This window comes from Rhea pennata, chromosome Z, assembly GCF_028389875.1.
Source record: "Rhea pennata isolate bPtePen1 chromosome Z, bPtePen1.pri, whole genome shotgun sequence".
NCBI lineage: Eukaryota > Metazoa > Chordata > Aves > Rheiformes > Rheidae > Rhea > Rhea pennata.
This window is the reverse complement of record NC_084702.1, coordinates 76,515,720-76,587,808: the sequence shown is the minus strand read 5'-3', so window position 1 is coordinate 76,587,808 and position 72,089 is coordinate 76,515,720.

The following is a 72,089-nucleotide window of genomic DNA, read 5'->3' as shown; positions in this document are numbered from 1 at the left end:
CCCTTGCCTTTTTGAAGGCAAGAAGGTGAGAAGTTAGCACACAAGACAGTTATAGAGGGAATAAAGTGTCTGCATGCAAGATTAAAACATATAAAAAGAAAATAATAATTATTGTAGCCCTTATAAGCTGTTAATGTATACCCTTCTTCATATCCCACTGCAAGCTAATGTTTTTATAAGGAAAAAAGATCACACACACATGCACATACCAAAATCCTACATAAATATATACACATAGAGTTATAGAATAATAATTTATGTGAATAGCCCAATGGAAAACCAGCAGAGATATTCAGATGTAACTGACAAGTAGTAGCTGCAAAGCTTCAGTTCTGATATATACCTAAGGGAGAATATTTTAGAAAAGAACTAACAAGAAGATATTATATTAATATTAATAGCATTTTATTTCCAAAGGAAAATATGATCAAGTGCTTTGCTTCTTTCGCCTTTTTTTTTTTTTTATTCCAGTGGAAGTTAGAAACAAAATTATGCCAACTTAACAATGTTTCTCCTATTTAATAAACTTTTCTCAAACTATAAGAAAAAAGTAAGACATGGTGAGCAATGAGGTTAGCAAACCCATGTGCATTAGATGATGTGTGATAAATGAGGCTCAGTGCCTAACATTTTTAACTAAATAAATTCATTTTATTCATGTTCATGTACCACAAAGTGTATTTTTATGAGCATAAATATAACACTTGTATTAGAAAGGAACAAATGAAATCTTAAAATCTTTGTTTATATCAATCCTGGATACTTTTATATGAATATATAAACATTAGAATACATATTTTATATTTATATAAATCTTGGCCCAGTAGTTCATGAAATTTTATATACTGAATTAAATACTATTTCTGGACCTGATAGGTGCCATGCAGGCAAGCATGGGACTCAGGATGGTGCCGCCCACAGAGGAGGGCTTCGCTCTAGGGTGCTCCCCAAGAGTTAAGGGACCCCGGGAGCACCATGGCCAGAGTCACCACACTATGGGGTTGCTCTTGCCCTCCAATGACCCCACGAGTGCTAGGCAAACCTAGTCAGCCAAGGAGAAGTGACACCACAGCCTTGCACTGTAGCATCTAGGTGCTGTGGAACTTTGCACTGGGTTATTTGCTGAACATCCCTACTGTTATTCATTGACCATGTGTGCTGTTATTCGCTGACCACCCTGCTGACCATCCTGTTGACCATATCATTATTGATTAAGGCCATCAGTTCTGTTGGGTAACCATGGTGCTGTTTGATCGGATAATGAAATAAGCCTGGGAAGAACAAAAGAAAGTAAGCCACATACCTCTGAGTGGACTCAGACTCATCATTAGCTGGCCTGCGGACCTGACAACACACCCATCAGCAGAGATGCTCCTGATGCCAACTGCCAGAGAGAACTTGGATCATTTTGGTGCAGCTCAAGTGTAGTGAGAATCTGGGAAAAACTGTCCTGGAAAGGTGGCCCATAAGGACAAGGAAAGGGTAGTCATGGTACCGTGCATTCAAGAAGAGTCATGGTACCATGAGTATGTGGCTTCACCGTAGAGCTCTATGTATGTATATTCTATCTTTAGTTCTTTACTATATTTTCTAGCTTTGTTATGCTTATGGATTGTCTAGTGTCAATTATTTAGTGTTGTCCAGGGTCTGTCGTACGCGTAGGTCTGCTTAGCTCTAATAATCTCTCATACACAACGAATGATGATCTCTCAAGTTCAGTAAAACTAACCCCAGAATCCAAAAGAACCCTGGATGCCCTTCTCATGGTGCATCACAGTTCCCAGAGAGCCAAAAATGTTTTGCTCTCATACTGACAGCCTATTTGAGGGCAGTCTTTCAAGCTTTCAGGTCAAGAACCAAATTTCAGGCATTTTACTAAGTTGACCAATTGGAAGAATTTCTCTCTTACCTTCACCTGTGATAAAATGAGAGCAACAAGCACTGCCTGAAGGCATGGGTTCACTTCAGATCTGTTCACCTGCTCAAGATGCCTCTTTCTTGCCAAGGAAGCCAGGATACCTGCAGCACCACTGGATGTTTTAGGTCCCTATACAATTTTATAACAATTATCAGTGAAAATTCATTGGGAAATTTTGCTCAAACTATGTGAATGAGAAAAACATCTACTTTTTCTTTCCCTCCTCACTGCTTGTCTTTTTGTCTCTGACCCCAAATCAAGAAGACACTGAAACCTTGAAAGCAATTGTGAAGTGAAAAATGGAATAGAAATTTTAGTTTCTGATCAGTTAGTTAAATTTTTTATTACTGAAATTGACTTTACCTACCTACTTATGTTATTTTGTATTATAGCCTAATTTCAGGAAAAAAAAGGTGAAATATAGAAGCTGAAATTTTAAAAAGATTTTAAATAATTTTTCACTCTAGGTATTTTGAAGACAACTTTTGCTTGATTTCAATCCCTACCCCCTCCAAAAAAAACCCCCAAACATTTCTTTTTTAAAATATACCTTAATCAGACCTCATCTGTAAGCCCCTATTCTCCTCCTTCCTTTGCTACATACCTTAAACATTTAGCTTAGCTGCATCGTGAAACTGAAATTACTCTGTTACTGATGAGCGCATTAACTCCAAAATCTGAAAGACATATTGGTAAACCTTATAATGAAGCCTTAAAAATAAGAGTAGCCAAGATGTTCCAGAATGGAAAAGTTTTGTAAAAAATACCTTGAAGAAAACATTAACTAAGCTATTATGACAAAGCAAAGGAAGATAATTTGAATATGCAAAAGAATTTGAAGGTACATAAAGTAGAATTAACATGAGACCACAAACTATGGAGCTGTCAAGGAGTTTTACAAGGTCATATACTTCTTTTCTGACACAGTGCAGATCACTTATACTTGTCAGGAGTGTTGTAACCTACCAGGTAACTCAGGATGTGGTCTACAGACCTTAGACCGTTATCTTGAAGTTGCACTGAATATTTCTGTTCAATCCTCTAACAGTGTAGAGTAGTTCAGAATAATTATTTGTATTACAGATGTCATGCCCATTTATACTTTATAAAATCAGATGTCTCTTTCACAGAATCTGGAAATTTTTATTTGTTATCCGCAAAAGCTCCTGGATCCTTACAGCAGTACCAAAGCCTCTCAAGTTATTCCCTGTTCTGTGGTTGTGCAGTTTGGCATTTCCAACTGCATATAGAAATTCCTATTCAACCTTTTTCTCCAAACTGTTCTTTACACACCCTGTCCTTATTTAAGTACATTCTAGATCCCTGCTCCCTCCTTATTAATCACTTAGAAATGGACAAAATAGACCTGCTATAGCAACTCTGTGCGTGGAGAGCACTGTATCACATACGTTTTCATATCCAAGGCAAAGGGAGTATAGCGTAATTACAGCCTTTTTTCAGAACTATGCGAAAATGTTGCATGAATCTTTCTCAGCCTCTGGCGACCAAAATAAGAGTAGCAGAACAGACTACTCACACTTTCCTCTCTGTTTGCATGCACATATTGCTAGCACCGCTAAACACAAACTGCCTTTTGTCTTCCGTTGCTGCCATTGATACGACACTTACAGAGAAATAAACCGGTCAAGTTAGCTGTGTCCTTGAGGCCTAGGAAGCCCACTTTCTACGATGAAGACTTTGAAGTGCTAATGAAGACTAATAACTACCTAGAGGAGACCACTAATCATTCCATTAACTAACTGTCTCTACGCTGACTACACTGAAAGAAAATTTTCCTTAAAAGTAAAACACGAAAACTAAGAGTCTGATTATTATAATATCTTACACTTATATAGCATTTCCATTGCAGGGAACCCCAAAGCGCTTCATAAATGGCATGCACCAGAGTGCCATGGGACACAGATATAACCTTAAACATGGTGTGACTGTTGAGAAGTGACATTTTAGCCCAGATTTCTGAGCAAACATGCTACCTTTGTGTAATGCAAATTATTACGTACACAGAGAGAAACTAAAAAGCCAAGTAAGTTTTTTTTTGTGCTCATAGCTGACATAAATGTACAAATAAATGTGGATGGACCTTCCTGGGTGACAAACATCTACAAGTTAGCACCCCTTGAACATCAGGCCATAGTTGAAATGTTATGTTGTCGTCTTCTTTATTAGTATTATGTACAATGAGGTAGCTTGTATAGTGTAGAAACAGGACTGAAGTTCGGGAAGTCTGAACACAGCATCCAGCTCTGATGAAAGGCTGATTCACAGGAAATCTCCATGGTCCCTTCTTCTTCTTTTGTCTCTCCTTTTGTTGCAATTTTTTGTGCAGGAAATTATTTCTTGTACAGACTTTGGAGCAGAGAGGCCAGCTGACAGTACTGTAACACACCACAATTACTATTGTTCTTGAATCAATTGCAAGTTGTTGCTCTGATGAAAAGATGATGATCAGAAAATCTTCATCAGAGGAAGAAACGTGGGAAAATGGGAAGCAGTATCTGGAAAAAAAGAGGTTTTGAAAAAAGATTTTGTTTTTTTCTCTCGTACAAATCATTTCGGAAATGTAGAAAAGTTTGAATATAATACAGTTTGTGAAAGGGGCTGATAGAGTATACATGTACAGATGGAGTAGTCATGAGAAGAAAGACTTAACTGATCCATCAAGATAATTATATCCTTCCTTATGGAGCAATCACAAACTATCAACGACAAAGAGATATGTCTAATACTAATAGGATAAGACTTAGAGGGAAATCCCTCTCTGTTGGAAATAAAATTTCTCTTTTGGAAAAAAATAAAAAGGTAATCGAATAGGTCTGTAAGAGAATCTACAGAATGTTATTGTTTGGGTCCTTAAACTGAATCCTGGTGTAGGTTCAACATGTCAAGCTCTAGCCAAACTCCCCAGTTTGGTGTGAGCAGAATAGTTAAATTTATCTCAGTCTTCAGTTATCCATATTTTACCTCCACCAACATTAATGAAGAGCTCTTTAAGAAAGGTAATTTTGATACAGGGAGTGTTCAGCATTTTTTTATTTGCATGACTTGGAGTTAAAGAACTTCTGGCTGCACATTGGTTCCCCGGGGAGATTATGCAATACAAACAGAATAATCCTTAGTCCGGCAGATTATTCGCATTGGCACTTGCTTGTTTAGTAATGCCAGCATCCATTTGGGGATCCTGAGCACGAGGCTAATAGGTGAGATACATAACTGATTTGTCATGTTCTTTCTCCAACACATTTAACAGCATGTAGGACTCCAAGTACCAAAAGTGGTCATTTTCATTAGAGCTGGTCATTTACATGAAAGAAGTGATCTAAATAGAATATTTTTGCCCTTCTTCCTGGGAGGGATTTCATTTCAGCATTTCTGTATGTATATGATCCACACAGAGCTTTGGTGGTTCTTCGTGTTGTAAGGAGTTACCAGATGGGAAATGTGATTATTCTGAAAAGAAGAATCCGAGGTTTATATTCCTCATGAAGGTTTGGATTGTTTTCCTGGAGACAGCAACAAATACACATTACTCAGACTTCTCGTAACCAGAGATAGAAGGCAATTTTTACAGAAACCGTACTGGCTCTGCCAGTTGCTTAGACAAAGCAGATTCTCATGAATTGCATCCGAACACATAACACTTCAGACATTGTTTTTCTCATGGAGTTACCTCTCAGATCATCAAATAACGTTTTATTTTGTGTGCTGAGTGAGAAGTTGAAAAAATAGAACTCTATTTAATGAGATAAGCAGGTACCAGTTTAAGCACACAGTTTCCCTTTATGTGATAATTAGCCTGGATTACATAAACAGTGGGCAAATTAAAAAAAAAATCTGAAATGCTGAGCTGATAGAAAAGTAGAATCAAAGCATAAGAATCTCAGAATTAATATAATGAGAATTTATGACAATTAAAAATAAAAATAGGCCATTTTCTTTCAGCTCGCCTCTATCATTACTAAGCTTGCATGATAGTTTACATTGTGAATAGTTCCTTTACTCCTAATTTTACACCAAGAACTATGTTTAGGAACAGGTCTAATTGTTTCCTGGATTTAGAGCCATGTGCAATGTATCTCGGGATAAGAGGTATTCACCAATAAGCCATGCAGATGGTATGATAAATTTAGGTTATTTAGGTTTTTAGCCAGTCCTTCATCATTTCATCAAGAAAGGATTTTGGAGTCTGACAGATACATAGTGCCTGTTGAAGGTGTAGTTTGGAGTGGAATCTAGCAATCTAAATAACATATAGCATACTCATTTTAACTAGCTAGCTGGTGAGAGAATAACAAAGTTTGAAACTGAAGTTTCAAAGAATTAAGGTGCTTTATCCACCTAGAATCCACAGTTCAGAACTCTCTCCTAAAATGGGCAGCTACTTTTCAAGAGTCACCTACCGTTCTTTCTGTTTGAAGGTTAGCTACCAGACTACTAGATGATGTCCTTGCTCAAGCAATAGCTCCACGTTCAGGATCAACAACTTTGTCTATATAAGGGATTTCTAAACCCTAACGGTTTGCCTCAAATATGCCCTAAATATCATATGATGAAGCCCTTCTCAAGTGCTTCCGATTTTTTCTGAAGCTGGTCTGCTGTTCAAAACCAAATGGCAGATGCATCAGACCACAATGACTGAGAAGGTGCAGTTTCAGCCTGCTGCTTAGTGGCCCTCTATCATGTTTTTTCCCGGGCTAATTTCAAATGACAGGACTGCACCTGAAGCCTTCCAAAGGAATTATGTTACCAAAAACTGATGATTAAAAAGTGCTGAAATGCATCTGACATTAGATGACAGCTGAGTGAGGGTGCCCATTTATATTGTTTTTGATTTAGGTAACAGAATTACAAAGGTCATTCTATTAAAGTTCCTATTATTCAATTTATTTTGGGTTCTTGGTCCCTAATAGCATATCTCTGACAAATCCACAAATAAACTGCTTGGATCATAAATTCAATTATTAGATTTTATATTTTTAAGAATATTTTATGGAAACAAGTTTATATATTTGATATCTAATTCGATTATTTCCAAGTCCTGTGCTAACATTATGTACGTTTCTGTTGGGATATTGCTTGAAAAAGGAATCTCATTTCTATAGGCTGAAATGCACTCCGGAGCACAGATGAGCAATACGATATCCGCTTCTTCAGGTTAATTTGGGTCAAAGGCTGGCCTTGAAGAGAGACTCTAAAAGTCTCCTCAATGCATAATCAAATCATTTTTCATACCATAAATAATTTTTTACCAATTTGCCATAAACATTAAACATAATATTTCCTCCACCAATCAAAAACTGTTTGAAAGAGTTTAAAACAGATATCCTTTCACAACACCTGATAGTAATCAAATAGGCCTTGTATGCAGGACATTCATAGTTGTACAACTCTAGATCATGGATTTTTAAAGGTCAACTCCTTAAAGAAGTATAAATCCCAGTTAAAGCAGCTGGATGAGGAATCTAAACACCTATTGACTATCAAAATCAGTTAACTTCTATTAATAAGAGACACATTATGCACTGTAACAGGGAACTACAGATCATCTTGATGTTCACAGATCACCTATGGTATTGTGTGCTCAAGATAACCAGGAACAAGACTTCTTGATTTTAAGTCTTTATTTCCAGTTTTCCCGAACAGGGAAATAAAGTAAAAATTGAAATAGTATACAACAACATTGCATAAAGAGAAGATGCTACAGAAAAAAACAAGACAAAACAAATCAAAAAACCTCAAAAACTAGCAGAAATAAGAAGACTAATATCACTGAGATATTGGCCAGTTTATTACAACGAATGAATCATTTTGCTAAGTGATTTATTAACTAACTTAAAGAATTGTTCAGATAAATTAAATTTATTAACATATTGCCAATATTTCAAGACTTTCAGCAAAGTGAAATACAAGCATATTTTTGTTTCCAAGCAGACTGGTAGGCAATGTCCACCTGATGCCCTGCAGCACAGGCTAGACAGAATGCAAGTTTTAAACACAGAATAAATGTGGGCAAATGTCTCCTCTCATTGCTTGGAGATGTCTGAATTCAGGAACTTCCCCAAGCAAAGGCTGTCCTTGTGATAGTAAAAGGTTTCTATTTGGCCAAGGAAGTTATGCAGAGGAGCTAGTACGTGAATATCAAAATCTATCTTATTGCCTTAGAGAAATAAGTGATCTTAAAACACCAGAAAAACAGAAAGCATTTTTTCTTTATTCTTCAGCCCTCCAATTTCTTCTTAAGTTTCTATGCCAATTTCATAAAACAAAATAAAAATTTCCAGTCCTGATTTAAAGACCTTAAGCAATGGAGAAATCAGCATACATCTAAGTATATTGTTTCAACAGTAAACTTCCTTCAGGGTAAAAATATTTCCATCTTATTTCTGATCTGGTTGAGTTTCAAATTCTAGATATAAAGATTTACTTTTCATAACTCTCTTCTCCATGTTGGTATATAGAGGTCACTCAATCCATCTCTTATAAACTTCTCTTAGATAAACTAATGAATATTGAATCTTCTAAACCTCTCAAACTGAGGCATGTTTTCCACTTCTTGTATCATTTCCTTTATACCTTTTTGTTGATCCTTTTCAATTTTCCAGCATTCTTCTGCAAATCTGAGAACTATAAAATGATCTTCAGTGCCCTCCCGACTCCAGATCCCAACAGGGAGCTGACCTCCTGGACCACTGTGCATGCTTTGTCTTCACTGGAGATGCTGCATGGAGACTGCTGCTATTGTTGAAGGATTAAGGTGTGTTGGGAAGTCCTCACCAAAAGTGATTGTTGCCACTCACAACCTTCTCAGACTTTCCTTGGTGAGAACAGAGGCGTTAAATCCAGCTCTCTTCCCATATTTCTTTCTCCATTCTTCCTGTCTCAGGAACTTCTCACTAATCCTGAGCTTTTGGAGCAAGGAAATTCAGGAGTGGGGGGACCATTGGCTTCCTGCACTACTGAGAAAAGTTTCTGTAGTTGCTTGAACTTCTCTTACTCAGGCATCACAAAAAATGATGTATTCTCTACCACCCCCCACCTGCATCACCACATTAGGAATATATAATTAAGTGAGCACAATAACCTTACCTGGACTGTGGAATTATGAGGCGGATTTAGGCAGCAGTTTTGTAACTGGCAACTCTCCAACTTTCTTTTGGTTAGCAGCCTTTCTCATTTACAGGTACAGCTGATCAAAATATCGAGCTGGAATTGCTCTACTTTTCCCTTAAATGAGAAAATCAAGAACTCAGAAAGTCCTTCAATTACATTCCTACTTTTAGGTGTTAGATGAAGTAACTTCTTTAAACAGATAAATCTTAGATCTGTGGAGTGAAGCAAATTAAAACAGCCTAAAAAGAGATCTCCACCCTCAAGGACTATGTCCTTCAGGTCAGGCCTTCCTTCGCTATCAGCTTTCCCCTCGCAGACTTCCCATGGCCTCCTCTACTGCAACAATATCCACATAGCAGACGTATGCTACAGGTATCTGACTAAAGACCTGCTTCTGAAGTCTCTGAGATTTTCTGTGTTTGCAGTCCTCTTCTTCACGGGAGACTTGCAGTCTTTACACGTATGACCAGTTTCTACTGGCTTTCCCAGCCTTTCATACTCCTCATTCTGGAGATTTCTTCTTGCTGTGTTTTCTTTGGTCTAGCAGTCTTCTCTTCCCTTCAAATACTTCTAGTTCAGATGATGTGAAGTGACCAGGACTAGGTAAATGAGCAACTTTTTCAATAGAACAGGAAAGTACCCACTGAGCAACCTGTAGGCAAAAAAAAATAATAAAAATAAAACAAAACAAAACAAAATACATACACTCTGGTACAATTAGAAAAATCGTTGTATGAATTATGCAGAGTAATAAAGATAAAAGTAAATAATAATCCAGAATAATACAAAAGTAGGAGTTATAACGTTATAATGTGGGCCTACGTGACCAGTTGCATTTACAGAGGATATCTAGACAGAACTCCAAATTGAGCACAAGACTCCTGTGCCAAGTCTGAGCCCAATCAGTCCCTCCAGTTTCAATTAAGGGACAGAAGAGCATTGAGCTTGCCTCACAGACACTAAACTATACGAGATTCACATCTAGGCAGAACTCTGAATTACCAGAAGGCAGATCTGGAGCCATACCTTCGACTTTCTTGCCTTCTCAAAAACGCAGACCCTAGTGCACCCTGAATGGTCTCTATTTGCCTCTGTGTGTAGACATGAATGTATTTCAAATCTCAGTTCTTCAATAGACTTAAAACACTAATACCACTTGACTTGCAGCATTTTTAAGAGCGTTCTCTCTGTATGTAAGATTGGTCCAATCAATTTGACATGAGGTTTCATTTTTTGTCTGATTGCCTTAGGGTTGTAAATATTTATTTTCCTGTTACTTTGGCTTGAATATCCTAGAAGAAGACTTTCCTCTTAGGGCAATTTTGACTTTTAAGAGCAAGAATCCTTGACTCTGTCAATATCTGTTTAAGAATAGAACATCATTGTCCTTTTCCTATACGGAAAAGATTCCACTGTAAAATAGCCCAACAGTCATGTCACGATACTATGAAACCTCTTCATTGATGAATTGGAAGGCATGAATTGGCAATACACCTCTCTTAAGACAATCAATTTGCATTTTATTTCCTATATTTTTGAGTGTTTCAAACCCAATGTTTTCTTTCACAATGCGCATTTTCATTTTCACTTAAGTTCTGAAACATGTCTGAGGAAGTCAACTTGCAAGGTCAGCTAGTCATAAGCTGCAGATCCCTCTCAACCAATGCTGCTAGACAGTATTGCTAAGATCAAAATATTATGATTTTTTTTTCTTCAGATGGCAAAGAGTCAGAGGAGCAAGATATATCATTTAAATGCTGCACGTATAGAATATAACATTTTCCAATAAATTCTACCTAGTATGCATGAAAAAAGGGATATATCATATTTCTATTAGCATCACTCCAGAACACTGGAAGCGACCAGTGAGATAGAGAAGTGCTATCCTCTTCACTTCACAGGAGTGAAAAGACATTAAAAACAACATCCTGAAATACTTAGACCCCTGAAGTGATACTTAATAAAATATATGTGTTTATGAGCAAGCCTGAGATTCTGAAAACCCATACTTTGGCACAACCTCAACAAGAGAAGCATGGAGCATTTCTCATCCTGCAAAGTTATCTAGAGCTGACTTGGCTTGTGACTAAGAAAAAATTCTACTGAAGGAGAAATATAGTTTTACAGCATTTCAGTCAGAGGAGAAAACTGCTCATTTCCTAGGAGAATTCACTGTTGATGCTCTGCATGAGGAAGCTGCCACCATTTCTGTCTCTAGTAGGCTTATTTTTAAAGAAATTTGAAATATGCTTGGTTCTTTGAAAGGAAAAAATGAGACACAAAACTTCAGGTTAATGTTGTGAATCAAGTAAACACAAATCTGTGCCTTAGTCTGATACCAAAAAGCATCTACCTAACATCTAAAATCTCTGGGCCATCTAGCACATTGGATTGAGTGGTCCTTAGCAATTTGTCTGTATTTACAGAAGTCTGCAGACTATTGCAAAACCAAATATGATTTACAGTGTCTCAAGGCAGTTGTTTCATTTCTATATGTTCTGTGTACATAGCATTATGTAACGTCACTTCTCAACGAGCAATTTCAGAACCTCCTTAATTTAATACAAAGATCCTGATCTAAGAAACATTTGTACCTTAAGTGACTTCATACAAGAAATTTTTTAAGATGGCAGTATAAAAAGAAAGGAAAATTAAGTAAAACTGAACACATGAATAATTACAACTTGATTTTATATATTACAATATCAAGTACAAATACATCTTTAAAACTTTATTTCCACATTCCGCTTTGTAGGGACAAAGCATAAATAACCAGACAGAAGAGAACTCACAGACCACTGCTAAAAGTTGTTGACTAGATAAATGAAATATTTTTTTTTCTCTCTACAAACTCCAGCTGGTGTGATCTTGGCCTTCAGTACCTACTAATTAAATGGAGAAACGTTTGAGATAAAAAGTTAATTTACTAATTAAGTGACAAGTATGCTTTATAAATCGTCTCTTTGGCTTATTGTGCATTTAGAGAATTAATTAACAATACAATCAGGCTGCAGTTGTGAAATGCCAATATGGATGCGATTTGAAAATACTTTCACTTCTGTTTTCTATCTCAGTTTTTATGACAGCTGCACTGTAATGAAGATGCTTGACTCTTTAATTTGTCTCTGTAAAATTAAAATGGGTTTTCGGTTTCTTGCTCACTGGGAGCACAAACAAATGCAGGCATGGCTCTGTATTAGCAAGTTGCTATTGTTTTCTATAAAGAAGGGTGATATAAATGGTCTGTTACTACGTTGTCCTCATGTTGTAGCATTTTCAAGAGAAAGTATAACAATGACAGTATAAGTATAATTTAACTACATGTCTCAATTAAAATTAATATTCAAGGTATTTGTAGTTTGTAAACAGCATATCTTCAGTTTAGCATGCGGTTCCCTATTTTTAACATCAACAGCCTTTGTAAATATGTCTAAACTAGCTCAAAAGTGGCTCTTTAAGTTACTGCTTAATGGAGTTAGCATATAAACTCATCAACTGATTGGCAAATGACTATTTACTTTTTTCAGTATTTGGCAAAATTGCTATAAGGCAAAAATAATTTTTGTTCATATACTTAGATCTGGAACAGTAGATATATATATATATGTATACATATATGTATACATGTACATATACACACACATATACACACACATATAAACTGTATGTGGTTGAACCAGCCTGACTTTTGTTTTGCCCTTCTTAATTTATTCTGTTTCGTTCTGTTTTCTTTTGTTTCCCGATTGAAATGATATTAATTTACAGTCAAATCATAAGTCAATTGGAATTTACTATTTGCTGCAACTTCTCCAAACAGTCAGAACAGAATTTCCAGGAAAAAAAAAAAGAAAGTCACCTGGCCCTAATCAGCTTTTGAGCTGCTGAATAAGCGAGTTGGTTTGTCTCTACATGCAGCTATAAATCTTTTCTTACTACTTTTTATATTCACAATTAATGTTACTCCATCCAGTATTTTTATGATGAGATTTTTATAGCACCTATTTCATAAACCAAATAGATACCTTCAATCTTTAACAATATTTAATGTATGCATATGGATGTGTGAGTGTTTTGTTCCACTATAAAGGAAAAAAGGCTGATTACTTTGCATTCAATTTACTTTGATTTTTCTGTCTAGTCTATTGGTGCCTACAGAAGAAAACAGTAATAAATCATTTATAAAATCAGCCCAATCCCTTCTGCAGGGAAATACAGTGAGGCAGACTGTCTCATAAATTGTTTAGAATAATGCAGCTCTCCAGTGATTTAGCCTGATTTGTTTGTTTTAAAAAAAAAAGAAACCCACAAAACCCACAGATGGTGATTCCTGGCTTTTATGAAGAAGGTAGGGAATGTGCATACTTAAGGCAAAAACAATGAGTCAAAGTATGTTCTTGCGCACAATGCAGATGACATCCCATTAGCAAACAGCCTGAGCGTTGGAAAAATTAGAAAGAGATATGCATTCTGAAATGGAAGCAATGTGAATGAATTCTCTGTATTTATTACACTTTGGTCATGTGGCTTGCACTTCCACTCAAGAAGAGTGAAAAAACAAAAGACCCCCTTTGTACTGGCCTAGCATCAAAAATCTTTGGGCTGGCTTAGTACGTGGATCATCGACAGTGACAAAATGGTATTGCATGATGACAGCTTGATTTCTGACATTTGCTGGGCTGTATGAAAGATCACATCCCCAAACACTTCTGTCATATTCTCTTCCAGATTGTGGTATATAAAACTGAGGAAATAAGCCTGTTTTTCTAGGGATCGTAGATTCATCAAAATTAAAGATGGAAAAGACTTGTTAGCGTAAATCACTTGCATTATCCCTCATCCAATGCAAGATTACTCCCAGTGGTACATTTTCCAGTACTTTTTACAGTCCACTTTCAGATGACTCATGCAACAGTTTCCACCATTTCTCTCTAGAGATCAGTCTACAGTCTAATAGATCTCATTTACCCTTGGTTTCAGCCTAAATTTTCCATTACTCATTTCAGGTCTTTTTTTTTTTTTTTTTTTTTTTTTTTTTTTTTTTCCCTGACCATCTGGTAGGGCAGTTTGAGGTTCTTCCCTCAACTCAACTACCAAAGCTTCAGAGGCAAGCTAAGGGCTACCAGGAGGGCAAAAGGCATCAACAGATTGTAAAGAATTTCAGAGGACCAACATGATCTCTCTTACTTAACAGAGGCTTCTCTAACTTTCATTTATAATGTCCTGTGATTCATTACCCTTTCTCTGTAGTTTGACAGTTTGGTTCAGAGATGTATCCAAATCTGACTCCTGTCCTGAAGGTCTCTGAAGATCTAAAACTCCAGTAGAAACCTACAGCAGGTTATAGTTCCTACAGAACAAAACAATATTGAACCCTTATTAGTGTCTCTTGTAGGAGATTTTGGTCAAATCTGGACACTTTTAAGATCACCGTAGTAACAGAGCTGAGTAAGTAAAGTGCCACTATTTTTCTTCTTCGCCTGCTCCCATCCTTATATGCTGTAGATCAAGAGCTACACTTACACCTAGTAAACTCTGAAGTTACTTTCATTATTCACTCAAGCTTTTCTTCGTGGGTAAGGCTTATCTTGCCATAAGTTTAGCTGTCAGCTAAAAGTGTCTACGTACAAGCTAATTGCCTAAGCTCCTATTACAGTCAATATAGCTAGTGCCACAGGCTAAAACAGCAACGCAGACTGCTATCGATCATAGATAATCTATTAGTTAGGACAAGCTGAATCCCACCTTTGCACTTGCCCATCTGCCTTTGTTTTGTCCCTCCTGCATGTGAAAGATGGTGCCAAAAATGGGAGGTGGGAGGCCACCATGGCAGAAGCTACACAGCTACCTTCTGCACTGACGTTGCCCTTGCAAACCTACATAGCTTGCATAAAAACCCTCACTGAAATTATGATGTATTTTGCCACAATTGTTAGGCAAATAGAGTTAATAACAAGCTCTCTCTGTAGTATAAAAAGAATAGGCAAAAAAACCTTAGTTTTAATGTATCTTGGGCATACGGAGGTGAAAAGATTTTTTCCAAGGTATAGAGTCTGTAGCACTGTAAGGAACTAAATCAGCCCTCCCAAATTCAAGGCCATTATCTAAACTACACGTGTCTTCTTATTCTAAACAAAACATTTTTGTTTTGTTTTATGTTTTATTCCCTATTATTTTTTTTTAAATTAGTTATATTCTTTTTTTGTATATGTTTAGTGGGCCGAATTCTTCATCTGGTATAAAATTATCTCAGTCTCTGCTTTAGAAAGCCCTGAAAGTGAAATACCTGGAGGAGATGTATGCATTTCGTGAAAAGTCAGCAACCTCCTCTCTGAATCGCAATTGGAAAAAAAAATCCAAAATATGAAAGAAAATGTTTTGAGATATTTGGGAGTTTATAAAAGTTTATGAAGAAGAAGATAATCTAACCACAAACCATTCCAACATGCAGGACTCTCATGTCCATCTTACAACCTCAGCAATAACCAATCTGCAGTATATAGTAAATTGGTTTTGTTTTGATTTATTTTTGGTGAAAGGATATGTGTAAAAAAGTCTAAACAAACCCTTTAAAAATATTGTGTAGGCTCTATTTTACCAAGCACAAAAGTATGACAGAGGCTTCAGTTTTATGGGACAAGCGAAACAACACTCCTAAAATAAGCACATAGGCTTCTCTCCAGTTAATACAGAAGGATAGGTATCTCTGATGTCCTCCAGTGAGAAATCTTCTGTACCTAGGACAGGTGAGATTAATTCTGCCATGGGGATTTTCTGTCACAATATGGTACCACACTGGTGTGCCAGAATGCTGAAGATCTGCAGTATTTCACATACCTGGGAAGACAGGGACACAGAAATCTTTCTACCAGTCCTACCTTCCCAGATGAGGGCTTCCTGGACACGGTTTCCAACTGTAATTTGGATGCAGTTCCCAGAGAGTTGGACAACTATGCCTGAAGTCACTGCAAGCATTTCATATTTACTAATTTCAGATAGTAAATCTGGGTTTGCCTTAAGCCAGATTTGAAAGGGAAAGGCATCTTGCTTGTCAACTTCCTGAGTCACTGCACTTTATTATATAATTTGAAAATATTTTCTAAATGCTCACGGGGTTTTTCCATTGTCTGATTAACTGCTCTGTGCTGAGCTTTGCTTCTTCCTCTGTTTTCTGTCAGGTAGCTGTACAAAATACATTGCCATGCTTTTTTTTTTTTTTTTTTTTTTTTTTTTTTTACCCTTAGGCACATACCTACAGATGTGTATCTGTATATGTGTAGATGTGTATAGCTTAAATGATTTTAGCATATTTGCTTCTCCAGCTTCATTTGAGCCTACAGAAAACCTGAACTAGAGGAAAAATTGCTATGTCACTGAAGTTAATAGTTGCTCTGACTATGTCTGTAGTGGAATTCTGCATCATTTATATCGTTACTACACACTTTGACATTTTTCCTAGCCATGCCAGCAAGCACTGAGACACTGCCCACACACGATTAATGAGAAAGAATACTTAGGGACTATTTCCCTATGGGCATAGGGATAAGGCATAATATATTTGTTGCTCGTTGTCTTACACAGTCCTCCAACAGTTCTCAGAAAAATTTGTGCTCTCAGAGACCCTTGTCTGTCCTCATGCCACACCAAGGCATGCAAGTCAAACACCAAGTTTCATGCTATACAACAACTCCCTCATGGCTTGCAACTGAGCTTCGTACTGTCAGAAACTTCAACCTGAGAAAAACACATGCCAAATCATAATTCCTTCTAAGGTTTCAAAGGTAGTGCACATAGTGCAGATCAGATACAAAGCGAAATGCTTTGTATAGATTCAACCAAATTGTGTCACTTGACCTCAAGACCAGAGAAAGATCTCAGGCTTTGCTTCATTTAATGAAGAAAAAATGTGAGGAAGCAGGTCACAGATCACAACTCTGGCTATTTCCAAAAAGTAAATCTGTTACCAAATAATAGAATCACTACAAGAAGTCACTAGTACACTTGAAATATTATTGCCACTAAAAGTAAAACACTTAAGAGGCGTATGTCAGTTCCGAGTGAGTCATTTAAAGTTTCTCTCTATTTAGCAGAAAAACTCCAGAGGGTGGCTCATCTTAGACATTTTTCTTTGGATGTGATGAATCATTTTTCGGAGGTGCCAGCCTCTCCATATTTGTTAATGAAGGAGTCTAGACTGGGTTCCTAGATTTTAGGTGCCTAAAGCGATTTTAAATGTTCTATTTTAACTGATTCCCTTGCTGTAATTTCTAAAGTGGATTGTTATTTGCTGAAAGAACAGTTCAGCTGTCTAGGCATAGATGGCTATATTTATATTACATTGTATATGTGCTATGGCATCCAGAATATCTGCTTAGTGCTGTCAGATATGATACAGGACAAATAGGAAAATCATGCTCATCTGCATAGGTGTGAGGAGGCCAAATATCCAAAAAAACAGATCCATTTTTGGGGGGTATGCAACTAGAATAATTCCATCAAATGCCATTGCTTAAATGACTGCAACTCATTCCTTTTTTACCCTCTGCGAATTTTGGTTTTCATCTGTTGCATTGACTAACAAATGTCCTGCGACAAATATACCGTTGCAATTTAGCTTCATAGTCATCCCTTATGGGCCTTGTCTCAGATTAGAAGGGGTGCAATCAACATGTTAGACACGAATAAAAGCAACAGGGATTTCCTAGGTCAGACATAAATATATGTTCTTCCATGCCCCGCTTCTATTTCAGGAGCACAGCATCTTCATCATCCCTAGCTGCCGCATGCAGGGGACCACCTCAAGGCTTGCAGTGCTCCACCTCTTCTTCTGAAGACAGGCTGGCCGCATCCCCAGAGTGATTCTGTGATCCCATCTGACCTCTTCATAAAGGACCACATGGGCGCTTGGGTCCATAGTGAAGTGTATAAGGAAGCAGAGGAAATACAGCCGACAGACACGCAGATAAATTTGGCATCCATCCAAAGTGGTAAAATGCTGTTTCTTTTATTACATTATTATTATTATTACATTATTTCTTCCACTTGGATGTATTATGCTTGTGAGCCCCACCATTTATTTTTTTCTCTTCTGCCTCAGATGTCACTGCAGCACCCATGCCTTTATATATTGAATAAATAAGTGGGCCAGGAGTTTACATCGCTGTGTAATATTTAAAGGCATGGGAATACACGCAGTCCCTTTCATCCACCTATTAGTGACACTGGTGTCACAAGTTTATATCGCTTCTCTCGCTGCTGTGCGGATGCCACATACGTTGGGGGCGCAGGCTATTCGTCTTTCAGTCCTCTGCCGCCTGGCATACAATTATCACGGCTCATCTTTATTAAACACCAGCCTTATCTTTGTTTTGCTCTCTTTGTTGATAGATGTAACCTCAATACTGTTGCTATGGCTACAGTAACAGTAGCTGAGAAGATTTTGTTTGTTGTAAACAAACTGAGCTATGCAGGCGCAGATCCTAGTGGAGCGCTTCCAGTCCTCTGCCTTACATTATGCTGATTAACACTGCCATCTCCCTCCTGCAACCTATTTCTTATTTTAATTAGCATTAATTTAAGCTGTATGGAGGAGCGTTTCCCCTTTTGTGCAATTTCACCCCTTTTTCTGACAGCCTTTTTCCCTATAGCGACAGCCTTAGGTTAGGACCGCAGCCCTGCTGGGAGCATCCTCACCGCAAAGCCCTGCTGGTACCAACAATTAATCTGGATGTACACACCAGTGTAATGGCAAAAGATTGCTTTAATTTACTTCCTACATTCTCACCTCCAGGGGCAACCGAACTTGTTCCGATGCAGGAGCCATAGTGATCTGAAAATGTGTTACTAATTCTGAGGCTTATTTAGCTTCAAGCCAATCTTTCAAAATTGAGGGCCAAATTCATCCCTTCTCACAAGGAGATGAAACTCTGCTGTAAGCAACTACATTGCAAATTCTTCTGTCATTGCTGACTTAACCCATGAGTTCCCAGGTGCAAGGAAGTGACCAGAATAACTTCAGGAATAAAATGAATTGCCAACAGCACCTGGTTTGTGTTATTTTTATGGCAGACTTTTCCACCAGCGGACATTTACTCGAATGCTTTGACTTATTTCCCATGTTTTGTGTTACTTTTATTCACTGTGCATGCCAATTAAAATTAATAGTGTCCTGTCTATCGTTTACCTATTAGTATCAGTATTTAGTAGTAGTATTTTGATCTTGAGGATATTAGGAGCTAGTCCTGCGGGATATTTAGCTGCCTGTCTCAGAGGACTGCAACTGTCTTCTCTAAGACAGATTCTGCAGTCTCAGTATGTGCACATACATAGTACTATTGTATTTTAATGCGTTTCATAGCACCTAGATTCCTTCACTAAGGTGAAAATCTCAATGTGCTCGGGGCTGTAATGTGTAAACTGTGAAATTGTTTCTGCCTGAAAAAGAGTTTGGTTGCAGTAGAGATGGGAAGTCAGGTAGGATACAAAAAGAGAGGGCAAAGGATCAGTGCGGTGGGGAGAAGGAGAGGTGCACGCTGAGCTGGAGTGGGTGCAGACCTCCACTGCGCTCATCCTTTGCCCAGGAGACGGAATCAGAATATTAATAGTATCATGACAGATATCAAGTACAACTCAAAACTTTCATTAGCACTAAGACATAGTCTATTTTGTGGAAACTATGAGACTTAAAATAAAGGAGTCCCAGCAGTTCTCAGGAATGGAGGAAGGATCAGCAATGTTCAGAGCTCAAGCTAGTTGTGAGGCATGAAGGCGTGAGTTCACTTGGGAGGGTGGCATAGAATAAATTACTTGTGAGGACTGGTGTCGATGATCTTTTCCATTTTCACTGTACTCAACACCTTTCTTGTCACTGGATCATCCTTATCCCACCCCATTTAGTTGGAGAAAGCTGATGATATTACAACAGCCAGTATTTCTCGGTTCTGGCATTAATCTCTTCTCCTAACACTTCTTGTTTTCATATCTCAAAATACAGTTTAGGTGAAGATATGCCCTATTTGCAGCCTCTTGACAAAACTTCATATCCCGAAGGAATATCTGCTTATGAGGTTGAGTCAAGGAAGAAATTACAGCCCTTGTGAATTTCCTGGGTTTCGGTTTTACATTCCCACTCTTCATGCTACTTTAATATAATTTTACAGATGAATGATAAACAAGGTGGTGCACTGACACTGGCAAACTTGATGAATGGGAAGGAAAAAATTATACTCCCTGTGAACTTTTAGAGTGGTTCACACTCATTTTCAGCTTGGAAAGCTGTTACCTATTCATATAGCAGCTTTTTAAAGTGCAAATGGAAGCAAACCAGCATGCAGAGATCTTTAGTAGTTTGTAAATGTCTCCACAGTATCTAGAAATCAACCTAATCTATTGGACCAAATGCTCTAAGGACCCAACTTTCTTTTCCTTCTTTTAATGATGTTTTACTAGATTGACAGCACAATCAAAGGGTGCAATTTGGCAGTCCATCTAAGAGCATTTTCACATCTGAGTCCTCCTTGCAGCTGGTAATTCATCTAGCAACATAACCTGCCTTAATATGTTTCATCAGCACACTGAGTTGAAAGACTGCTGTGAAGTTCGGTTTTACTTCCCTACCAGACCAAAAAGAATAACAACATCATCTTCAAATGACTTAACATAGAAATTAAGCCCAAGTTAGAGAGAAGCTACACAGCAGAAAACATTCTCTGTCCCTTAGCAAGTGTGACATGAAAGAAGGGGAGAGTAAGACTGTATTCAACCACCATAAATATATCAGAAGCTTGCTATTCACCTGTGATCCTATAGCCTCGAGTTTCCAACCAACTTTTGACATCAGATGTTCAGTAACAACAGAAGAAATGGCTTCTGCTTAGGAGAAATCTTAATCTAGATGTATATAATAAAGTGAAGGCAAAAGGAAGAAGTATACTCTATATTTTACATATGGGTAAAATGGCCCTTGAAATGCTTAATGGCTTAACTTTTTCCCATGTCGTACAAGAAGGCTATGGCAGAATTGAGATTTTGAACAAGGCCATTTGCATCCTATTCTGGGGTTTTCCCATTTGGCCATCCTGAAATGAAGCTATTCTTACCTTCTTTAATTAGCCTCGGTTTAGTTTTTGCTCTTATTATTACCTGCTTTTTTACTACTGAACTAAGGTTAGAACATTTTTAAATGCAAGAGGAAGTGTTCCAAGAAGTGAGCCTCAGTCTTGTTCATGGTGTCTCATGCTTAGCCTAGACTCCAGTCCTATAGGCCCTGGCAGAAATGACTCTGTAGTCCTAGCCCTCTGTAGTCCCAGTCCCATCTCCAGCTCCCTTCAAAAACTCCTGGCTGCCCATCTCCAAAAATCCAAGGAAAGCTTACATTCTCCATAACTTCTTCAGAGGCTCTTAATGCTTTCCAAGCTACTAAAGATTGGTAACCACTATAGAGGCCCCACTCAAGGGCTATCGTCGCAAATTTGATATAAGCACCTTTTCAGTTGAGCTCAGCTCTTCCAATCAGTCACCCAGCTGAATTTCTGCCCTGTTCAGATATTTAAAAACCCAAACCTTTCCCCCAAGTCCATTGACATGGAACCTGGAAGGCAAAAAGGTCATGTGCAAGATAAAATGAATACCACGCAAATTCCAGTAATTTAGATATTCACAGCTATTCACAACTCCCAGGTCGTAATTTAGAGCAGGTGTATATAGATGGAAGAAAGCAAGTGGTACTTTCCACATTATCTTGCTGCATTTTCAGCCTACAGATTGAGATAGTCAGTCCTGAAGAGCATAATCCAGTAGAGAAATTGCACAGAAACCTGTTTGGGAGAGATCCTGGTAAATTACATGATAGACAACAAAATTTCTTGGCAAACTAGGAGGCCAGGAGAGAAAAGATTCATTTCCTTATAAAAGAATGACATCTGGGAAGGAAAGAAGGGAAGAAATGATAATTTTCCTCCATATTATTTCTATATAGGAGTGCTCAGTTATTGACTAGGGTGCACTTTCTTACATACGCACGCACGCACGCACACACTCACACAAACTCATCTGTATGATGGGTTTGCTATGTTTATATATACCTGTATGATGTTTTTGCTATGAAATTCTGGACTCATTGGCAAATTTCAATTTTAAGAGAGGGAAAGAGTTCTCATTTTGCAGAACAAGTATCCAGGCAGAAGAGGTTTCATAATATAGATGCCAGATAAATAATCCTAATCCATGAAGTACCATGAGCGATCTAAAGGCTGAATATAAGGCTTATACTCTATACATGAATCCAAATGCATCCAATTTAAGGTGGGATTCAGGTAATGTTTTTGCTACATAGCTACTATAGGATGAGCTAAATTATATGCTTATGTCACTGACTATATTAGCTATCATTCCAATGAATACAAAAGCTTGCCTAAAATTGTTTTTGCAGATGTAGGTAGCTACACTGTAAATTCGTAAATCTACATTTCTTGAGGGGATTTCTAGTTATCTGGCTGTATACGAGAAAGATGCTAAGAAAGTCTGACACATTCTTGGACACCAGTGTTAAGTGGGGATGAGACAAAAGACTGTAAAAAATCAGGCTGTATTAGTCCCAGTGCTTGCAAAATTATGATTGTTTTTTTAGGTGTTAATCTAACATTAACTTTGGGCATAGGCTGCTCAGTACCTAATGAGAGTTAAGGAAATTATTTTATACCTGATCCATACTAATAAAAGAAGCATGAAACTGGGGGAAAAAATGTCCTTGTGACCTTGTAGCCAGCCTTAATTAAATAGATCAGTTGTGCTGATCTGTCATACCACAGTATGTCCTCACTTTCCAGTTCTATTTCTATTGAACTAAATGAGAATTTGCTATTTACTTCAGTGCTAGATAAAGTAGACTTCACTATAATATTTTATTTTAAACTATTTTCTGATTAAATAGAACATATGACACTTTTTTATTACACTTTTAAGGACATGCTTTATTGAAAAAATGGAAGTATTATTTTAGCTGTACTTTGGTTGAAGGGGATGTGTCATGGGAAGAAATGACAACATAGAAAAGTTACCATGTATTGTACTGTCCTTTTTTTGCTAAGCAAGCTTGCCATAACCAGTCATTCACATTCATACTCCTGTAAGTTTATTTTACATTAAAGCATTCCTTAATATTACAGTAATCTAATTGGTTTTTATGGTTAAGGAAGATAAAATTCTCATATTCATTAAGAGCTACTACTATAAATCTCCTTACTAAAATAAAAAGAAGCATTTATCCAATTCAAGAAGCATATGAACATTATATTTTCCATTCCTGATGATATCAGAACAGTGTTTCCAGCACTTCATATTGCCTTGAGAGTGTATATGGGGGGGGGGGGGAAGGCAAATCCAAAACACTATGAGCCCAATTTTCTTCTCACTTACTGGAGTATAGCTATACTATTTTAGCTGATGAATTAATTCATCCAAGGCTGTTATGCAGTACTGTACAGTGAGGAGAGAAGTGAGTCTCTGTGAGGAAAGTATTCACAATGCCTAATTTTTAGCAGTAACTTAATGCTTATGATACAAGACCTGTTTCCCCTCACACAGCTAGAAACAGGGGCCAAGCCTCCAGGACAACTAACCAGAGTGCTTGAGTTGGGCTCCTGCAAACCCCAACCTGGAGGAATCTCCATGGATTACACAGGGGGCCTCGGGATCCTCGTCTTTTCATAATTTGCTATGAATCTATCAGATACATCACGAAATCAGGCGTTTTGCATTCTGTCATTTTATCTGCACTTACAAACATTACTACTGCTGAAAGACTGATTTACCTTTCTTTAAGAAAATCTTCCTATAATGTCTGGCAAAAAGGTTTTCTGAAGCAGGGAAATCCACTAAGATAGGTATCACTGTTCTACCTTATTCAGTACTAGTTTCATACGTGGCACTTCACTCTGCTATTATAATTTCAAGACAAGAGTTTTAAAAAGTAGAGCGAATAAATAGTATCTTGTTGTTATACATCCTTCAATTATTCTAGAATTCTCCTTCAAAATATTTTCGAGGTTTTGCAGTTGGAAATTTCCATGTTTCCTTAAGTAAAATCCTTACTGTTTACTCAGGTATTGCCAATGTGGATAAAGCAAGAGAGAATCACAGTTATTCCAGGTGAAGGCAGCTAACTCCAACACTGTGGCATGATATTTTCTTTAAACTCTTCCTATCTCCCCCCCCCTTATTTTTTGTTTTTACATCAGCGAGAATCATATTTGCTTTTCCCATGGCTGCCAAATAATGAACAGATATCTTAGTCAAACATTCCACAAGTTTCCAAATGTTTTAGATCCTCGGAGAATCCTGCAGCTTGAGAAACATATGAGAAGTTTAGAATACTTCTGTCTCTGAGGATAACCTTGCATTTACTCCAGTTGAATTCCATCTGTCATTAAGCAGTCATACCTCCACAGTATGTTAAATCCACTGAAAACTTCCACCGTCCTGCATCTTACTTATTAATATTGCCGTACATAAGAAAACTATCAAACTGACATTAGATGTTTGCCAAATCACTAGTATTTCCAATTATAAATACAGACTTTTTAGACTTCTTTATATACATGTGGAAAACACCATGTGAATGTTATACATAAGACAGAATATCTTTTCTTTGGTAAGTTTTTTTGTAGTCTTTAAATATTAATCATGGTTTATTCTGTTTTTTGTAGGTTTTGATGCGAGCTTGTATGTAGAATAGAACTCTTTGGGAATTTTTTATGTTTTTTTTTTCCATAGATAATATGAAAAATTGTCACAAAATTTGCTTTTTTCTTGATAAAAAGAAATATTTTGGGCTTTTTGTCATTGAAAAACTTGGCAAAAAAAACCCTATCAGAACAGGACACTGCTACCAGAAGAAGGCACAAAGCATACTAAATTCCCTTTTCACACAGAAAAACATCCATTACTTTGTATTAGTTGGGCAAGATGATGTGAGATGCCAGTAAGGAATCAAAAGTGCTCAGGGATCTCTTAGTAGCTCACAAAAATATCTGTGCTATCAAGAATTTCAATTAAATTTACATTTACATTTAATTGACTTTGTCTTGTTCATTTCCCTCTCTGTTAACAGATGTATGTATAATTGCATTTATTCTAATTAATATTTAATGAATTTTAATCTACAATACTGTGCTGCTGCTTAACATGGCTATTTTCCTGAATAGTTCACAAAGAAGCTCTTATTAAAACGTTTTGAGAAAAAAGTCTCTTATTAAAACTTTTTGAAACTCCACATAAAGAGGGCTCCCTAAGCCATCTTGAGATCATTCATTTCTTTCTGTATTTTCAAAGAGTGTATGATTTAGGACTAACATTTTCGCTTATGGAAATGTATGCAGTTTGAGTCTACCAGATTAGCTACCCAAGCTCCTTTTCTCTCTAATCAGACCGTCTGTCAGGTCCCACAAGAATCAAAGTGATTCCCATTGATTCGTTATCCTCTGGATAAGCCCAGCTTGTCCTTTCAGAAGAAATCCAAGACGGTCAAACTGACTAGCGCTCAAGAGTGTTGATTTTTGTCCCTAAATTGACTCCCCTGCAAGGTACCAGTTATCTAGCTGTCTGGACAAGGAACTTTGTTTATTGTCTTAGGGAAACTGCTTTTAAATAGCCTAAATCTGTCTTTACAAGCCCAAATATCTTCATAACTACAGTTCTTAGAGATCCTCAGAGGTTCTTAGGCATGAGATACCTAACCATAGCTTAATTGGGTAACCACAGCAGCTATGTTTCAGCAACTGTCTCTGCATGTGCTTGGCAAAAATGAGCAGTGTGATTTATTTTCATCATCTTTGGTGATTCGTTAAGCTATGCAGAATTACTTCAGATTTTGCTAAAAGATTAAGCATTCAGATATTTACCCCAGATTACTTGGCACATTGAATTCTTAACCCACAATTTTGTTCATATATCTGGCCCAATGGTCATTTATTTGTCGCTCTAAGAAGCTACATCCAGTAGGCCGAGTCATTACCATTCTGTAAACATTTTCCCAGTTAGCCATCAGATTCCCATAGATGTCTTTTTTTCCTTTTTCTTTTTTTTTTTTCCACTGATGGCTTTGGACAAAACTGTTAATATGTTAGTGTTTTGCCAAAGATAGTCTTCCAATTTTTAGACCTGATGGATTTGCAAACTAGATGCTCCTGTGTCTACCGTGCCACCATGGATTCATCCTGCTCTTACTTTGGGTAGATAAATGCAATCTGCTCAGCTGTTCACACTCAGGTCAGCATAAGCTGGGAACTTCTTTGTACTTATAGGATTTCTTCATTCATCATATAGGTCATTTTAGTCATTCTCCTGCAGGGAGAATGTTCATAGTCCAGATCATTATGTCAGTTGTCAGTTTACCAGTCTGGAAGACTGGAATACATAGTGTCTGTACTACAAGACTTCTGAATTACGCTTTTTTTTGATTTTTTTTTTCCTAAGTTTGTGCATTAATACAGAGTAAAAAGTGGGTTTTCAGAATGTTACACATCTATATTTTTTTGAATGTTATAGAATATATATGTTACAGAGTGTTCAGAATGTTATACATCTGTAGTGTGTTATAGGGGTGGCAGAATGACGTTTCTGTTTGAAAATTGTGGTTAATTATTACTTAAAAAAAATTAAGGCCTGATCCACAAATTTTTTGAGATTACTGAAACAAAGTATGTCGATTGAGCCAATCTATATTCTTCAAGATCATCATCATGAACATTTTCAGTACTTCAGTTTTGCCTCAAAAGCTGTTATGAGATGGGAAAACTGCAGTGGTAACTTTCCAAGAATATATCACATCTATCCATCTTCTGGGCCTAGAAACCTCTGTGCTAGTTTTATGATATTTTAGGGTACGGTGAAATTACTTCATCTGAATTTGAAATATTTCCCATACATACGAGTTTATAAGCAGTGTTACTGGCAGGCTGAAAGCCTGAATATTTATAGAGAACTGAAATGAGGATAAAAGTAGCCCTGTAATCATTACATGCTGCTTCCTTTGATTAAAGTAGCAAAGTAAATAATTTGTTACATTAAACAGCCCAAGACTGTTGAAAGTGAGCAAGGGTGACCCAAGTGCCAGAGCTGATAGCTATGTCCTGATAAGCAGACAGCTATTAGCAGATGAGAAGCTAATACATATCAACAGTCTCCGGTGTTAGAGATGGACACAAAGGAAAACCAAAGCCCACGTACAAATTACGGACATTACTGAGAGTCACATCTGGACATTGCAGAGGTGCCCGTTCCTTGGGACAGATCAGAAATCCAGACCTTGAGTCTGTTGTATTCTAACATGAAGATGTCCCAATTTGCCTATCTCATGTAATTACTTGTTAAAACCTCAACATTATGCCTGGCTTTGATAAAATACAAATGATAAGAAAGCCCTGACCTTAAGAAGAGAAAATAAGTACCTGCACTGTACATTTTCTAGCTATTCTTTATAAAGCATACAAACACAGAAGTGCACACTTATATGGTTGCTTGTCAGCCCTGCTGCCAATGACATGTGGTTATCTACAATCTTCCTTACAAGAACCTTGCTCTCTGCAATGCACTGATGCCTCTGCTCTGTGCAAGATAAACATGGCAAACACAGATAGCAACACAAAAGAGGTATCACAAGCCCTGCTTGGTGGCAGCAGCGGCAGCAACAGGGGTGCAGCAAACGTCCCCTACATTTGTTTGTTTGTGTGCTCTGACGATCCAGATAGGAAAGTTGCAGGAAACCAGAATTGTCATTGGGGACTGGCTCAAAAGCTTCTCTCCCCCTCTTTTTTTTTTTTAACTGCCATTTAAATTACTTCTGCAGACTTTGACAAAGCTTTGATTATCACACACAAGGATGATGTACAGATTCATACTGAATCTTTCATCTTAATAAACGGAAACCCAGATCCCCAGTTGGATCATGGATGCTGCTTGTGGGCTCTCTTCAGATTTTCTGCCAAACACTGCCACCAAGTGTGAATCCTTGATTTTCTCTTGAACTGGACAAAAGGAAAGGACCCACCTGTAAGACTTTGCACTCAGTGACCTCAGCAGGGTTTTGATAATACTCAGAAATGGATTCATGGAAATTTTTTTTTCCTCTATTTGTATTTCCCATATTTGTAATAGAAAGTGAAAGCTGTCTGTCACTCAGCTGAAAATCTGTGTGACTGTTGCATCTACCTAGTAACCTACTTAGTTGTTTGGTACAAAGTATTATTTCCACTGCCATGGTATCTAGAAACTCCTAGATACAAGATGTGGTACCAGACTTTGGTTCAAGCAAAAAAGTTTAAAGTCTAAAAGAATAAGAAGAGGCAAGGGAAGAGAGGAAAGTGAGAGGAGATGACGGATGCAACAAGAAGGTTTGCAGAAGAATCCAGAGGGGGAAGGGGGGGAGAAAAAAACAGAGAGGAAATTTGTAACTGTAGCTGATATGAACCCACAGTTCTTGAGTCTCATAATAATGCCTTAATAACATGATCATGTAAGAATAAGGCCACCATAAGAGCTGTCTACTCAAAGTATAGAAAGGTACAGGTCAATAATTAAGTAATAATAAAAAATTGAAATATTCCAAATTAGAGTTGACTAAAATTCCAAAAGGCTGTAGTTCAGAAGTAAAGTGACATCAGGTCAAACAGCATAACCTTTTGGAAAATGAACTTTACTTCCAGACGAGAGTGTCCACACATCCATCTGATTAGCTTTAAATTCACATATTAGCTTGAGCTAATTCGCTATACTTCTCAGCTGCTCCTCTCTACATGATCCCTAGGAAAGTCATCTAGGTGCCAAAGAATGTCAGTTGTCAAAAGTGATCTTGATAGAGCACAGACAACTGTAGTTAAAAGCAAAGCACATGATTTACAGCCTGTTATTATTGTTTTTTAGATCAATGAGGCTGGCTGGTAGGACTGTGGGATTCAGCAATGCTTTCTAGCTCTGGGTTCGGTAAGATTCAGACAAGAACTGTTTCTATTAGCCTGACTTCAGAGAGAAGAAAGGGTCAGAAGAATGCCACTGTATATGACTTTTGCACAGTCCAGGCATAAATGCAGTGTCATCATTTAGGCTCTGATCTTTGGCTGGTTTAAATCAACAAGCATATGAAGCACAAGGGCATCCTTCAAGTGGCTTACAAAGTTGAGGATCCGTAATCACGGCAGATGTGGAATTTAAAATGAGGTTTAAAATAGCTGTAGACAGCTAAATGCCAACCTAGCACTCTGAAATTCCATGCAGCTGGAGATACTCTCCTCAGCCCATAAGATCTCGGTTTCTAAATCACTGCAGATTTTGAAAATTCTACTTGATGTGTTCAGATACTTCTGATTTCGGATGCACGTGTGTGGTTTCTCTCCATTTAACAGGTTCTGCTCATGCACATCAGAGAAAAGAACAGCCTTAGGCATTCATCAGCAGTTTTTGTAGCTGAACAACAAAGGATTAGTTAAATAATATACACTCTTCCTTAAGTAAATATGAGTACCTGTATAATTATTTCTCCTACAGGCCTTAACAGCACCAGAGGAGCTGTTATCCTTTATCAGGTAAATTAGATGCAGCTTTAAAATTGGTATGTGTGCCAGAGGAGTTCTTTGGATCTATTAAGTAAGTAATCTCTCTCTCTCCTTTTTTTTTTTTTTTTTTTTTTTTTTTTTTTTTTTTTTTTAAGTCTAGGTGGTCTAGTCTCACATCATGGTAGAGAAGGTTTACACAAGCAACATGAATTAACATTATTTGGAAGCAGGTCTGCAGATATCCATATTGATGAGAAATCAGACCCTTAATTAGTAACTCTAATCCTAATAGAAAGCTGAATGTTTGCCTGTAATAAATCACAGTTTTTCAGAATGTGAAAAAGGTAAAATCTACATTAAAGGTACTTACAAAGTACTTCTTTCTTTCTGGACATACTATAAACTTTTCAGTTCTTCATCCAGTCTGGTTTTGAATGTTTCAAGTACCAGATCTTCTGTCAGTCCCTTGAGGAAAATACTTCATGTCCCTACAGAGCTAGCACTATTAATAATTCTTTCTAGAGATTCAGTTCAAATACTCATTCACTCCTAATTATGCTCACTTCAATAATAAAAAAAAAAGATAAGAACTCCACTCAGTTGGAGATACCTCCCCATGGTCCCTGCTATTATTTGGACAAACTTAGTTATTCTATTATCCATGTGCCTCAAGTTAAGCTTGTATGACTGCCTATGAGAAATTTCTCTGTGTCAGTTCTCCAGCTCTACAGTGTCTCACTTTTTTATATCCTTTATTTTTTCTACCAAAAACCCTAGCACAGTGGCAATCTTCATTTGTGTGTGCAATCTACAAGCCATACCTAGGGAGTCTGAGCTCAGTTTCTAGAATGCTCTGAGATATAAATGGAAAACTATATTAAAAAAGGAGAAGTTGCAGATTATTCTACTTACATATGAACAGCAAATCTCTGCTAGAGAATGTGAATGAAATTGGGTATCCTTCTCTAAGTCTTTCTTGTTATTACTGGCCCAGAATAAATTTAATTCGGAAATAGTTTAAGAGAATCTACCAAACAGAAGCATCATCCTATGCACTCAAAAGTAGTTGAAATAATATGTACAATAATCCTTTGAAAAAGGAATGGTTGAAAAAGGAAAATGGTGAAACGAGTGCTAAAGAAGGAGGAAGGTTGCAAATGAGGAAGGTGCAACTGAGGAAGGGTTTTTTTTAATTATTTTTGATTACTTTTTTCTTGAGTAACATGATTTGCCAGTATAAAAGCCAGCCATCTTCAAATTTGAAATTGAGCAGTGTGAGGAGATCCAGAAAGAAATTATCTGAATCATTTCTCAAGGCTAGATATGAAAAACATACATGGTCCCAAATGGTTTAGATCTTATTCTTATCTAGATATGGTGTCATATTGCTTGGCTCCAGCACAGAACTATAATGTCCAGGGAACTGGAGAAGTAGTTAAGAGACCAAGACTGTGATTGCAGCTTGCCTGATCTGTTCTGTGGATTCAAACAGGATATCTCACCTTCCTCTTCTCTCAGTTTCTGCTTGTGATGTTTATTTAATCAGTGACAGAGCAGATGGATTCATGGCAATATGTATTTGCATGGTATCTTACAATACGAAGCCCTGAAATCAGCTGCAGCCAGTTGACACTATAGTGCAACCATAAGAACTATTTTCAGTTGAAAATGCACAAAAATTATTGTACATTTATCCAGTTCTGTGGCACTACAAAAATACAGAGACACAGATTCACTTCTTAAGTGCTTGAACTGAGGCAACTGGCTACTAAGTTGAAGCCACATATTTTGGGATCTCTATAGTCAATAGGAAGAAATTAGCACTTTCTGAGAGGCAGTCAGACTACCTAAGGGATGAATTATCCTGGAGATACCCTAGATCCCTCTATGATTAATGAGATATAGGAACCTCTTGGCTCCTAATTCAATCATCTCACTTAAGGTCCTAATATTAGATGGGATGAATCCAGGACAAAAATTGCTAGATATTTTGTTTGAGGAGTTCAAAGTCTAATTAAGTTTTAACACAAAAATAACACACACACACCCCACATGGATAGCACAATAATCAAAGCTCCTGGAACTGCATATACGAAACGGGAAAGAAATCAACACAGGGAAGCTCTGAAGATGATGTATTTCTTATGAATAATTTTGGAGGAGGAAGGATTTGCATTGTGAGAGCGTTGTGTTATCTCCATGACATGGAATCAGCACTCAAACATGCACACACGTACTGCGGAGAAAAATCTGCCTTTAAATCACCGAGCTGTTGCGAGAACACAGATTGCTCAAAGGACCTGTGGGAAGAAAAGGAGTCATTTCCTTCATATCTCTGATCACCATCCATATGGGATTGTTGCAGAAGTGCTGTCAACCCCATGAGCTGAAATATCTTGAGCCACTGCCCGTGTTGCATCCCTTGCTCTAAGGTAATTTGTTAAAACCAGAAAGTCTGAACAAAAAATAATCAAACCTCATGGAACCTCATGTGCAAGGCAAGGCTTTATATAAAGCCTATAAAAGTACTAAAGCAGGATTCTTTTATACGCAAATATGGAGTGGGGGCAGAGAGAAAGAAAAAAAAAATTGTCAGCACCAAACAAAACAGGTCTCTACGTAAGAGTCTGGTCCAGAGACAACTTGTCTTCTCTCTATACTCTAGCACATATCTGTGCATGTATCTTTCATATCACCAACATTATGGAGAAAATCCCATAGGCGATGCGTGCTTGTGCACTGTATTCTGAACAGTTACAGGATGAGGATCAGTGTGACCCTTACTGAGCACACATTCCTTAGCCAACAAAATCCCACTGTCAAAGAGTGTTCCTGAAAGCACTAATTAGTGATACAGTGATTTTATCTCATATTAGTACAGGACTTCCAACTATATGATGCAAAAGACATTAAATAAAAGTCCTAGAACATTCCAAATTATTCCTCATCCTTTTAAAAAATGAGGTATTCCTTGTTACTGTCACATGAAGTCTTGACCATATTTTACATCATACTGATATAGTAGGGTAGTGAGACGGCAATGAACATTATTGCCTGGGTTAGAACTTATCTGGGATGCTCTTTATGACTGTTTTTAGTGTTTCTTCTGCCCTCAACAGTTTCTAACATTTAGCAACTGTTCCTATAAAGACATTCATGTTAGGAACAAGATGCAAACATTTATAAAATATAGAATCTGTTCAAAAAATTTATAATCTTAACAGATAAAAAGAAGGAATGAAATACTATGATTCAGATGGGGAAGAAGTTGTAAGATGCCATTAATTGCTGAAAAATCTCCATTCTTGTTGACCCACATGAAAATCATAGACCTTGTGCCATATTTGATTTCGAGTAGGGAAAGCATCCCACAGCACAGTTTTCGGAGTCCATGAGAGTTAGGTGTGAATCTTACTTCAGCAGTGACACTGTAATGAGCAACCACTGGTATTGCTACTAAAACACAAGTGGACTGTAACTATATCAATCATCATTTATAAGGAAGATAAGAGAGTATGTTTGGGTCTCTCTCACTTCCAAGGAAAATGGAAGTGCAATATATTCATTTTCTATAATCCTATAAATAATTAGTATGTGAATACTTAGAATTGGGTTGTATGTTTCCTTGTTAGTTAAGTGCCCATCTCAATCTTTCCCTTAAAATAGTTTTTATTTGGCAGGAAGTAATTTGAAAACACACTCGTGGTCCTAGTTGAAGCACCCGAGAACCAAAAATTCAGTGACTTGTTTATTCTCAGAATAAGAGCTTAGGTGCCTGAATTATCCCATACTGTCATCTGTTCCTGCTTCTTATTACTCATGCTCATCCTATTTTAAAGAATACATGTATATTCAGTATACATGATGAAAAGTTTTTCATGAAGCTGTTCAATCAAAACTTTGAGTTCTAGTTTGGACAATGACAGTTATTTTCCAACCTTATCTCCTGGTTTCAGATTCTGATAAACGATAATAGAATTCTTCTTATTGGTGGTACTTCACAGGCCCTAGTGTTTTCCAGGGCTCATGAAGAAAAGATTGGTTTGAAAAAGTGGAAGAAGACCTATTCCACATTCAATCATTGGAACGGCTTCGTTGTTTAGATTCTTGCTAGTGCCTCCTGATGTTCCACTTGAAATTAGCCTAGCAAGTGAGGGTTTGGATGGATGAGATACTGTAAAGGAAGGTTTGTTCCCTCTATGCCATATAGTAGATGATGTCTAGGACAATGAAGGACTATCAGACAAACAACTTAAAATCTTTTCTGATGATTTTTTTAACGTTATGACAGAGTTCCATTATATTTATGGCATCATAGTTATTTAGGACACAATACAAAAATGATAGTTTCAGACTGTGTGAACATAGACTATAGATCTTTCATTTGATATTAGATCATATGTCAGGGTCCCCCTGGCAAGCTTTATTTGCTGTTTCATGAACAACTGCTAAAGGATCAAAGATGTGTGTGTGATACACAATGGTAAAATCACCCCTAGATGATTCAGAAAAATGAATAAAGTCACGTCGGGTGATAATTTTGTCCTAACATGTTTATCCACAGATGATAATCATATACCATCATCATATCTATTATGGTACGATACAAGAAATTGCAGCTATTCATAATCTTCTTTATCAGCCATACACCCCACAGTTAATTTTGTACTACAGTGGAGAAAATAGCTACTAAATACCAGTACCATCTTCTGCATATTCAGCATGAACCAGGGTCTGTCCTTGCACCTTAACCTAGTTTCATACATCCTAACATTGAGTCCTAAAAAAATAAACATATAGAACATTTTAAATCTGATCTCTATAAATATCCTATTTTTAGGAGTGGGTCTATTATTTTAAGCAGTATTTGTCCTCATTTCCTAATAGTTTCTCCACATCATAATAGCATGATTCAGTCTTAATTTTCTGAGAAGTAGAATACTCAAAGTGCAAGATATGCTCAGCATTGGGATACCAAGGGAATGGTTTCCCTGGCAACAGCAAGCACATAAAAAGTATTCAGAGCAGACCTTGTTTCTCCTCTGTTTTAAGCCTCCACTGATAGGGGAATCAAATCTAGTTCAGATTTTTTTTATTTAAGGTGAACTGCAGGGCACAAATGCAGGGATGTACTTTATTGCATTTTGCCACCTTGTGGAGCAAACCTGCAGTGACCACCACTGCTGGGCCCCTAGTTGAGCCCACCTGGAGAGGATGCATAATGAAAGCCATAAAGAGAGAGAATAAACAATGATTAAAATAATGGTGCTTAATTTCAAATAATGACTTTTCTAAGTCAGTTTTAAAATGAGCCAGATGGATTGTGGGGTTCAGTCTAAGGCTCTGTGTACGCTTGGCTCTGAGTCAGCAAGACACTTAGACACGTGTCTACCTTTAATCTGGGGAGCAGACACTTTGATTTAAAATGCAGATCCTCTGTGTTTTAAGCATTTGGATTGTCCCATAGAAATTGGATGCATGCAGCAATAGTTCACTAAACCACAGCTTACATGGTGTCACTTTAGGGTCATTCAGATATTGCTGCATTTCCTTCTTCCCTAAAAGAGGCTCGATTGGTCTCCCACTGCAAAGCTCTCTTTGAGAGAGTGCAATAAAATTGAAATTTGTCTTCAACTTAGCTTTGTTGTGCCTGTGCTGACATTTTCAAGTGAGGACATGTGTGTTTAATTTGCCTGCAGTTTGACATGTTTCTTTAGGAGTTGTAGTTTTGCACTCATAGAAAGAGATTTAAATCCTAGGTCGAAAGAGTTGGAGATATGACCTGCCTGATATGAATGTCTGATACACCAACAGTCTTCAGTAGAAGAGTCAGAGCTGAATTTTATTGATGGTTTTACTGCCTAGTTTTTCATGGACCAGCATAAAAATATGGGTATGTTCCTTCCCTTGAAGAATTTACTATTTGACCCCTTTGATAAAACAGACCCATCTCAGTTTGACAGTCTTTGAAATTTCCTTACTCTTCTCTTTTATATGTTTACCCAATATTAATATTCCCCCACTGCATTAGCTTTCCTTTACCTTATCCTTTGAATCTTTTCAAAATATCCTCTTTTTCCCGCCATTTCTCACATTCTTAGCGTTATCCCGTAATTTCTTACTCTTCTCCTCAGCCTCCCCTCAGGCTCCTGTACGAGCTTCCCTCAGGTTCTGTAATTGGACTAAGAAAAGGAAAGGTGACTTTTATCACTCAAGCAGTATAGAAATCACCCAGAAATGTTTGACCTTGAATATCCTTTGTTATCAAAATCGCTAACATTAACCAGCACCTGAAGTAAGCAACCCCATGAAGATAGTCAGGGCATGTGTAGTGACTCGAACACTTACAAATTAAAAAAAAGATACTGACTCCAGCATGGAGCAGGCTAAATCTACTGCATGGGATGAAAGCAAAACATAACTCATTGGAGCTCATAGTAGAAGGAGCATGATGCACTCTGCATAGTGGGTACCTGCTGCTGAGGAAGAGCACGAGCAGCAACAAGAAGACCTCTTGAAAACCAGCCAAAAGTAGTGATCAAAAGGGTATGTATGCAACTTTTTACTAGGCTTTGATTCTCAACAAGAATGATCAGGTTTTGTTGTTCCATGTGCTTTCCTGAAGGGGAAAAAGAAAACAAAAACAGAGAAGAAGCCTGGTGAGATATGATACCTTAATTGCTGCTTTCCAATATTAAAATAACCACTTAAATTTCTCTTATCATGGTGAAGCAGCTTCCAGGGAAGCTAGCTGCTCTACATCTCCTGGAGAAACTCTCACTTTGTGCTGTCAGGTCCCAGGGCTGTGTCACCTGCCCTACTGGGCAGCAAGACCATTTTGCTTCGGTCTCTCACCTACCTTGTACTCTCAAAGAAGTTCATGCTTATCCTTCTGGCTTTAAATGCTGCTCCCATTCTTCAGAAATTTATGCTTTCTAGTGTTTGAAGTAGCCAAATTGGTGGATTTCATCTGCTTTAACATGAATAAAGATTACTTGTTGTGTGCAAAACCACCTCAACACCTCAAATATTTACTGTCCAAATAAAATTCCTCAAGTAGAGCTTGCTGCACCCTCTTTTTTCCCTTGAAGACTTTTGCACCCCAGAGTAAAATGTGAAGCACCCCCATTTCAAGCTGTCTTCAAGGTCTTTTCCCTCAGCTAGATTCTAGTAGAGCGTCCCCCCTCCCAAACTGGGTTACGTCTCTCCAGACACAGCTGCTCCCAGCTTTCAGGTCTCAGCTGGCAGGTTCTACCTATTTGTTCTACAAGAGCAGCAGAAGTTCGCTGCAACTTTATTTTATGCCCTCTAATAGTACGTAATCAATTCTCTATTTGCAGATTAGAGAATTAATCCAGTGATGCTTTTGGGTTTCAGCGCTGAAAAATAACCACTGTCTGCACAGCTCTGCAATGCAGTCTGCCTCCTGCCATACAGAGGCTTTTTCCCGTCAATTGTTTCCACAGCTTTTGGTCCCCACGCTTGATATCTTGTTTTTTAAACAAAAGATAGGGAGGGTTTGGTATTTAAACAAAATTATTGCATCCACCACATCCACATGTAGAGAATATGCTTACTTTGCCATCTGCTTCAGCTTATACACACGCTTATACTTCTGCCCTTGGGAAGATGAGAGAGCAAACACCTGACAGATGCTTAGTCACATTGCTTAATAGTTCTGGAAAATATTCAGGTGCTGAGTTTGGAAAATAAGAGAAAGACGATGTAGAATTAAAGCAAATTTCCTATAAATTCACTGGAATTATCTATGTGGAAATAGTGTTGTGACAACTAGAGTGAGAAAGGAACGCTACCTCTTTCCCCTTTTTCCCACTACTCAGTTACAACAGCGTCGCTGAAGCCAGTCTAGGTTTTATTCCAGTCCAAAGTTATTGCATAATAAGATCTAAGCCTACTGTATTTATGCACCCATTCCCATCTCTTTGGTATCTGAGAACCTTCTAGTATAACTCTAAGTGATATAACTAGCATCTGTAAAGTGTGGCTCTCTCTCTCTCTACAGGAGGGAAAGATTGCCTGTGGATTTTCTTTCCTTCAGGTATGCCCAGTGCTATGTGTCTGTATTAGACAAGGCATTTAAAAAGAGAAAAGGGGGGAGAAAAAGTACTTTTCTCTTGGAACAAAGGAGAGAGGCGAGTGGTAAATCTGCCGGCAGTTTGTCTGTGAAGCTGCACCTCACTAGGTGCTATGTCTGCCTTTGACGTGATACAGCAACTCCTCCACTTGGTTTTCTGCTAGTCCATCAAAATTAGGGAACCTCATGACCTTAAAATACCTTCATATATCCTTGAGGGAGATTTCACAGGTGGAGATTTATGTGCTCAAGATGGGAGGTAGAGGCTCCAGGATGCACAATGGTACTCTTCAGCTCTTTATCTTTCCAAATCCAGCAATGTTCCTTTCGGATACTAGAATATCCTACAGCCTCTTTCTCAGAAAGCTGCCACCTCAGCTTGGTTCTGCTTTCTTTTCTCCTTCTTGTGCATGAAGCCAGCTATGCCTACAATATCCATTTACTTCTCTGAGATAGATACATAGCATAACTCAGAACTGGCTCCCAAAATACCTCAGGTTCATTCACAGATCCTTTTTATCTTGACCTAAACAGTTCCCTCATGACAGCTGAGTATAATCATTATTTCCTGAGGAGTTCAGACAGTCATTCAGGTTTCCTGTGTCCTGATATACGAGCACTTTGAAAATAGCCACTGAAATCTTGAATATTCAGCATGATGGAATTTGTTTAGTCTAGAGGAAGGAAGAGTGAGGAGAGATATAAGTATCTTCAAGTATGTAAAAAATGGCTGCAGAAAGGAAAGGAATAAAGTCTCTTCTGTGGGACTAAGACAGGCAGTAATAAGCTTAAGTTGCAGTAAAGGAGATTTAGGTGGGACATCAGAGAAAAATTCCTAACTCTCGGTATTATCAAGAATGGTTGAGAATGAATCACACAGAGATTGTAGGTTCCCTTGTTACTGGAGATTTTTAAAAATGACTTAGGTGGATCTCTGTCAGAAACTATTTAGGTACAGTTGTGGTAAGCAGAAGATCACGTGGCTTCTGAGGTTCCTTCTAGCCCCACTAGCTGTGATGCTATGGGAAGCCAGCGAAGTGAGCAAGGGTCCAACCTGATGTCACTGAGAACGTATTTGTATTACATCCTGATGGCAACTACCTGGGGATCTGATTCCATTCCTCATGCATTTTCCTATAAGGAGATGTCATTGTTTTTTATATTCTTCCTCCAGATTATGTTTTTGAACAGCTTTTAAACAGGCCCACATGTGGGACATTTACTTTTTGACAGTTCATGGGCATTTCCTGTAAGCTCAGTAGAACTTCTTTCTCATTTCCTAAAAACTATGATGACATTTCACTCCTAAAAATATTTCAAAAGGATCCTGTGGGCAAATGGCCTTGGCTTAAGACATTCGGCTTGCTGTCCTATCTTCTCTGCAATGCATGTTTTAAAAACTCAGCTTGCCCTCAGCGATGCTATTTGTTTTTCAAAACTATTCAAATTGCATTCAGAAAGGATTTGATTAGCAGAAAGGTGAGATGACTTTGCTCTCTGTGCTATGCAATAAACAGTTGCTCTACCCTTGATTATCGCAGCACAGAACATAATGTGCTGATCAAATGATTCTTGCATTGACATCCTTTTCTGAGAAGTCAAAGTGTATGAATTTCAAATGATTCCACTCAGGAAGCTTAAGTGGAGGATAAAAATATCTTCTCTTATTTTTCCAGAATCCCATAAAGTTGCAGTTCAGAATGGAGAACAGAGCCACAATGTCTTGGGGTGAATTCGCATTGGCTGGGTTACAGATGCCACTCCGCATTTCTCACCCTGGCTAGGTCTACCGTGGAAATCTCCCATCCCATCATAAAGTGGGATCAACTTCATCATGAAGAACTATAGAAGTGAGTAAAGCTGATCTTCAGCTTTGGAGGCATCTAGGTGGATTTAGAGAAAGGAGTTTGATCCTAACTAAATACTAAAAATTAAAGAGGAGATATACTGAAGGGTTGAATTTTTTATTTTGGCAAGACCAGTTGAGGTTGTGGTACATAATAATGCAGAATTAACCACAGAACTTGAGTTTTAGCAGTCAAAAATGAAATGGTACCTACTAATGTGTGTTTCTCTAATACTTGCTAAGTAATAGGAGTGTAATCATATGTGTGCATGCTGGAGTGGGTAAGTAGGACGTGGACTGCTCAACAATAATTTAACATTGTTCTGCTTTTTTAAAAGAAAAAAAAATCTTTGATGTCACTGTTTGTGATATCTCCTCACTTTTTGAGTGTGTGACATGACAGCTGAGTGAGCAAAAATCAAGTAACCTGAGGGTAATCACTTTAAAGGATCAGATGAAGAGAACGTCTTGATTGGTGCACCTGTTGTATTTGATGTTTTTCTTTTTCCTGATAGTTCTTAGGAAATCCCTCCCCAATATTATATGCATTCTAGAATAATTCTTGGAATTATTCTGTAGAGAGGTTTTCTATTCACATTGTCTCTAGGATCATCTCAGGACTTTCCTAAAGAGAATCAACCTGTTTAAGACTTGCAGACTGGAGTGTGACTAGAAGTTTTTCTTAGTTGTTATGTTTATGCATTTGCCTGAACATCTTTATATGAATTTCTTTTTTTTTTCCCTCAGTCCATGATCAGAACTTAATTATAGAACACGCAGAAGGAAGCCTTGATCTGCTTTCCCTGGCTGCCTCTATGACAGCTTGTGGTTTGGTCCTTCATGTTACAGGGGCTGGGTCAGCTGAGAGGTTTGTATTTCAAACTCAGTAATACATTTTCTGTTAGATTTTCTCACAACTTCTTATTTCTTCCTATGATATTCAAGATATGCATTTCTCCAGTGTGATATATTTTCCTGTAAGTTACATGCCCTTTCGGCCACAACCATAACTTCTGATGATCCCGTATTCTTCATGCTATACTCCCGGTAGAAGTAAAACACACCAGTTTCATCTCAACATTTGAACTATGTTGGAAACTGAGGTAAGAAGTTGGTCCCAGCAGTTAACTCCAGTTTATTTGCCAGAAACTCTTCAGAGTAAGATCAGTAAACATCAAATTTCAGGTTAGGTTGCCAATGGCTATATCCTCTTCCCTGGTATCTTCAGAGATCATATTAACTCTCCAACATGTTAACAGTGCATTAGAAGACCACAGCATTAATTTTTGTTTAATGATTCTTTGGTCAGACTCTGCAGTGATTTCTACACAAGCAGATACATGAGATGCAGGCATTGCCCTCATGTAGCTAATTTTAGCATCAATGACTTCCTATTCATTAAAAAAAATCTGATTATTTTTTCCTCATCAGTGTAATACTGAATGAATTAAAATACTACTACCTGAAGGCACGAAATATTCAAATTGCTAAAAAGCGAAGTATTTGTCTTATTTCTGTTCTTCATCCAGCTAATTAATTTTGCTTTCTAGTATAATCCTTCTTTTAATCACTGTCTTTACAATTTCTTCATTTCACTCAGATCTTTTGACTTCTGCCCTGATGCCGTAATTCCTAACCATAGAGCTCAGTGACTATTTGACTTACTAAATCTTTGTAAGAATTTTTAACCCAAACCTATTAACCTCAGACAAAGTGTTTGGGAGCTTTTCATTTGTATGCAGTGAGAATGTGGTTGGGGAGGAAGGGAGAATGACTCCAAAAGAAATACAAATCAATATCTTAAATTACTCAAATGTTCAATATGGCATCACTAGCTGTTACAGATTTTTTTTCTTCTTCTGAGACTCAAATACATATGCTCAGCAATTACTGTTACATTTGCATAGTAGGACATTTTTGATTAGCATTTCTTGGACTTCTGTTTGCATTTTTTTAAGTGTGGTTACTTTTAGTCTCTAATTTATCCTTATTCCCTCCTTCATGGTCTTTAATACCTACCCATGTCTTCCTATGCTCTATTTTGTTCTCCTGAGGGCTTGCTGTCTCCAAAGCTTGGTCTCGTATTTGGTTTTGTCATTAACATCACACAGTAATGGGATATCAGGAAAGCAAGGCATATGACATATTAAAATTTAATGAATAAATTGTGAAACCATGTGATACATGCCATGCTTTCACAGGAGCCAGCCAGGCAATAGTGATACCATGGAGGAACCTATCATAGCTGTAAACACTAAAATATATTTTATGTCTACTCATCCTTACATACTATTTCAAGTTTGTGTACTCTGAAGGAAAGAACTTGTGTTTTCATCAGTTTGCTCAGTTTTGTGGAATTTCAACAATCTAATTGCAACCACAGCCATCAAGAACTTCACCAGAACAGGCTGGATCAGATTCTTAATGTAATGATGTTAGATTAACTGTTTGGATTGAACATTTTCTTTACATGTTTTCCAGAGTTTAGATGTAAGACAGTCCTTAGATGTCTATGGAAATGAAAAAAATCATTTAATGAGATCAATTAGATTTTCTGCTATCTAGAAGTCTATAATACTTTTATATCAAAGCATCTAAGTGCACTTTATTTTCTTGCAATACCGTTTCTAAAATATTGTAAATACTTTGATATCACAGTAAAAATCTGTATAATTTTGTTATCATTGTTATGTTTGTTCACACACTCAAAATTTAATAGATTCCTGAGACAATCTCACTTGTAATATCTTGAGATCTCAAATGAAATGTTGGTCAGGTCAGGTTCATTTTCCTGTTCATGGCTTTGCTCTGTGAATGCATTGATTTCTGTAATTAAATGAGTTGGAAGTAAATCCCAACCCTTTGCTGCATGTTACTCATCAGAGCTGATGGCTGAATCTTAATAAGCTGTTTAGTGTGATCTTGTGCCAGAGCAGCTAGGTGTTAACAGTTTCCCTAGTGCTACAATTCCATGTAGCAATCTGTGGTTATAATTGACTCTGCCAGGACAAAAGAAAGAGGAGGTGGAATGGCATTAGATTAAAACGAAACAGCATAGTGCAGGGTGCTCAGCTCAATGAATATGAAATTCTCTCCTTTTTTTGTTCTGTAAACCGAACTCAGTGATTACAATTTTCTTTTGTCTTTCAGATGGATTGCAATGATCCTGATTCAGGTAGGTGTCTGGAGAGAGAGATCTGATCCTTATTTAGGGGAGAAAAAGAAGAATAACTTTGAAATGCAAACATTAAGACATTTAATTATCAAGCACAATGGCAATGCCTGTGCAGTGTTCTTTATAATCTTCAGCGTGCTGGTGCCAACGTTGTGTCGCCAACATGCATTACAAGAATTCAGAAACAATGCTGTTGTGGTAGTCCTTGAGTACCAGAAATTCAAAATGGGATGTTTGCCATAAAGAGAAGACAGAACCTGGGGAAAAGACATTGCATTGCCCCACGTTATGGGAAACTATGACAACTTGTAGAATACTAAAGCAAGGGTCGTATAAGGGAAAAACCTGCAGAAGACATGGAATAATTTACAGAGCTGAGAAGGACTTTGTGTCCATCACATGTAGGGGGTCACGCTCTGATTTTATCTGATCTCTACTCTTGGACACAAATTTTAAATTACTTTGGAGAAAAAAAAATCAGAAAAAGTTTCAGCTGGCCATGGTGAAAAATCTTTTCCTTAGAATACGAAGGATTTTACCATGTATTTTCCCCAACATCAAAGGAAGGGATATAGCATGCAAAGCGCTAGCACGTCCTGAGGGAAAGGTTTCAGAAATTATGATTTCTCTCTCTCTCAGGGGAATACTGCAAAGCTCCTCATAACAGGGGCTGAGGCAATTAACAGTCTTCTCCGTTACTGCATCCAGGGGAAACTGAGACCTCTTTCCCAAAGGTATAAATGATACCGTGCGTTTGCACAGTAATATTAGGCATGAATACCTGGGTGTAGCAGTTTGCTTGAACTAGGTATGGATTAGACCGTCTCCCTATTTCCTGCTATTCACACCAATTTCCATGAAGCTAAACACTCGCGTTGTGAGAGGGGAAACCAAGCCGGGGAGTTTGGTCGGGTTTGTTATGCTGTTCAGCCGAGCGCCCTTTTCCCGCACGCGCCGCGCTCGCCCTGTATCTCAGCTCCCCTGTTGTCTGTGTGTACATTAAAGCTAATCAGCTTTCAGTATGTTTCTCCACAGGCTCATATCAAGAAACATAAGCTGTTTGTTGCTTCCAAATGGCAGCTCTTTAAAAGCGACTATCAGCATGCAACTTTGCTCTTGCTTGTGAATTAACTGTATTTCGCAGAAACAATTCCCTAGACTCTCATGGCTCCATCCCACTTCACGCTTACTTTTCTATATTTATTTTTTTATCCTACATTACGCATTTCTGGTGCTTTATGTTTGACAGACCCTAATTTCTTTAGCTCAAGAGGAGGCTTTTCCAACCAGTGTGTAGCTACCTGGGTTCTTTTTCTTGCTGCTGAGGAGATTGCCTGTGCCCATAGCTTAGTTAAAATGTAGGCAGGGAAGCTGTGAGTGGCCATTCGTAAGTCACCCACTTTGGGGAAATTTTGGTGTGGTTCCATTTCAAGGTATTTGCATACGAATAAAAGATCTCAAACACTGTTTGTAGTTAGATAAGATAGTAAAAATGAGCAGCAAAATTTAGTTGCGAATAAGTGCCTTGTTCACTCAACATACAACACAGGTGAATAGGAGCTATAAAAAGGAAGTTTAAGAGACTGCATCCTCCTGTTTTGTGCTGGACTTTGCAGCTGGCAGCCAAAGCAAACAGCGAGGGTAAAATTGCTGTGATCCACTGCAGATACATAATGTTTTCTTCTCTGCTGTGAGCCAGAGGAGATTTATAAGGCACAAAGCAGAAAAATCTAGTGGTCATGCTGGGGAGAAATTATGTGGCCTGGAAACACAAGTTCCAATGACATGGAGGTTCTGAGTAAAGTCTCTTTGGAAAGTTACCTCAAGAAATTATTTCCAGAGCTGCTTTCAGTAGAAGGATGAGAGCAGACAAGAAAACCTAATGGAAAACAGTAATTTGAGAAAGGCAGATTGCTTTCAGGCTGATGCAAAGTTCTGCATTTTTCTCAACTACCTGGTAATCCTCTCTTGAACGGCAGAACAAGAACCTGTGGGCTGTGCTGGGACATCCTGAGACTACGAAGCAATGAGCTACCAAGAGATTTTTCATCCATTATCATCTGCCAAGGAATCATAGTTCTAATTGTGTGTTTTAATTGGAAATTAAAGAAATCCAGAAGGTAAAAAAGGCAGGAAATGGAAGTCTGGGGTACCTTTTCCCTGTAGTGGATATACAAAATGTAACTGCAAGACTGAATGATGGTTTGAGTTTGTTTGTTCTTTTGTTTTTTTAAATGGAATTCTGTAAATCTGCTGATGATGATACGCACTGTAATCAATAATCTTGCACTGAAAATATCCACAAATTACAGTAGGCTTGGGGGATGTTGGAGAAGATGAGAAAGTCCAACTAGCCTTTAAGGATCACTTAATCCTGCAGTAAGAATAAGGACTGGGTAAGACAGGTATAGTCTTATACAACAGCTGTTGTATTTTTTATGAGAAATGAGGGTGAACATTTTGAACTCGACTGTCACTCCCGCACAAACGGGATGAGTTACATCCACAGCTTGTTTCCAGGCAGGCAGGTTGTTCTATCTATACGAAGATGCAAGAAGAGTGTTAAACCAAGTATATGAGAGAAGAGAACTAGCAAAATGAATTTCAGCAGAACAGCCAGCAGGCTGAGTAAATAAAAGTAAATAAATATGAGGCACAAAGTGGTGAAAAGGGGATTCTCAGTAGCCTTTATGTCAAAGCTCTGGGGTAGAAAGCTTATTGAAGAGACCATAATGACAAAATTGGCATTGCTGACCTGTTGGGACGGACTGAGTGAGGAGTTCAGGAGTTGCAACCAGCTTAAAAGGGATAAAGCTAGTAAAAGGTGTGGGAATGACATCTTAAAGGAAACTGATGCTTGTCTGAGTTGTTTCTGAGAGGTCTGGGGTATTAATTTCCCACAGATGAGTGATCTGATTGAACGTAAAAAAGGCTTTCAGTAAGGATCTGTTTTTAGAGTTGAACTGAAGAACAAGAGGAGATTCTATTTAAAACAGGTTAAATTAAGTCGCAGGTTACTCAGCACAAGAGATAAAGGCTGAGGATTTCAGTTATCAGTAAAGCAATTGTTTCCCAAAGTCCTAGACTATAATGTTTTAATATAGAGGCACTGCAGTAAATACACAACCACTTTTCTTTTTCAGATAAAAAGGAACTTTCAAGTTTGTTGTTTTATAAGGACTTCAAGTAGAGACAAACAAATACTGCCTAGTAATTATACAGGTTCTTTCAAATGTGCTAATTCAGAGACAAATTATTAATAGAATTGATAAGTAACATTACTGTCTAAAGAATTTAATTTACGTTTTTATCTCTTCCCCTCCCCCCCCCCACAGTGAATTTCATATAAAATTGTGAATGAAACTAAGAGCTTTCAGAGTTCTAGTTGGTTTAAAAAAATGTCAAATTTGACTAGCAAGGATAGCAACAACTTTGCTGAAAACACTTCACACATCTGAGTTCTGTGGTGAAGAAGGCAACAAACAGAAATAAAAGATAACAAATGGCAACAAAGAGAGGAAAAGGAAAACAGCCATATCTTCTAAGTTATATTGATTTTTTTTGAAGTGTAGAAAATGGATTAGGTAATTTAAAAAAACACAGGAGTGCACACTGGTAAGGAAAAGTAAAAAGAATTTAAAGGATGTCTGGGACATATCATCATAGTGATGTATAACCCCTACAAAATATGGAAAGTGAAAGCGCTAATTGATGCAGAAATGTTTAGTACCTATGTGTATTCTGTAATTAAAAATAAGTAAGATTTTATTCTCTATCATATAAGCATGATGAAATACATTAAATCTGTCTGTTAGTGAGAGGAGGATACTAATATCTTCTAAAAATACATATTTTAAAACCAAAAAGATTAGAAAACTTGTTCTTAAGAATGCTGAAAGAGCTGGGTGAGCTCTTTGGCCTGTTGATGCAACTTATTTATAATATTTGGAATACCAGGGACACTGCAGGTATAAAAGTGCCAGGCACTGTGATATACAGAACACAGCTTGCCAGGCCAGATTTCATTCTTTGAGAACTCAAGTTAGCTTGGGAAATTGACTATATAAATACACTAATTTCCATGGAACTTTTCTAAATACTTTGCAAAATTCCAGCTGTGTAGTTTGACTACGTAACTGTAATTTATATAGTAGCAATATAAAATTTGTCAGATAGATTAAGAACTAGCCAAACTATAATTATTAAGTTAGTTCCAAACCGGTAACTAACCTTAAAAGAAGGTATTTCTAATACAGATCTATGAGGACTGAAAGCAGGACTCTTTTTTTTTTCTTAAATCGGTGGCAAAGAAACCCAATGACTGGTATTCTTCTAACCCAGTTATAACAGTCTAAAATGAAGCTTATATTTCATGAAGTTACATAGTCTATCTTTACACTGAATGGAGTTTACTCAGTGTGCATAAGTATATTTTGTGTGCACATATGTATATACATACAAACTTGGCGGAGAGGTAGAGTCTTGACGTGAGCCTTTAAATTTCTTTATGGAAGCAAATCTCCTGTGGAACATTCATCACTTTACTGGGTCAATTTATTAGATAAAGTTCCTAGCTGAAAGTCTCCCAAGCCCCAAACTACTTGATATTCAAGTAACTGATCTCCAAGAAATTAAAAACACTGAAGTGAATGTCGTTCAGGAGTGTCTGAAGCTTTCAGGCATAAACCTTATGCTCTGAAGGCATCTGGCTTTTATATAGCCATTTTGGCTCAAATAGTGGCTGATGGACTCTCCTTTCTGGACAACCACCATGTTCATGGGGAAAAGAAAAGCTTTTGGGGCATTATACAAGGCTCTCACAGCCAACTTATGTGACAGATAGGCTATACAAAACCTAAAGCAACCATTTTGGGTGTGGAGGATGGACCAGCTAACACAGGTGAGTCTGAGCAGAAAGGAAGGAGAGAGCGAGGAATGGGGTCAGAAAACCTGAAGTTTAGCCGTGCAGCTGTTGAAGTTAGACAACCATGTAAACAGACACTTCACAAGGATAGAGTCATCCTAGTCTAGGAGCTGCACTGGTGGCTATTCGTAAACTCATAGAGCTTACGGTCAGAAAAAGCCATTAGCTCATTTGGTCTCATCTTCAGGCTGTTACATTTCATTGAGTTACACTTTCACTGAACTACAGCTACCCATATAACTAACCTTCGACTAAAGTATAATTTGTATTTGGTAAAAACATCTAGTCCTGATCTGAAGACATTAAGGGCAAAACAGCCACAAGGGTCCTTGAAAGGCCAGTATCCCGGATGCAGTTTTCAGGACAAAATGTCCAGTAGAGAACAAAGGCTCATCAAAACCTGCTCTTATTTCTCCACTGCAACAGTTTTTTCTTTCCATGTGACTCTAGAATGTTGCATTAATCTGTGGGGGAAAGAAGAAAGGAAGAGGGAAGAATGTAAAATATTAGCCAAAATGAAATGCAGAAGTCAAACAAACAAAAGATTTTAAAAGAAAGATAAGATTTCCTTTTTGATTTGGAAGATTTCTTACCTATCTCTGAACTTGCACCTTTGCAATATCCCCAAAGGGTCATGAATATACAATTGTTACCTGGAAAGCAAGCCAGGAAAGTAAAATAACAGAAAAAATAAAGTGATTTTATTTAACTGTATGAGAAATCCACTTATCTGATCTGGAAAATTAAATATGATTTAGAATATAATGCATCAGAAAAATCAATAACAGAATATGTTAACATAAAAAAATGTAGCGAGTTAATGTAGATTTTTAAGTAAAAGTATTGACTGAAGATTCTAATCAGCAAAATGCATGAAGGTTAATCCAGAACATGCTTAGGAATAAATGAATTCAATTTGAATGTATCACTAAAATTATTTTTTGATCTAATGGAGTGATAATTGAATTCTTTTTCTAATCTGAAGCAGGGGAGATAGTAGCACCACAACATAATTACTTGTCTGGTTAAATACATCGTCCTTTTTTGTGGAAATAATTTGCTTTCAGATTCATGCTGAGAAGCTACCAGCTCCTCTTTATCATAATATAATTTAACAAAATGTAGCATTCCTTCTTCATCAAATTAAACCAATTTGGAAAATTGAAGAGTCTTTGGGTCTCAGCTCTTCAATCATCCTCCATTGTTACACTCAGATGAAAAAACAGGGCATTAAAAATAAAAGCTTCAAAAAGGGACTGACTGTCTTTTCTTATAAGTAGGATGGGAGGGGGAGGAGGGAGAGAGAGAGGAGATGTCCTTTAAGATGGAAATGACTCAAAGGATTTTGCAAGAGGTATGTGGACTACATCCTTGGATTGCTGGAGCTCTGCTAAGGCTAGCTCAGGGATGCCTGAAGTCAGAGTAGTTCATCTCAGCAAGGCAAATCCTCAGGCTGAGGAGCTATAAGTACTCGAATATATCGACCACGTCCACCCCACCGCCTTCCCTCGTCACGAGAGAAAGCATTAGTGCAGGATAACTGGTTTCAGGACTTGTTCTGTTTTTGCTGTTCTCTGCAGCAAGCCTTGCAGTGACGAAGGGCATGGGCTTTGCTCAATGGGTCCCTGGTTACAGGTAAAGGGAAGCTCTTAGTGGTTAGTCAAATGCTGAATTCTATAAACTAGACAGAGCTGAAGCTGAAATAATCCTCTGTGAAGTGGCATAGTCTCTCAGATCTGTTAGGACTGAAAAACAGCAAGGGTATCTGTTTTTTTTAAAGGATTCTTGAAGTGTCTATGCCTCATAACTGTTGGTCTTATAACATCTCAGAGTTTGTAATTTCTGGCATTAAACATCACTTTAATCCTCCAGTGTTTGTGGTTGTCTCACGGGCTTCGGTTCAACAGTCAACCTCTATTCAACACACCTCACTGAATAAATAGGTGCTGGGGCTCACACAAAGCTAATGATTTCTCTAGCATGTCTTTAATTAGATCTTCTCTTGCTTATAACAGCTCCCATAGAAATCAGTTGCACTTGAGGTAATTTCAGGGGGCCACAGTGGAGATCTATAGAGCAAAGTAGCTGGTGCTGCAGAGCTGACAGCCATGCTGAGACACTTCAGGGGTTTTACTTCAAACTGTGACCTGGTCCTGTGGCTTTTACATCTATCAGAGTGTTAGGGGATTGGTATGCATTTGGGGTGCTTCTGGAGCACATTTTCTAAAATGTATCTTCTGGTTTAGTTTCACTTGAAAGAAACCCCATTTGTGCACTCCAAGTTGGATCTGTGAGGTGGTAACAAAATGAAAAGTGGCTATCTAAGCATGATGAGTGGAAAGAACTTTCCTTCAGAAAAGGCATTTTTGATCTCAACTGAAAGTTTCTTTCATAAGTCATTCAAGTTCCTCTTTATAAGAATTTCTGAGGTGTTCCAAACAAAATATTTTATTTGAGATGCTGGTCTCTGGGACCTGTTATAGATAAAACAGCTGATCCCAGACTTTCAAAGTCTTTCAATCTCTTATATGTCACACAGGTGTAGGAGAGTTCATTACTCATATGCCTTTGGGGCATGCCAGATTCCTGTTCATTGTCCCTGCTTTCAAGTCCCTACCTATAAGCAGCGTATTGGGGAAAGTAACCTACTTTTATTTCCTCTCAGAGCTCTATTTTAACTTTTCTAGATTTACCATTTTTCTAGAAATGAGATGTTCCACAGTAACTTAGTGAGGAAATCCCCACTAACTTTCAAGGACAGTCTCATTCCTGCGACCTGATGGGGTTTCCAAAAATCAGCATTTCTGATTAGTGGACTCTAACACTACCGAATTTAATTCACAAACTTGCAACTTTTCAGCAGAGATGCAATTTGTTTCATGGTTATATGATTATAACTCATGGTTTTAGACTCACAGATTTCTGGGACAGTCTGAGAGTGACTTTGAATGTGGCAGTGGGTGAATTAGGCAGTGCTGGCCAGGTCTGAGTCACCTTCAAGAACAAGCACTTCTTTCCCTGAGCAGTTGGTTATGATGATAGTCCTTCAAACAGAATCCGTGAGTTTGACCTCAAGTCTATGAAGTCTATGAACAGTTGGAAGTCAATACTGTCTTGAGCCACAAGTAATTAAACAACTTGTTAAAGATCTTAGTAGCTTTTGTAATGGTCTGGATACTGCAATGTTTTAGAAGAACAACAATCTTTTATTATCTGAAATTCATCCATGTAGACTGAACAAGAAAACAGGGCTATCTCTGTTTATTCTGTTTTTGATTTTCTACCAAAAAAACGTTTACCTATTCTCTCACTGTTTAGCCCCAACTATGGTAGAGGAACAGTTTATATATATTTACTTGAGCTGAGAAGTCCTCTACTCCATGAGCAAAATCATTGTTCAGCTAATGAGTTTGCAGCTGCAAAGCCCAATGTGCATCTGTCTTTTACCCTGTCTCCAGGATGTCTGATCAGAGGGGAGAAAGCAGAAATATGGTAACTGGCTAATGTACCACTCAGACAACTGGTGTATTCATCTAGCAAGGCAGTTAGAGGCAAATTAAAATTTATAAAATTAAAGTCTAGGATGGATATTCTAGCTACACACTTTATTGCTAAAAGTAATTACCTTCCATCTCTGTTCCCTCCACCTCCCCCACTCTGTACTCACTATTTAAAATAGATTGATGGAATGGTAAAGAATCCTCTCTGAGCTCCAGTGAGATTATATCAATTATTTAGAAGTGCTAAAATTTTGGCAGGGACATAATCCACCTTCTCACTTTGAAGACAATCTGGAGATTAATACAAACATGCATTAAGGAAAGAAATTCAGGCAGGGTAAAGCTAGTGTGACAAAATGAATACTTGTACTCCACTATTGCAGCATGAGAAGAAGGGAATTAGCTGTCAGATGATAAACAGGATGAACTGCCTGCTTGTCATATCAAAAGCTTTTAGCTTTAATCTGAAGATAATGGATATATCGCAAGTTTTACAGTGATAAAGTTGAATTTTGGCTCATAGTGAGGAATTTAAAAATGAAGTGTCCTGCACTTTGATAGTAGAATTACCTAATACTTACTAATATTTTAGAAGTTGTTCATTCTCTATAAACTATGCAGACAGGCAGTGTATGCCAGTAATCTGAAAGTGGGAGGATATCATTTTGGCCATATTATGAGTCTTTATAAAGTGTTGTGTATAAACACACACATATATGTTAACTGAGGTAATGTTTATAATAGCAAATGCTAGATGCTAAAGACAGAAATAAACCTACCCTGAGACACATTAAGAGTGTATTCGACACCAGGAGATTAGAGCATAAATACACAATCTCTGCAAACACAAGTGCTGGGATTTAAGACTGCGGTTGACCACCATTAGTTCATTACCATCTTCCCAGCTGAGTCACAGTAACAGATCAGATGATTGCTTCTAATCGATTTCAGTGCAGTCAGGAGGCCTTAATAGACCTTTAAATCAGAGAGGCTGGTGATTTAAACTGGTCTATCTGACTTTGTACTGAAGCAGACTAAGAATAATACGCACTGTATGTTACCAGGGTTCAACTCTGGGAACAGTAACTAACAGCTACGCAGCAACAACAAACAAGCTGGACAGAAACTTCACAAGCTGCTCCAGTTATATCTACAAAAGCAGGAGTTTCTATGTCAATCCTTAGACTGGTCATTAAAAATCAAATTAGAAAGGATATTTCTGAAAGTAATTTGATTAGAGACAAACTGTTGTGATTCTGAGAAGTAAATCTGACCTCTTCAGTTTATCGTATGTGAAATGATGCAGGTGAGCCAAACATAAATAGTTAGTAATTGACTCGGATCATTTTTCCTACGTGCAATTCTGATTTTTTTGTTTGTTTGCTCCTGTAGTATTGGAGAACCTCCTGTGCATTTACTCCCTGAGTAGCCCTGTAGGGAGGGAGGACAAAGACAGAGCAGCCTAGGACAGCATCACCGTCTTTACTAAATTCCTAACACATCTCATGACCTTGCATAAATCTGTGATGACCAGGAAGGTGAATTCTTGTATGTGTAAGGTAATACACACTAGAGGCAGACAAACACCTCATTCATACACACTTATGCCAGGCAGTCAGTAAAAGAAAAGAGCTTTACTACAAAAAATACACAGTTACTGGATTTCAGCTGGGAGTCAGTAACTAACAGTAGGGTGGTGGTACCCTCAAACCCGTGATGATGCAGTGAAGGTGTTTTTAACTCCAAAGTGACTGAAGTCAGTGGTGCTCACCATCAGGGAAACTGAGCCCCGTTGGAGGAGCCTGCTTCCTGCTGCAACTCTGCTGACCAGCTCCCAGCCAGGAATTGCCACTGAGAACATACCCATCTCTTTTCAGGCCGGAGTCATGCAGGTTAAACCATCTTCAGCTGCTCACAGGACCCATCTCTACTGAAAGCTGGCTTTAGGAAGCTGCTGCCTCTCTGGTGCTGGCTATTACTCAGTACCACACCTTCAGTAACAATAAACATGAGGCTGGTTTTAGCTAACACCAACATATTAATTGTAAGGGGAAACAATGGGGAAAAAAAATCACCCTTTTCTTCTTCATTTAAATATACTTTAAAACACTTTATTCAGCTTGACTTAAAGTAAATCTTGTCAAACTGATTGTATACTCTTCAAAGACTCTCATGTTTCCAATTCCATGTCATTTGCTACTGAAACATCTGTGAACTTTTTTCTTTAGCAATACTTCTTTAATCCACAAATGTATGCAAGTAGTAGAGCAAATGCTTCAATGATGTCTTTGTACCCATTTTTAGAGACTGTAGAGTTAGAAGGCATATCACGCTCGGCTCATGTTACTGTGTAGTACAATCCCGGTCCCAACTCATCCCACGTTGGGACTTTGGAAATAGAGCTTGTAGCAAATCTTCCATCAGAACCATGCTGAAACATAATTTTGCTGTGAATTATAAAGCTTCTGCAGGAATGTTCAGCTTCCAGCAGAAAACTAGCAAAGATCTGTTGGAAGCTGAATTTAATTGACAAAAGTCCCCATAGTGAAAATTTTCTGGTTTGCAGGTAAAAAAAAAATAGTCTAGTTAAGAAATTGTGTGCATATCCTGTAGAGAAAAGGGAAAAAGATATATACTAGGTTTTCTGGTGCTTGCAGTAACAAGTCAAGCCTTGTGCAGGGTAAATTTTCTGCATAGCAGTGGTGCTGCCTTTATAGATCCAGGGACAAAGGTTGCACTACTGCAATCCATAAGGGACTTGCAGATGTCCTGCTCCTGGCTTGTCAAGAGAAAAGACTTCCAAACTGTAATATTATTACTTATTATCCCTCCTTTATTAGACTGACTGTTTTTTACTCTCCCTTTCAAAGAAAGTACGTTTTTGAAGGATTTTTTTGCAATAATTTGCCAATTAAGTTGAAAATCACATTGTATTTGTCAATATTCTTTTCAACTGAACAGCTGATATGTTGATTAGTGTTAAGAAAACAATTTGTATTGAGAACTTCTTAAAGATCATTTCTGTTTTAGAAATGCCTTTGGAAATGAATGATGTTTTATCTTTTCATTGAAACCTTAAAAAAAACTAGAGAGAAAAAATTAATTTTATTTTATTTGAATCTTCTTTTCCTTTTTTTCATTCAGCTGTTTGTGATATTTTTAGTTCAACTGGATAGTATCATTCTTAATATTTGTTTTCTTTTTATTTTAAAGATCCTGGAAATTGTTGTCATAAATATAATTCTTTAATCATTTAAGTGAGCAATAATGGTTTAGTTATCAGAATGCTAAAACTTTTTTTCCTAAATGAACTTAAGTTGTATCTTCTTTTCAAATTAAATTGTGCAGTGTAGTATTATTTCTTCATTTTTCTTAATAAGAAGAAATTAGATGGTGTATTTTAAAAGCAAATAATGAAATGTTTACATTCCTAGAAAAGTTTAGAGATCTTAGACTTCTATGGAAATAAACAGAGGGAAGTGGGCAAGTTCATTAAACTGATTACATATCCTGAATTCTTATATAAAATTTTCTTACCTATATTACAGTGAACTTGGAACTCTCCTCCTATCTGTATAGTGCTTGATTATTACTGTGCTTAAAACTCTTGGAATTCAAAAGTAAAGGTCAACTTTTTCCACACTAGATTTAGTCTGGAGTTATGAGAGAATGAATTTTAATCCCCAAAGATTACAATTTTTCATCTCTTTCCTTGATATTTTTTCCCTTACTCACTTTTCAAATAAATAAATAAATAAATAAATAACGTATGAAGCAGATGGCACAATTGTAGTTATTTGTTTCTTGTTCTGAAATTACATAAACTTCTAAATACAAGTCTTTTTTTATTGATTTTATCATTCAAAACTTGTCAGTCAAGATGGTCATATCAGGAACCAAACCTCCAAATCTAATTTATACACTCCTAAAGTTTGAATTAAGATTTGCTTGCCCAATAGGGAGCTAGCTATAAGTCTAAAACTATGAGACAGGACCAGGGAGGGATCCATAGCAGGGTACAGCAAATCACACAGTATATGGATCCCCCTACTGAAGAATAAAGAGGTTGTATCAGTGAAAAGAGCAGCAGAAACTTAAAGAGACTAGGTAATATGACAGACTGACCACAGGAAATGACAAAATAATGGTGAAAAAAAGAAATGTAAGTAGAAGTGCAATGACACGACTAGATTCCAGATTTCTGCCTGATGGCTGTGATAAATGTACTTAAAATTTCCTCATATTTACCATCATCACCAACCAGATTATTTGCGTGAAAAAAACCCCTCATTTTAATGTAAATTTTATTATTGAATTTAAGCCATTAACTGATGGCAGTGCCACTGTGCCACTAGATTATTACAACCACTTAATTTGCTTTAGCCATGTTACCTAATGATCTGTTGCAACCAAAAGTTTGATGCAGCCCTGCTTCACTGAGCATCTGTCTTCTAAGTCATAGATGTCACATAAAAGGAAATTCCACCGCAAAACGGTAGCTGATTTTTCACGCTAATTCTTAGAAGCAAAAAATACATCAAAAACATACAACGATTGTGAGGATACAGTTCCTCACCATATATTAGCTTACAGAAAGATTTTCTATCAAAACGTCCTTGTTACACATCGCATAGCTATAAAATAATGGTTTTCTGAGACAAAATGATGTTTATTTCTCTTTTAGAGTAATTTTGATAGTTTGAATTTCATTTGATTGCTTTAAGGAAAGGAAAAGGAAAGATTAAAAGAGAATCTTCAGGTTGCAAATGAGGTTTTTAACGGTGCTTCTGCTTTAAACTTCTGGTTGAAAGAGTCCATACTGTATATGATTTTTAGAGCAACTCAGCAAGAGATCCCATAAATATTATTTAACAGTGAGGACTTTAGGATTAGATCATAAGACCTGGATTGACAACGATTTCAAAGGACTCCCAAATGTCTTTGTGAATAACACATGTCAAGAATTATCTCAGGGGAGCAGAGATGCATGAGCAACTTGGCAAAATCATCGGTATGGAATGGGATCTAGCTGATTTTCCCCTTGGAAATTTCCAACCACAAAACAGTTAGGATGAAGAAATATTTCAAAGAAGTATATTTTGTTTACAACTAATGTGATTTTTTTTGTTTCTTTATTGAAGATCAAAGTAATACATTGGCACAGATATCAGCACCATTTTACGCATACAGTTAATCAGCTGAGGTGCCAACCCGATTTGTGATTCTGGTATGGTTTGTGATAGGAAGAAGTCTTCTGATGTCCATTGTTTTTTCTGATTTTTGAGACTGCAGACATCAAAAAGAGAGGCTACCTTGCAGTGGGTATACTCAAGCTAACTGTGAGTTCATTTGGCACCTACACACAGTTGCATTATTCAACCATAATATTAAACAATATACTGCTAAAGCTGTGTATATACAAATAAAGAGCCAATATAGTAACTATTTAGAAATGTTACCAAAAATTACTAAAGCCAAAAATCCCCCACTAACTCCAATGGAAAAGAACTAATAATAATAGTTTTATTAATAATAACTGATAATAAACATCTTCAAGTTTCAGTTTAACAAAGCAGGGCACGTAGAAGAACATAAGCCATAAAAAATGGTAATTGCTTGTATCTCTTTAAGGCCGACGTTAATCTGACAACTCCAATGTTATCCTCCATCAGACGAGTAAAGTAATTAGATCTCATACCTGCCCCCTCAAACTCAATGCTTATTACAGTGCATATTAGATTCACTAACACTGCAATGGATTGATGTAGATTTAAGTGGGGATGGTGGGAAGAGAAAAATACTTCCGGAGATGAGGCCATAAATCACATATTATGGCATTCATTCAACTTGATATTCCCTTGTTAGGGTGCGGGTCAACTGTATCTTTTTAACTGCGTGTTATCTGATCTGTCAGCTAATTCAATTCCAAATTTCATTTGAATGAGAGAGTCTTTGGATGCTATTTTCCTTGTGGCCTGCCATCCATATTCACTCATCTCGTTGTGACATGATTACAGCATTGGGGATGGTGCAAGGGAGGGGGGAGGTGGAATACGTCATCTACCAGTCCTGGTTTTTACTGCCTAGTAAGGCAGTTTGCTTTACCTAGCAACTTTCTTCCAGGCACCTGGGGCCTTTGCAAATATCACTAATTAAGGGTTGTGCTTGGGAGCTGGAGGCATGACAAGAAAAAATAACACACTTCCAGGGAAATGCCTTTTCTTGTGTACATTTTAAAGATCTGCTTGAAGAGGAGAAAAGAGAGATGGCTTTCAGGTTAGCTGCTGGACCAGCATTTTGGAACATTTCCTGTTTAAAAAAAGTGTTCACAGGGCAGCTTCCCTCAAGGGGTAAAGCTATGGGGCAGAGGAAAGCCTACAGCCCCATTAGTTCTTATTTAAATCCTCATAGATTTTCTCTTGGGTCATTACTGGATAAAAATAAATCATCAGAACAGCAGCTAGAACTTTTTTGAGGAAACTCTTGCAATCAGCTTGAGTTTAACGAGCTTCCTCAGATCAAAGAGCAAACATGGGAGGTTTTTCCCTTTGCAATTCACAGAATTTTCTGAAATTCACTTTTCGGAGTTCGTGGAACATAAAAACTGCTGAAAATGTCTATTGGCTACTTAGGGAGCACATCATGATTCCTGGGATCGACTTAATAGAAGCTGCATCTGCCCTTTAATTTTTTATTGAAAACCTCCAGTCTGATTGCCTTACAACTCATGAGCTCGGTGGGACAAGGAACGTCCATTTGTTCTGTTGGTTCTGTCCCTTCTGCAACATTGTCTGAGCTTATTGGCTGTAACAAGTCAAAGACGTGGCAGAAATCATATTTTCTTGTCAGAACACTACTTCTCTTTCCCATGCAGGTGAGTGTGAGTACATCTCCAAGAAGAATCTACAAGAAGAAGCTTATGTCTTGAAATACCTTCCTCCTCTTTAAATTTCCAAACAGTTAAATTATACGAGTTATATTTAAGGCTCCAATTTCCTGGAAGGATAGATTTTCTCTTTTGATGGCTGCCTAATTAGTATGCTTTAAATTTAGATAGCTTGAATTAATTGCAGCAAGAATTTCTTGAGAGAACTGGTGCTAAAATAAAGTGCACTAAATAGTGAGGTTTTCATGCAAATGCTGGAGGTGTTCCACCAAGCCCCTCACACATCTGTCTGACAGAAGGAGTGTAATGTATTATTTTCTTATTAATTTCCCACTTAAGAAAGTCTTATGAATAATAATACTGTGGAACAAAAATGCCTAAATATAGCAAGAGATGAGAGGCGGGGAGGGAGGGTGTTGCTGCTTTTTGTGTGCTGTTAACTACCAGATACAAAAGAAAACCTGTAGTATGTTTGTTTCCTGGACAGTGCAATGGAAAATGAAGTTCTCCTAGCCAGCTGAGAGAGATATTTTGGTCAATTATGTGTGCTCAGAAATGAGTACTGGGAAGAAGATTCATCCCATCTACATAAGGTGTCTCAGGGAGGAATTTGGTCATTATGGATGGACTCCTTCTACGCTTTACAGCGTAGAAGAGGTGTTTCCAGGAGGTGAATCAGATCTTTGCCTAAATAAATTGTCCTGTGTATATCTTTCTTTATCCACTGAGGAGAGGCAAAGGCTATGACAACCACAGGCTTCAATTAAACCCTGAAAGTGAAGTGAGATGAGTCCAGGGCTTGTATATTTAACACAGGTTACATTTCTTCAAAAGATATGGTGCATATTAAAGAGCATTTCAAGCCCTGGGAGATGGAGTCCAGGATTTGTTCCTTTAAAGGCAGATGTTTTGGGGAAAGAAGATCCAGTCTCCTTTATTTCAGCATTTAGCAAAACCATTATTATATTAAAAGACAAGACAACCCATTTTGAAAAAGAAATCCCTTTGTAAAATCAGAATAGTTGGGAGAAAAAGAGCTATAGGGATGCTGGAGAGGAAAACAAGTGACAGTGAGGCAGGGACTTTAGACAAAAATATTAGGGGCAAGCAAAGGAAGATAGAAAACCTGCTGGGTAAAAGAAGAAAACATGAAGGGATTCTTATACAATGTCCAATATATCCAGGGTTGTCCCTGTAGATAGCCGCTCTATAAATAAAACATCACTATTAAAATGGGAATTTTGTGGTCTGTAAAGGCAGATGAGCCAAAAAGCCTTTGTCTTTTGCCTGACTCACTCAGAGCCAAGCTGAGCTTATCTAAGACCAGGAGGTCACCCTTTACATAGTTTACACATTGCAGAGTTATTGAAAATCTTTCCTGGCCTTGTCAGCATTTTGGTCTTTTAAGAAAACATTAGACATATTAGCAGAGTAGCCAGCGTCTAACCTGTTCAGAAAAATACAGAATGGCCCTTTAGTAATTCATTACCTGATTTATAATGCATGGTAAAAGGATAGGAACTCCAGGAAGATGCTGGGGCTTCCCAGCAATGCAGCCTTCATCTACTGCTGCTTGGAGTAATGAAAGATAATAAAACAAATTATTCTGTAAATAATAAATAACCTCATCATCATATATTTAAAACCAGAAAGCTTGAAGGAGAAAATTTCCAACAGCTGAAAAGCTTTAACAGCTCTTCTCAGTGCTTGTGGCACCAACTTCTTGCAAGGGGCTCCAGTTAATATAGATTCATCTGTCGAAAGGGGGAAAAAAAAGAAAAGTTGTCAAAAGAAAAGGAGTAAGGTAATAAAACATGTATTTGATGGGGGACAATGATTCACAGCATGTGAGAACCTTAAGGGAATTTGAGCCAAGAGCACAGAGAAAAGAAAATTGCAAGGAAACAGGCAAAATCAGAACGAAAAAAAAAAAGTATTTAATAATATTTTGAAATGTTTTTCTAGCTGGAACACGAAGATAGGGTCTCGACTCCTTGTCACTATAGACTATGTGCCCTTTTTCACAGGGAAGTATTTAATCTTGAGCTTTTTTTTTTTTTTTTTTTTTTTTTTCCAGGAATGGGTGGGGGTTATTGAAGTGTACTAAATTAGCTGTAGCTAAATTGCCCCAGAATTTTCCAAAGGGGACAATGATGCAATAATTCATTTCCTGCCCCTCCTTCACTTCCCATCATTATGGCTGTAGCGCTAGAATATCTTCCACGCTTCAGACCAATGAGACTTCCTCTCACTGGGTGGGTATATAATGTATTTTGCAAAGAGAGCGAGCAAATCTTGTGCCCAACGGGAGAGTTTGTAGCAGCTGTATAGACCAGGGATTCAAAATGTATAGCCCATACAACAACTTCTCAGTTCAAGTCTGTCTTCACCACAGCCAGGTTTATTAATCTCGATCTATCAGGCTGCCGTGATACGGTCCCGGGCTCTGCAGCACGCTTCCAAAACCAATGCAGAGCCTCAGCGCTTCCCCATGAAGCTGTGCTGAAACATGTGGCTCTGGAAAATTTGAGGGTGGAGGTTTAAAATGTGACTGCCTCCAGCTGTCCTACATGCTGCTCTGGCCAAAGTAGTCACACTCCAGCAGAGGAGTGTGTAAGGATTATGAGGGTAATAGAAATTTAATTGATATAAAAAGATTTTTCACAGGTATTGTCCAGTTACCATGGTGCCTTCCTTTAAGGAAACTCCAGCCACCTCTTGCCACATGTAAGTGAAAGCATTATTAGATAGATTTCTAAAGCTATTTTGAAATCCAGCAGCCCTTTATTTCAAGTGAAATCCATGAGAGTTATACGCCAAACCTTTGAAAATGTGGGTCATTATGCCCGAACATAATTCCATTTGCCTTGGTTTCAAAATTCCCATATGGAACGAGCAAAACATCTTAACTATGTTTGCAACCTTCCCTCCTACCCTACCCGATCTAAGCAACTCTAGGGACTAGTGAAGTGGTCATTATTTTTTTATGATACCTTCCTTATTGCCTAATTAGCTGTGCTAGTAAGAAGTGGTTCTGTACTTCACTGGAGGAAATAATATATCAGTTCCTGTATAATTACAACTGAACTGCTGCCACACACAGCATTACAAGATATAGCCTCCCTGAAATAAAAAAAAAGGATCAGATGTAGGTTTCTCTCTGGGCTCTATTTATTAGCCTTGGTTCAACATTATTTCAAAGGGAAACGGGTTCATCACTCAGCTGGCTTATCAACTCTGTCCTGAAGTTTGCTAAAGGTTTAGTGTAAACTGCTGTACAGCAATGACAATTGTTATTTCAAAATAGCTATCAGCATCACATGTGTTACTGTGAGGCACTGCTTCCAGCTTCCTTACGTGAACAATTTTTTCGTATGGCTTTGAAGCTGACATAAGGAGCAGTGGGAAACTCTGTCTTGCATTGGTTGTGCAAAGGTGCCAAGTGTGTCTTTGACAAAGGTATGAGCATATAGCAGACGAGGATTGTCTTGGACCACATCTATTTTCTGACTGTGGAGAGTCTGATGTTCTTCCTTATTCCACTTGTTTCCATGATGGGCCCTGTCCTGCTTGTCTCTAGCTGGTAAAAAGCTGATAAGATACTGATGTTCTTTGTTAGTGAAGTACCAAGGGTTAGTGGTCTGGACATCAGTGGTGGAATTCAGCTCCAGACTGTCTGTATATCCACCACAGCTGTACGGACCCTCTGCATTGACTACAGAATGATCTTTCACGCCACAATCAAATGTAGGCACATGGGTGTTAATGCCTAAATTTAATTATCTTACACTGTGAGTTGTCCTACTTTCTATTCATGTTGTCTCTCTGTTATCTCATAAAAATTGTTTGTCTTCCTGGTGCCCAGGGAATAGGGCCCTCCAAAGACATATGCATATACCTAATATATATTTCTATAAACAGATTAATTAGTTTTGCTCTTGCATTTCAGCTTTTCAGAAGAGGTTAAATCCCTCTGATCACTGGATAAATCTTGGATTATAAATCAGGCTGTGGAAGAAGGTATCTTATACCGAAAGACCTTATGTAAATACTTGGGGAAAAAAAAACCACTTAAAGGACTGATAACCTCTGTATTTTTCTTTTTGGTTTAAGGACTCCTTCTCTTCCTATTCTCTAAAATATATTTTCCCAAAAGAAAGGTTATAGTTTGGTTCTGCCAAAACAATGGTAAATTGTCTCTCATCTCTTATTTAAGTGGCCTCTCCGCCTGTTAGACCGCAGGAGAACATGGAGCCCAGTGGTGAGGACATTAGTCTGATAGGAAGGCATATACACTTTTCCAGCAGTAGTGGATTCTTGTCCTCTCAGTGGATCTGTCCACAGAGAAAGAGAAAACAACTAAAAAATCATGGGATTTAAGGGCCACACTTGAACAGTGAATTCTTCAGAAGCCTCATCAATTTCATTGCCAAAGTGGGATCCCTCAAGTTGTTGGAGAGCCTCTATTCTCAGAAGGAAAAGTGTATCCCTATGCTATTTAATCTACCATATTTAATCTGGTCCATATTAGTTACAATAATGGTATACAACATTCGTATTTGATGGTCTACTGTGATTATGAAAATAACCACATTGGTACCCAAATGTATCTGTACGTAACTGTACCACAGTTTTCTATTGTACTTGATTAACGCTGTGTTTTTTAACGGCTGGTTCTACAAATGAGGTTTGAAAGTTTTGTATTAAGGGTACACAGAACAGAAATCATTAACTAGAAGAGCTTTTTTTCTGCCATATTCATAAAATTATGTGCTAATAAAATAGGAATATGATTTTAGCAATTACTAATACAGATTGATTTTCATAGTAGTGACTCTAGTGTTTAATTTGGGGAAAACAAGTTAAGAGCCAGAAGCATCCGTGCTGAGAAGACAGTATGAATTACTGATATTCCTGCTCAAAGATAGCGATAAAAAAGGATAGTGCTCCATGATAGTGACTTTACCTTGCTACATGTTGGTCCACTTTCCTATATTTTACATTTTGTTCGGTAGATATTACCTCATGTGAGGGAGGTAGAGCTGAAATTCCAACCATTTGTGACTGTCATCCTCCTCACAAGATGCTTTACAGAGAGAGTGGAGGAGATGACAGTATTGATGAGCTGGTCGCTTCCGTGAAGAGATGACAAATCTAGTGTACAATTTCATGATGTTTCGGTTGAATGACTTATTTCATTGGATCTCTTTGGAAAGTGGTCAGTCTTGCTACATGCTTCTAAAGCATTGCTGTAATCCATTGCTGACAAAAGTCCTTTCATATTAATATAATAGGTACTTGAATAATTTCTGACAGGGGAATATTTCCACCAGAAACTGTTGATGCAATTAAATAAAAAAATGCTTTGAGGGAATATGCTGGACTTGTCAACATTTTTGATAGGGAGTTATTATCAAAGTAGATCATTTTATAATGGTTGAGGCTAACTGGAATTTAACAGATGGCAATGTATCAGGTCACACAGGCCTGACATTTCCACTTTTTGTCTGTATTTAGAAATTCCAGTTTTTAGACTATATTGACCAAATAAATAGTTATTTTATATAAATAAATAAATAGACTATATTAAATAAATAAATGACCTTGAAGCACTCCAAAATATTTCAGCAAAATAATTTATAAAACATGTTTTCTTTATTCTTTACAAATTTACTAATCAGGACTATGTCCTTGTGGCCCAAGGCCATCCTAATGATTATTTGAGGTGCAAAAGGTAGTTGTGCAGCTGTGTCTGTAGTTAGCAGAGAAAAGAAGGCACCATAGGACGTTGTTTCAGATTTTAGGATAGCTCTGTCAGAAATTACTTTCCTTCTTTCCAGTGACAATGAATAGATGTTGATGTGACTGGTGTCCTGACCCAAAATTTAAAAGTAGGGCAGATGAATCTATGTAAATATATTGAAAACTATGAGATTCAACACTGTAGCTAGCCAAAACATCTATTTGTCTTTAATTATGTGTTGGTGCTTTAGACCAGTCTTCTCCTCATTAGTAATAAAACCTATTTATAACCATGTAGTTCCCACAAGCCTCATTTGGACAAGACAGCAAGCATTATAGTCAAAGATGCGTATTGGCAAGTGTATTCACCTGAAAATACGATAAATGGTAGCTTTTGCTACCTTCAGAAGCTTTTAACTCAAGCTCACTTCTTTTTTGATCATTGTTAGAAGATGTCAAACCAGATGACCTTGATGACTCTTCCATGCCTCATAAGCTACAAATGACCTTTTCTGCTGGAGATATAGACTTCTGAGTTTTCTTCCTCCTAAACACTGGTTTATATGATGATTAGGGAACGGGTCATATAATGATATATGGGACAGGATTCAGATTTAAAAAAAAAGTAAAAAAGAAACAAAGAAAAACAAAAAGAAATGTCCCATATTGTGAACCATATGTATACAGGCTGTTAAGAATTTGGTAAGGAAATGTCTCCTTCACATCCTGAAAATATTATTTTATCATATTTCTGTGGTTACTGGGCTATTTTGGGGGCAGGTTTAGCTCAGTTGGTTAGAGTGTGGTGCTGCTAATGCCAAGGTCGTGGTTTCAGGCTATGCTGAGGGTGGGACTAGATGATTTCCAGAGGTCCCTTCCAACCTTACCATTCTATGATTCTATGGTTGTGTGAAGTATGTCTTAGTGCCCTGGAAATTGTGCTAATACCTGAAGTTCAGAATTTCTTGGAATCTACTTCCATCTGTTGGCCAAAGTGTAAATAGCACTTGGGAAAATTGCTGAATTCTCTTAATATAAATATTTGGTTCGAGTTTCTTGAGAAAATAGACAAAGAGTAGAAATCCTGAACACCTGGCATGTTTCAGATTTTTCTCATAACCTGGTAAATGACTTTATAGTAAGCTCTTAAACCTTTTAAAATTCTTTATTTAACTATTAAATCAAAACAAGCAAGCTATCATACAGATTCCACAAGCATAAAGAAGTTCTTGTGCAGTTAAATCTTGCCTTTTTTTTCCTCATAAGTACCTCAGTTGGTCTAATAAAAAGCTATTATCTTTTTCCAAAAGCCTTGCATCCCTTTCGTCTTTAGGCTACCATGGCTACAGCAGCATGACTGCTGTATAGCTGTTACACAACAACATTTCTATCGGCTGTTTCAGAGTTTTAAGCAGGCGACTTTCATATCTTAGAGCAAAACATACCTTATGTTTAGCTCTCTAGATTTTACTGTATCAAAATATGCTAGGTATTTTTCATATTTTGGTGCTAGTCTAACAAAGAATAAACTCCGTTGCACATTAAACGGCCTGCTACAGTAAAAAAGGTATGATGAAACAAATTAAATACTAGTGCAGAGCAACAGCAGTGTCTGAGGTTTGAATGAAACTCTAGGCTTCTAACTGCCGTGCTATTTACGGTTGCTGGGACCATACTTGCACTCTCTCCAGGAGCCCAGATCAGACTTCAGGCTTTTCATTCCATCTTTATCTGTTTCAGCACTGCTTTTGATGTTGGCAGTTATGTTCCTTCTGATTTTTGCATCGCTTGCCTTATTGTGATGCCTGCCTTGCCTGGTTAGTCTCTAAACTACTTTTTCCCTTGACATTCCTCCTCCCATTCTCTGTAAATCTTCCCCAGATGTTTATAGAAATATCTCTCTTTCTTTTTACTTTTGCACCTTCCTGTAGGAATCCCATGATTTTCATTAACTTTATGACAATATCTGCTCCCCAAAAATTTATTTTTCCCATTCTGACTCTCTGCTACACTGAGAATGTCAACTTTCCTGCTTGATTTCAGCCTAAACATAATACATGAATTATGGAATTTCTTCATTTTCCTCTCAACCTATCTGCATTCTCTGTAACTATTGACAACAGCAAGGGATGTCATTAAGGGCACTCAAGACCTATGAGGTCTTGGGCAAACTTCAAAAGCTCTCTTCACCTGTCACAGGTGAACTATATGTAATTTATTTTAGCAGAGGCCTCTACTTCCTGCTCATTTATTACCTATATTGTTTGACCTTAAATATATCTATAGTGACATATGGTCTATTTCTGGTACTTTACTCTCCCAATATAACAAAAAACACTTTCAAAATCCTGCTGTTTCTGCAGTATTTTAGGGCTAGACCTTTTCTTCTTACTCTCAATATTGCTAAAACTCTCTCATCCAAGTAACTTCCTTGCAAGTATCTTCCTTCTTGCTGCTTTTAGTATTTATTTTTGTCCCAATAGTACTTGGTTGCTCACTGATATTGGCCCTTAGGGCATGGATAACAAGGTCCTTTATGCTTTAAATGTATTATGACTTAAGCAGTGAAAGAGAAGCAAAGAGAAAAACAGATAAGGGCACTAGAATAAGATCAGAAACACACTGATGAAAATACATTTTGCTTACTAATGATTTTTCTAAGTATTTTTTTTTAATTCTTGTTCTGCCATGTTGTGTTTCAAACATTTCCAGATCTACTTAATGTCTACTGTCTATACATAATGCTTAGTTTCCTATGGCTAGGTTGAGCAAGGCAGAGTTTTTCCAGGGGAGCTAATAGTTACCTGCAGTTAGATGTCTATCTTCATTTATGGACTATGATACTTTAACCCTCAGTTATGTGATACCAAGGAAGAAAAATGTTATTTCCAGCTTTTTTAAAGCAGTTTTCCTTTGAACACAAGGAATAAGACAGCCCTGGAATTGTATATATACCCTTGTCTAGTGCCATGAAATTTTCTCCAAACTTCATCAAGTCCTAAGTCATTTCATATTTCCTCCAAAAAAATCAAAATTATTTTCTGTGCAATTTAAGAAACATAAGATATGATCATTATGAAGCACAGCATATAACAATTTCTGTCATTAGACTTGTACATAGTCTGTCATTTAAAAAACAAACAAACCTAGTGATGAAGTCTAAGTGTATTTACAAATTGTCTTCGAAAAATTAAAGAGTGTTGATATGTCACATTTCAAAGTATCATTCTTACTAAATTTGTACTTGATTATTTCGTAGAGAACTGCCTGTTGTCTGGTAGTGACAATTATTTTCCTTTTTTTAAGAGGATAAAATCATAGAATTTTGAGAGTACTGGAAGAAGGTTTTGTTTTATGCATGACTGATTCTAAAATACTAAAAGCTGAGAACTCCTCCCACCCCCCAAAATTATGGCACACCTTTAAAAATCTTTTTGTAGGATTCTACTCTATCTGTGGTTTAACCATCACTGATGACTGCCAGCTGTCCAATGTGAAATAAAGCTATTCAGCAGGTCTACAGTAAGAAAGAAAAGTTCTGTTTTGTGAGATGATGAGGTACAAATTTGCAGAATTTGCTTTTGCTTGAATTGAAGAGAATTTTCATATTCTACTTTTCTTCATTGGATAGCTGAGGAGGGGAACAGAAATATCTCATGCCTCACCAAACTGGTTCTGTTCTTTTCTGCCTTGAAACAGTGACTTAAATCTCAGTCTTCTTCCTTTCAGATGAATGCTCTAAGGAATTTTGTTGTAAAGATAGCTTTTGGTTTTGACAGAACAGAGTTTTCCACTGATGGATGTTTGGGGAGTTATGTTGACGTTTTATGAACGAATACATCCGAAATTAACTCACAACTCCAATATTCATCCCCTCCCTGTGGCTAGAAGACTAGCCACAGAATGATTGCTCTATTCTGACCTTTGAGAAGATTTCTGCAGGTCAGGGTTCATTCCCAGCATAAGATATAGTGGGAGAAGACTGAAGCTGTGATAAAACTGTTATTTTCAAAGAGAATTTCAATCTCCTCAACTTGAACTCTTAGTCAGTTCAGATTAAATGGTCTATAAATGCCCAGTGGCAGAGTGGTCCTAACCTTAAATCATCTTTTGAATCCACACGTAGTGGCGATGGCTGATAGCTAGCACATAGGAGACAACCTTTCTAAAACACATTTGTTTTTTATCTTGGACTCTTTTTATTCCCCAAAGTTCTATGTTCTCAATATGTTTTACCCTATATATGTAAGCTTTACAGACAAAATATAACCTCCCTTCACTATCTGCTTACATTCCTGGTCTAAATTATTAGCAGACCTTACAACCAGAGAAGCAATGTTGCTAAACAGACCCAGATGGAGTCTTCTTAGAGTCAAAAGTTTATAGGTATGGAGAGCTGTTATTTATCATATCTGAGCAATGTTTTAAAGAAGGCAGGGGAATGTAGGTAATCAACAGATAAGAGGGCTAAAGAGCTCAAGCTGACCTCTGTGCATCTTACTGTTGAGGACTCATTATGAGGAAAAATGAGAGACCATGAATTACAAAGAGAGGCTGGTGCTACTGGTGTACAATAAATGGAAAGAGCGAACACATGATTCTGGTTTATGCACGAGCGCAAAAAAATCCCCAAACCCTATCTCAACCCTTTGTCCAATCTCTGAATCAAAGCCATCCTTCATATCCAAGAACCCATCTCTCTCAACACAACAGTAGTCTGAAGACAGTCTTTTCTTCATGTATCTTCTGCCAGGGTGATACTTATAGTCATTTTGATAAAGTGAATCTTTAACTCAGTATCATTTCAGCATTTTGAACGTTTTTGCATAGTGAAGACAAGGGCAGCTCCTTCACTGTGATGAATGCAGACTCTAGCTTCAAGGTCAGTCTTTAGCTTGTGGATTGCAGCAGTCTTTTTCTACTTTCCATTTTTTCACTCCAATATGAGGAAGTGAAATGTAGCCTTTATTCATCACAAATATCATCACGAATGCTGATTTGACTCTTTCACCAATGTCTTCAGGAGGGTTCAGGATAACCTATTACCTGAACACTGAGCTAGAGATAGGTCACGTTGCTAAATTGCTCATGTCTTTCCCTGGACTGTAAATTTCCATTAAGACCCCAGCCTCCTTGGTTACCTCTCATGACAAAACCTCAATAAAAATACAATCAAAACATGTGTTGATCTTCTCAGCTTGTTTATACATGCGGCTATCGGTGCATCATAGTTTTTACCAAAGACAAATGCATTTCAGTTTCCCTCCAGCAACTCAACTCAGAGGATAATGAATTCACCTAACATCTATGTCCCTGTTCAGCTCCCCAGTATGCTTAACTAGGGTTTGCTATCATCCCTTATTCCTTCACTCTTTCTTTCTACAGTAATCTTTTTTCCCCTTCCATTAACTCTCTTTCCCTCACTGAGAGATCCTTAAGGTGGCCATGTGCTGGTGACACCTCCTGTTCTTCATGACAAGGAAATTCTACTGCAAAGATCATCATTTTCTCACTCTCACTCTCCAGAAAGAGTTTTAAATTAAAAATTTAAACAAAACAACCAAACAACAGCAAAAAAAAAAAAAAAAAAAAGAAAAACAGAAATTTCCTCCTAAATGAATTGATTTCCAATCAAAATGTGTCTACACATAGCATACGTTCTAACAAGCAGCAGTCCTTTCACCCACTTCTGTTTTTCACACCTTCTGTTTTTTCTTTTCTTCTTTTCTCATTGAGGAAAAATATTACCCTGAAAGTCCTCAAAAAGAGCAAAAAATGAAATCACGTTCATGGCTCAAATTTATTCATCTTGTTTCAGGTCCACAGTTATTTCAATTAAGTGTTAGAAACACAGTGATATAAAGAATTCAAAGTAGGGGAAAATACCCTTTCATGTCTCATTAAGTCACTTTTATTTATTTGAGTTTTAAATTACTAAATTACTTTTTTTCTCAGCTGTCATGGGTAGTTATTGGTGGTCTATTAAAACGAAAACTGATTTTAAGCATTTTAAAGAATTAAGATAACACTTCTGCTGTTAACGCAGAAACCACAATAAATGAGAGCCACAATAAATGTAGGAAATGCCAGAGATACTTTTATTTTAAATGGTATTTGCCTTGTCATCCACACCACTCTACCTTATATAACTATTGCTTGTTTTGTGTGAACCCCACACCACACTTCATGCCACTCGCTAGATTAAAAAGTGCTGTGCAAAGCTGGTTCCCTCCTGGTTCACAGGACAAGAAAGAAGAAAAAACAAAAAAAGATGCAAGATTACAAATCCTTATTAGTCCCTATTAGTACTCGTGGTAGAAAGTTTAAGCAGTTCATAAAATATATGAGTAAGTTATCAGGAAAAGAGAAAATAGTAGTAGTATAGAAGTTGAAAAGTAGACTATTCCCAGCTGAGCTAGTCATGGCTAATCATCTGCCTAGAACAGTGGTGTCTCTTGGGACCACCTTGGAGGATTTCACCTGCAACTCCACTACAGACAGCCTACTGAAGCTCTGAAAAGTCAGAGTTCATTTCTTTTCCAGGAGTGAGGATAGGGAATCTGCATTTAAACTGATGCCATTCTCTTGTGCCATGCAGACCCTGGCTCCATTCAGCCCACAGGTGGAACTGCCACGAGGAATTGACAGCTGTGTGTCTAGAGCTGGCTCTTTTCTGAAGTTTGAAGTTGCCACCAACATATTTCAATTACTATAGCATCCTCACATATGGTAGATAGCTATATTAAAAAGTGCTCTTCTAAGACCATGCTCCAGAGTTTGCAGAAGTAAAAGCTAAGACCTCCTTTGACTTCAGGCCCCAAAGGAAAAAAACATAATTGAAGGCAGCAGTTGCTACAGAAGCTTTCTATATCATGTGCTATCATGGAGATTTTTAGAGCATATGGGATGGATTTATTTTTATGAAAACTCACAGTATCAGAAGCCCTGATAAGTATGGCACAGTTAGAACAGGATTGAATGTTCCTAGAAAATGCCTGAATGTTATTTTTTTGAACTCGCATGATGAAAAAATCTTTTGCGCCTGCGAGGTTGTGTGGGTGGCAGGGTAGAACCAGATGTTTGCCAAACACTCATGGAAGTTTTTCCTCTATATTCTTATTAAAATGGGGATTGAAACTGCAAACAATCTAAAAGGCTGAATGTGGAGCTTCTACTGTATGTTTTATGGCTATCTGGGCAGCAGTTGTCTGACATACTACATTGTGAAGATATGGAAAGCTTTAATTTATTACAATTAATGGATTCTCTCAGGGCTGCTGATGCTTTAGAAGAAACCAAGTTAATAATGCTCTTGGAGCTCACTCTTCTCCTATCTTGCAAACCTTTCTACCCAGTGACAAAAAATAAAAATAATTTACAATGAGATTTGTATGTATGGGGATTTATTCCTTCTCTGTCTTTCAAAGATGACCTTTGAGAGCTCGGTCTCTCTTCCAAAGCTTATCCTCTACGATCTTCCCCAAAAGATTATTCTATATCGCATTGATACATACATGACCAAGTGTTCAAGATGTTAAAAACATATCCTGTTCATTTTGCCAGTTAGCTAATAGTTCAGCAGCTGTAAGGTTTCTCATCATACTGGCTATCTTGTACATGTACAAGCCACTGCCTACTACCACTAGAATCAAGCTCTCATCTGTTTTTTCCCAAGCACTACACTGTTAGAAACTACAAGCAAGCCTTTTAGCAGAGGTTTGTATTTACTCTCTTCACAATATTGAAACTACCATCTTAATCTTCTGCAAGCGAAATTTACTGTGATCTACAGGCAACTGTAGGCTCTGCTGCTGTCACAGAATCACTAAGGTTGACCAGGACCTCTGGAGATCATTTGGATCAGCCCTCTTGCTCAAGCAGGGTCACCTTGAGCAGACTGTCCAGTTGGGTTTGAATTTCTCCAAGGATGGAGACTCCACAACTTCTCTGAGCAGCTTTCTCCGGTGTTTGACTACCCTCACTATAAAAAAGTGTTCTCTTATGTTCAGATGAAATTTCCCATTTTTCAGTTTGTGCCTATTGCCTCTCATCTTGTCACTGGGCATTACTGAGAAGAGTCTGGCTCTGTCTTCCTTACATCCTCCTATCAGAGATTTATAAACATAAATCCTCCCTGAGCCATCTCTTCTGGCTAAACAGTCCCAGGTCTCTCAGCCTGTGTGAATAAGGATGTCTGAGCAGTAGGAACTACAAGCTAATGAGCTGAGTGCAATATGCCTCTGGGCGGGAAAATTATTCTCTTTGTTGTAGGAATTACAAGAAGAAAGTCTAAGGCCTAAATTACATGTGAATTCAGATGCAGTGTACATGT